The sequence below is a fragment of the Haliotis rubra genome, unplaced genomic scaffold (assembly GCF_003918875.1).
Source record: "Haliotis rubra isolate DU_JTF1 unplaced genomic scaffold, ASM391887v1 Scf827, whole genome shotgun sequence".
NCBI lineage: Eukaryota > Metazoa > Mollusca > Gastropoda > Lepetellida > Haliotidae > Haliotis > Haliotis rubra.
Window position 1 is genome coordinate 261810 of NW_025767554.1, and position 72089 is coordinate 333898.

Genomic DNA, 72089 nt, shown 5'->3' on the forward strand with positions numbered 1-72089 from the left:
GTACATCAGAGAGTGGATCATCCATGCCTTCTGGGCATTCTGGGTACCGTAAGCGTGACAAAAAATCCACATTACCCAAGTTTTTACCTGGTCGGTACTGAACTGTGAACGTGAAATCACTCAACAAAAGTGACCAGCGGCTCAATCGAGCAGAGCGGTCCTTATTGTCCTTCAAATATTGTAGAGCTCTGTGATCCGTTATTACAGTGAACGGAGCATGTGACAAATACACTTTGAAATGTTTAATACCTGACACAACTGCTAAACATTCTTTTTCAGTGATTCCATAATTTTTCTCTGCTTTAGACAGAGCACGACCACTGTAAGCAATTACTACATCTCTGTTACTATCATCTTTTTGACCAAGTAAATATCCTATAGCCTCATCACTAGCATCTGTATATAGGAGAAATGGTTTGTCAAAGTCTGGAAATGCGAGGATTGGAGGTTTGAGTAGGGCCGATTTGAGAGTTTGAAATGCCAGTTCATGTTCATCTGTCCAAACAAATTTCTTATCTTTTTGCAACAGTGAATGTAAGGGAGCTGCTATCTTTGAAAATTCTTGAATGAAGCGGCGGTAAAACCCTGCCATTCCTAGGAAGCTTTTAACTTCTTTAGACTTTGTGGGTGTCGGAACAGATGCTATCACGCTAGTTTTCTCAGGGTCGACTTGGACACCCTTGTTGGAAAAAATGTGCCCAGATAAGAAACTGACTGTTTTGCAAACTGGCACTTAGATGGTTTTGCTTTCAGGTTTGCCCTGCGTAAGCACAAAAATACTTCTTCCAAATCAGCTAAATGAGTCTCAAAGTCTGGCGAAAAACACAACACATCGTCCAAATAGCACATTGTTTTACGCCAATTGAGTGTACGGAAAACATCATTGATCAGTCTTTGAAAAGTTGCTGGGGCAGAGGCTAAGCCAAAGGCCATACGGTTGAAGTGATAAGTACCACTAGCTGTCACAAATGCACTTTTGGGCTTACTTTCTTCATTTAAAGCTATTTGCCAATATCCTGCAGCCAAATCATTAGTTGTGTAATATTTTGCGTGTGCAGTGCCTAAAACATCGAGAACATCTTCTAATCTTGGCATTGGGAAAACTACTGGACGGGAGCATGAATTCACAACTCTGAAGTCGATCGCCATTCTCCATGATGGAGGCGAACCCTTAGCAGTTTTCTTGGGCACCATTACAACTGGAGAGGCCCACGGGCTATCATGATCAGGTTCACATATGCCTAAATCCACTAACTCCTGAACTTGACGATCTATCTCTGCACGCATAGCAGGATTAGTACGGTAAAAACGTTGCCGAACCGGGGGAGCATCTCCTGTATCAATATCATGATGGACTGTATCGTTTAGTCCAATTTCTGACAGATCAACAGCGAAACAATCACGATACTCAGCTAACAGGTGTCCTAGCCTAGCTTGTTGCTCCTGTGACAGAGGGGATGCAGAAAAATCAATATTCAAGTCACGTAATCTCGCGTCTACTTCTGACGGAGAGAGGGGTGGTTCTGAATCAGACGAGGGCTGTGACTGCATTGGCGTAATTTCATTTGATTGTACAAAAGTGAAATTAGCAACTTCATGGCCTTTTGGAATGTCTACAGCATGATCGTTGGTGTTAATGATTTGGTACACACTTTTCCCTGAAGTTGCTGAGACGATGCAATGAGTTCCTAAAACTTGATGTGTTTCTGCTAATATGGGATTTGGTTCACATATACCTATCTGGTCGGATGGGGAACAACTCATGGAAACGGGGAAAATAATTTCAGATTGAGGGGGGATGGTAATATCCGCCAGCGTGCGAACCGAAATGTATGCAGGTTCCGTAGACAATACTTGATAAAGGGGCTCGCTGCTATTTGCCCAAACAGGAACTACTGTTAACCCGTTTTGAAGAGTTAAAGTGCACGATTGAAAACTCAAGATAGCACTCTTCTGTATCAAAAAATCAATTCCTAAAAACATAGGTGATGCTAAATCTGCAACTACCTGGAAACGTTGTGTCATCAGAAAATCACCAATAGTTATAGGAAGTTCAACTTGTCCTATCACTGGCACTATGGTTGAGCCTATGCCCTGAAGAGATAACACATCGGATTTTTGAATAGGGAATTCTTTCCACAGACCTGAGTCATTGAACAGTCCAAGAGTTACAACGCTAATAGCAGCACCCGAATCCACTATTGTAGAAACTATCTGATCTCCTAAAAGGACATGAATTCTGTGCCTATTGTCATCGTTAGAAGTGACATGTAAAACAGGCGGTTGAGGCTGGTTATGACCTGATAAGATAGGAATTGGTGACTCCTGCGAGTACAAATATGGGGGGGGACAAAAGTCTGATGTATACAGTGAGAACATTGCTTTTGTGATCGTGGATTTGATTGCTATCCACGTTGTGATATCTCTGCCTGACCTCGAGCATTACAAACACGTTGGAAATGTCCTACCTTCTGACAATAGTGACACTTTGAATTTCGAGCTGGACACCTATCGGAATGAGATAAATCATACTCACCTCCACAGCTATAACACTGGCGTGCACGTGTCATGCTCCTTCCTGCGGTGTAGTTTGGCCGAGGAGACTGGGGTGGGCGTCGCAGCAGCTGAAACTGAGGTTGTGGCTGCTGCCACGGACGAGCTGTTTGCCTAGAAGGGTTTCTGGGGAACTGAGAACGCTGATTCTGGTGATACTGAAAAGCATTGACCGGTGGTGCTGGTTGAGCGAGTTTCCCCGCAAGCGATGCAATTTGCTCTCTCAGGGTATCTATTGCCAGCTTCATAGTCGTACTTTCTGCAGACTGCGGAATCACTGACCTGGCCAATCGCGCAAATGAGACTGCCTCATTAAGCACAGTTGGCTGTTTCCTTAAAACATGTCGCCTAGTATTGTCATCCAATCCCCGGACAAAAGCGTCCATTAAGTCCGTGTCTGATTTTCCCAACAGGCTAGCCGTCTCAGTCAAGTCCGCCAAATAAGTATCTATAGATTCTGTAGAGGATAGCTTTCGACTGACAAAAGTTTCCAAAAGGGCCCAACGGTCAGTAGGATGGACATACTTGTCCTTGAACAATTTCTCAATCTCATCAAAACGGACTATTTCTTCCTCTGCCGATTCTATCAGATCTTTGTACCATAGATACGCCGCGTCCTTTAAAAAGAGTGGGAAAACTTCAATTTTCTCTGCATCAGTCCACCTGTTAAAGTTACCAAAATGAGCAAAACGGTCAAGCCACTCGGCAGCATGAGACGTGTCCCTACCTGTGAAATGTTCTGGCATTAAAGTGGAATCGCCCATATTGAAGTCAGGTGCAGAATAAGAACTATTGGTAGATGACAAATCTAAAGAGGAAAATGAGAATTCTAAATCCTCCTGGGAAAGGGATAGGGAGAGGTCATTGGGAGCAGACGGAGGGTGAGACGTTGACGTGGGTTGTTGTATGATGCCAAGTCGGGTTGGATTAGTAAAAATGTTAGAAGTGATGGGACGAGATTGGACCGGACTGTCATAGGACGTAGATGAATCTGAATCATTTCCACGAGGCATTACAAAAATTCCAAATATCCTGAGGGAAAACTGCAGATAACATATCCGGGCCGCGAAAAGGGAACCTACCGTCAAACGTCAACGCAAAGGAATAAAAGGGTAGGAACGACCATAAGAAAAACAGCGAAAGGGATCGTCTTAAACATTTTGTTCAAGAAGAACCCGCAGACTCCATCATGTCGTAACTGGCGTTTGGGTGTTAGTAAACCCTATCACAGTTACCTATTAAATATGCTCGTTCCACATTGTTCGGGGAGATGGTAGCTCTGGCGCTCCACTCGCTTGGTCCGTTGCAGGATGCTAAGTCAAGGCGTGAGGGTTCGGACGACCGTGACTCCTAATTAACCACATAACATTCATGTACTGGCACACATACATTCAAAGATAAACGCAACACCAAGTTTATACTCACATAGTTTTTACTCTGTCTCAGTCCATCTCTCTAACTACAACTTCAACATCAGACAGGGCAGGTTCGTACCACACGGGGCAACTGAGCGGCGTGGACTGGCTTCCGTCACTAAAAAGCGCGCACCACTCGCTCAGTGCCCAACCTGTCTTTTTATATGGTTCGAGCCTGGCCTGATCTTGATCACATGTTTCAACTAATCATTTTGATTCGGTTAGCCTGTATCCGACCTTGCACTCATGAATATTACGATTGGAAAAGTACCGGTAAGAATCGTTCGGTCACTCACCCCTTTGTTGTTTGTTTCAATTTAAGATTAATCTGTTATGTCTTTCAACAGAATGTGTTCTGTCTCTCTTTCCATAGCCTACGGCTAAACGCCATTCTGTGGAAACTTTCCGTCTCCATACCGTGCCTAACCGTTATGACTCATGAGCAAACTGCAAATCTAAATACGAATCTGATGTAATTCTCTCATGGTTTTGGGGATGCATTTTTACCTTATAACAGTAGCGACAACTACCCGGACGGCGGGACAGCGACAGATATTATTTTCATCGTGTCCTCAAACCCCGTCTCGACACTATAGTAGTCAGGCTGTACCGATATGTCCGACACCTAGTAGGCATACTTCACCTGTATGTTCAGTTTGTACAAGGTGTCCTCAAACCCCGTCTCGACACTATAGTAGTCAGGCTGTACCGATATGTCCGACACCTAGTCAAACCCCGTCTCGACACTATAGTATTCAGGCTGTACCGATATGTCCGACACCTAGCAGGCATATTTCACCTGTATGTTCAGTTGGTACAAGGTGTCCTCAAACCCCGTCTCGACACTATAGTATTCAGGCTGTACCGATATGTCCGACACCTAGTAGGCATACTTCACCTGTATTTTCAGTTGGTACAAGGTGGTCTACAGCGAGCACTGACTGACTGACTGAATTTAGTTTTACGCCGCTTTTAGCAATATTCCAGCAACATCACGGCGGGGGACACCAGAAATGGGCTTCACACATTATACCCATGTGGGGATTCGAACCCGGGTCTTCGGCGTGACGAGCCAACGCTTTAACCACTTGGCTACCCCACCGCCCCTACAGCGACGAAGTTCTCTGTGCATAGACATGATACGCTTATCGTGGTAACGATGCCCAGAGTTCATCACTCACTCACTCATGCTGGAATGAGATTTAGACACCCCGTTGTAATGTATGAGACGCGGTAAATACACCTTTTTTTAGGAGGTAGTCAAATGTATTATAAAATTATGTAATATTAAGGATTACACTTTCTTTTTGGTCTCGGAGCCCGTTTTCTTGAGCATGAAAGGGAAATTGTCTCCGATCACCACTATACCCACGGATACGCAAGCTAGGCTATAGCAAGGATACTGTGGTCAAAGCGGCTTTAAAACAAGCTTATCTACTGACCCTAGTGATGCCGAATGGCCACTGATTAACAACATGGCCCATTGTTATACAACGTGCATGTCTCACTGTGACAAGGTCAGTGTGTCAACGAGGATATGAATATGTATACAATGTACTGAAAGGCAAAAAAACGTCGCTGGAGATTGTGTTATCAAGTGGTTTCATTGTAACGTTCCCTTGTGCGACGCCAGATACTAGCTCTCCCATCAGCCACTGAAAAGCAGTACCGACTTTCATCAGAGACGGTAACCCGTCTACATTGTCTCCTACGCAAGTTTTGCCGCTGTTGTGCCCACTGGAGACGTTCCGAGCGGTGCCGTTGGGTGATTATGGGTCCCCTGGCAGAACGTCGACAAAACAGGTTCCTGGCTTGGAGACGACGCCGAATGGTTCGGTCACTGACTGGTCGCTGGTGGTTTCCTATGGTCACACGAGCTGTTTCTGTGGCCCTTGCGAATCTGCCTTGCAGGTGTTGATGGACGATATGACGGTATTGGCGACATGTTGTTAGACGGGGTCGACCACTGCGAAGACGGTCATCAGTGCTGTTGGTGGCGTTGTATCGCCGTCTAAGACGCTCTGTCGTTTGTACGCTGCAAATGAAGTCACTAGCAATGACTCGAGCACGTTGGCCAGCGTGTACACGTCCAAAGGCTTGTTGTCGTTCATCTCTCGTTAACCTAGCCATACAGCTGCTGTGTTCAGAAAACAAGTGAACGATTGCCATTCACGCCGGCAATTTATGCCTGAATGCATGCATGATGCACGTGCATCTCGATTCCAGTGTTGTGTTTGTGTGTTTGTGGACTCTTCTCTGTCCACAAACACAAACATTTCTAACCTCAATGGCAAACAATACTTTATTGGGCAAAACAGTTGGTAGGACCACGATTCATATTTTCCTCAAACTTGACTTCCGGTGTCTATTTAAAAAAAATTCAAATACTCCATTGATGCTTAAATGTCATTTCCAATATTACGACGATTCTTTTGCCTTTCAGTATATAAATGTCAGAGTCCACACATCCCGGGCACTGTTGCATTTAGGGAACAACAATTAACTATTCTGGAGGGAGCATTGTTGGGACAGTCACTTGGATCCTACAAACATGTTTTCTGCTCTGAAAAGAGAAAATTACAAATATTTTGGACCCAAAACACATTATATTCCAGAATATCATGCAGCGATGCTTTTTGTAGATACTATATAACATTTCGCTTACTCTGCAGAGTTACTCGCCTTAGACATTCGAGGATCAGATATTTTAGGGTTTTACAAACAAATAAACAAACTTCTGAGAAATGTGTCCCTTTACAACTTAGATAGGAATGTGTTTTAATGACTCGTGTAGACAGCGTGTAAATGTCAAACTAGGTCAGAAGTGTTTTGCATACAACAGTGCAAGTAGATTACGGCAATTTCTGATTAGGTATTCATTTTTTGTAATATCCATTAACAGTTATGGAGCTACACGCTGTCCACTCTACAAACAGCTCGTCTATTTGAATGATATTTTAATGGGTATGAGGTTCGGCATGTGACTACTTCTAGATCGTCTTTGTAAGTTTGACGGGTACACCAGGGTATGAACTACTGAAAACAGTTGGCCACATTGTTCACATCCGCGTTAAGTTCAGCAACAGTCGGACCAGTGTTAAAACATCTACACAGCGAAATATATCCCATACTTATTATGTGATTCCCCATGTTTTTGGAGTCTATGCTCACAGGCAACATAACCTATGGGCAATGATATTGACATGTACACCTACGTCTTTCAGTTCCAGGTGTTTGGAATGTGTGGTCATGACATAAAGTATTTCCATGTTTTCGGTTTGGTTTGGTTTGTAGTTTTACGCCGCACTCCGCAATATTCCAGCTGCATGGTGGTGGTCTGGAGTCTGGACCAGACAATCCAGTGATCTCGCGTAGTGCCGTGACCTACTTACGGGCCCTATTACACCGAAAGTTACCAATTTTTAGAAAATAAGTAACTTCATTCTTTTCTTTTCACCAAAGAACAAAATTATATAAATGATGAAAAATTATTACATTATGAAGAAAATAGCAGAGTGTCCACCACTCGGCCTGAAGTGCCTGAAATCAACAATGATTGTGTGCCGAGAAATACAGTTTTCATTTGCGGTCTTTTTATTTTGGGGTACATGAACTACTTTAAGTTCATATATTTATAAAAAGCTGAGCATTCAAGCATTGCATACATTATTCAAAGGCACGTAAATCCTACTTTTTATATAGTTATTGCAAGTAATATTTGGTTATGTCGCTATGCTACTCTCCCGTCGAATGGGTTCGACGGCAGCACTGAAAGGATTAAAGGGTCGCGAGGAAGCAACTTGAGATATCCTGTGATTGTTCCAGTGGCGCTTAGTGACCGCTCCCCTTTCTTTATGTCAAACATTGTTTCAGTACCCGCAGCCTTCGTGTCTACAGCTCTCAATGGAGAGTGTTCTTTCTTTGATCGCCACACGAGTCTGGTGTAAAGGTTGTTTGATCAGGGATACAATATTCAAAGCATCATGAATGTTTTAAGAATGGATCATGGAGAACGTGTGAAGAACATTTCCAAATTTGACGAATAATTATGTCCGATTCAGTTTCTTATTTTGACTTCGTTGTCAGATTATCCCATAGTAAGATATCGTCTCTGTGTAATTATTGACGTGTTACAATGAGTCACTGAGTCAATTATTTAGTAATGTGTAATTAGTAACCTGTCTTGAAAGAGACATTCACTCTACGTCACTGGTGTCCTGTGTGTCTACAGCATAAACAGAGAGGGGTTTGCTTTATTGCGTGACAAATGATACAAGAGTTGGTCCGAGCCAAGGATCTATTTCAGACAAGATAGTCATAACCATACTCATAATAGTCATAACAATGACGTCGTATATGACGTATACACCGGTATCATTCGTTTATTCGGGCAATTTCACAATCTCTCTTACAAGGGCACGTCCCACAGACTTTCTTTCGCACATGCGTGTAATTTGATTGGACGTTTGTTTTAGCGTCGTTTCATTTCAATCAGACACTTGTCATTTAAACTGCTAGTGAACACTTAAGAGGACACTATTATGTATTAAATCATGAGAAGTGTTACCGTATATGAACACACCCAAACATCACCTGACTGCTTCTCCTTGACGATGTTAACCTCTAACACTGGAAGAAAGCCCGTCTTTGTTTCAACTCTATGTGTTATCTGATAGCGTTTGAGTGGTGCAACTTTCTGTGAGCTTACGTTTGTATATTCTAGTGTTATAAGATAGTGTTTGCATTCTGCTGTATAGGGTTGTCTGTTTCAGGCACACTCTATACATTACAAAGGACCCGCTTCGAAGACAGGTCAGTTTGTTTGCAACAGTGTCACGTGCAGGTTGCGCCTTGTATGTAAGTAACTTACTTATTGTCGTGTGTTTTTGCTTTTATTCAAAACATCATGCCATTAAGGCAGACTTAAATAGTTTTAACATGAAACGTGATTTGACTTGAATACAATATCAGATTAATAGAGTATTTCACCCAGAACGTGATACTGAATATAATTAATAACAGCATTAATAACCCATTTCTGGGTACGATATCTGTAGTGTTTTACGTGTGGTGTGTATACGTGTGTCTGTATGTAGAGGCGTGTGAGCGTGCATATATGCATGCACGCATGCACGTACGTACGTTTGTTCCGTACGTATGCCTGTATATATGTCATTCAATCAAGCAAGCAAGCAATGTCCAAACCACTGACCTCATTCAATTACTGTGTCCAAATTTAATCGCTTTAATTCATGATCATAGGGATGGGATTACGCCGTAACCTTTGACAGGTTTGAGTTGAAATTGAAAATCACAGAGAGAGAAAACAAATGAAGAATATAAGCACACTTAACGTATGTTTATCGAATAATTGTATCGTCAATAACAGTATCATCATCTGATCAGCTCAGACATTGCCTCTAATTCGAGTAACGTTTCACCTCGGGATTTAAATAGACCGTTTAATTTGACTTTGACGGAAAATAGAGTTTTAAGAGCTGTAAGGCTTAGTTGACAAACAAACAAAGCGATATTTTGACGTCTTCTATCAAATAGGCCAGATTACCAGAACGCAAAACTCGTTTTGATGAATGCTGTTTGGGGTTACACCATTACAACGGCCAGATTGTCTAATCTCAGCAGCACGGGTTCAGTGTTTCGGAGCAAGTTGGAATTCGTCAATAAGGAGATAAATCTGTTTAAGACTGGAGGCAGTCTAATGGTACATTTCAAACCTCTTACTTAAATTTGGAACCCAGCGCTTTAGCGTGATGTTTCAAATGGCTCAATAAGGTATCTCCTCTACAGATACAGTTACTCTACTTACAATTTTAAAACTTAGAAGGTTTACCTCTGTTCTACCATGACGACATAGACGCTCACTAGGAAGGCGCACTCACTCAGAGGCAAACTGGTTATCTGTCTCAGAACGAGCGGATGAGTGCAGTTCTTACACACATAAGTGTTTTTACTCTAGTGAAGACAATGTCACATCACTCACATTCTTGACTGGTTCAAACTTCAGATTTCAAATAAAGATTTTCAAAGAGAATCAAAAGCTGTCGCATATTTGCAAGATAGGGCACAGCCGAGTCAATTCGTGGAAATATACGTGACTGCTTCCAATTTGAAAAATTCTTTTCGTGCAGACGATTCCATCTGGTCACGTACTAGTTATAACTAGTCGCATATTGCAATACTTCTCTTACCTGAGTGAAAGTTTGAAATCAATTTCTTCATGTCACTGAAAATACGATACCTGACTTTAGCCTTAGACCATTCTTGTTTCGGCTTGGTACAGGGCGACATAAGCAGCTTCCGACTTTGTACCCCATATTTACTAGAATCATGGGTAAATTTTATGGAATTGAATTTAGAGTTTGGATTGGAATATAAATGCTTTATATTCCAACTTCAAGCTGTTATTCTGATTTTCTTACATATTAGATCGAACTGGAAACATGCCCAAGATGGCGACGAACTTCCTGTCGCGCCTGCGCACATTGCCTGTCCGCGGGGTGCTGACTGTGATTGGCGGATTCCTGATTCATAGCACCATCAGCACCGGATACATCTTTGGTAAGTCGGTCGTGTGGAGGACAAGTATTCCTCTCACCGTTGGTCCAAATATTGAAAAAATAGTTTATAATAATTGAAATGTTATTATACCAAACCCAGTAATGCTGTTCCAGAACAAAACAGTCGTGTATGTTGCACGAGTCAGTGTTCATTGACTCGTGTTATCTCGTTGTTCAGTTAACAGTTATGGCGAAACTATAGTTCGACCAATGGCAACAGGAGCAAATGTCGAACACAGAATGATATTACAACATAAACATCGCTATAGCAAGACAGGGACAGGAAACAATAACACACATTCATATGCCAGGGTATATACAATATATTACATATATAGCTATCGCTGATAGAGCAGAACGTATGTAAGAGCCATTACTGACACAACAGAACGTAAATGAGTCATCACTGATAGAGCAGAACAAATACCAGAACCTTCACTGATAGAGCAAAACACGTACCAGAACCTTCACCGATAGAGGAAAACATACACCTGAACCTTCACTGATAGATCAGAACACATACCAGAACCTTCACCGATAGAGCAGAACATCTACCAGAGCATTCACTGATACAGCAGAACACATTCCAGAACCGTCACTGATAGAGCAGAACACATACCAGAACCTTCACCGATAGAGCAGAACATCTACCAGAACCTTCACTGATAGAGCAGAACATCTACCAAAACACATACCAGAACCGTCACTGATAGAACAGAACACATACCAGAACATATACCAGAACCTTCACTGATACAGCAGAACATATACGAAAACCTTCACCGATAGAGCAGAGCAGGTCCAAGAATCAACACTAATGATACTGCAGAACACCTTCCAGAACTTTCACTGACAGAGCAGAATATATACCAAAACCTTCACTTAAAGAGAAGACCATACACCAGAGCTTTCACCGATATAGCAGAGCACACCGGAATCTACCCCATAATGCAGAAATCTCATCAATGGAGCGGATTATTTATAATCCTACAGTGATGGAAGGAGTGTTTAATATCATTTTCACATTAACAAGTTAACCATATACATATGAGTAAAATGTCGACATCTTCAGTATAAAGTGTCAAATAAATGGGAGAACGTTCTTTTTGTAATGGCACGTTCACTTATTTTCTTTCCGTCAGTACATACACGATCACTTCCCTTGTTTCCAGGCAACATGACACCCTATCTGACGTCATACCTGCGTGCCAGAAGTGGGTCGACTGACGCTACGTACCCAGAAACTGTTTGGATCTCTACAGCGAACTATTTGACCTTGGCATTTTTTATGCCCATATTAGGCTGGATAGAACAGAAACTGACTCCCAGAATTTGTACGCTGATTGGTGGACTTATCTTCAGGTATTCTTCCATAACTGTTGTAAATTTTAAACATTAGTAGTATAGGGGCCTTTATGGCATCAAAATCTATTTTTAGAATAGCCCCCTGGCAAACAGGTTATATTTAGAATAGGATCATTATGGTATCAAAATCTATATTTAGACCATGAGTCATATCAACATCTGGTGTTTCTATTTTTAGACCATAAGTTATGTTTCTATTTTTAGACTCAGGTGGGTAATATAAGGTCCCCCGAACAGCCCTCCATATCATACACAGCTCAGTCTCTGAAGCAATTATACCTAGTGATTACACATTGTGGATATACATACTGGTGTAGTTCTTATTGGATTACTAAACAACCTTGGATTATACTGTGTGATTCACTGGATGTATATTTTCAATAGCTCAGCCTCTCAACTACACATCTCTGGAGTGACTACACATTGTGGATATACTACCAGTGTATTTCTCTGTTATCTCAAAGCGAGCGCCCGTTATCGCAGTATCAATTACCCACCCCCTCCTTCTCTCCCCACACATTAACCTCGCCACCTAGCCAATGTGTAATGTGACACCTCCTCAAGCTGATAATCTTAGGTCTAATGTGAAACGAAATTACACGGGTAGAGTTTACAGGTTTTATGACACACTTGTTAAAAGCGACATAGATTAGCGTTCATTTACCGTCTGACTAAATATAACTATAACTATTGAAAATGTGAAATTCAAATGTATACAACGTCCTACCTTCAGTCCTTACATTGTAACACAGAATACATCGTAACACAGATTAAGATTTTCATCATCATCAGATTGAACGAGTGTTGGGGATAAAGACTATTCTAGTGTACATGAAGTCAACTTACCTCTGTTCATCATATCCATATGAATGACATCAGGGAATAACACATCCATAGGTTCCATATTCATGATGTTTTGTTGGGTATGACAAGACACTCATTCAAGTGGAGACAACATATTGATTCACACTGTTCTCCAACTATGAATAAGACATTTGCCCACCCATGACTCCGATGTAAACACAAAATATATAACAAACATTTTCCTATAACAGTACTCAACCATGCATGCACAAGCGTAAAACTAGGTCCCCCGCCGCCATTTTGAACAAAAATGATAAATAAATAGATTTGAACAAATAACAAAGTCCTAGCCATGCCTGCCGATGAAAAAAACTGAGTAAAATGTTGAAACTCATAGCAAAATCACACACAGCATGCTTCTCACCAAAATATCCCATGTAGAACGAGTCACCATGAACCTACTTTAAAATCCAACATAATCATATGAATAAACACAGCCCGATACACACACAGAATACAACCTATAGAAAATTGATTACACATTACTCCCATTTGCCATGAATCTTTAAATCTCACACAATAAACACAGTCCAATCATAGTCAGAACCTTTTCCTAGGTTCATCGTTTTTCTAAACTATAGCTTGCATAAAACCAAATTTAGTGTATAGATGTACTCGCATAGTCAACATACAGTTGTGTACTCACGATACTTTGACAGTCGTCAACAACATTATTCACACAATACGTTCATACGCAAAATACTCACAAATTAGAATATAGAATGATCCATCACATAAATTCCACACCTACTGTGCTGTTTTAAACAGTCATGAAACCGCCAGAATACCTAAACACGCACAGCACAACATACTGGCTGCACATGGCGGTGAACAAAGAGTATTTAAGCTTGGCGCCAACAGCCCCGACCTAAAACCGGTTCTGTCAAACCGGTTCGCAAACGGTTCTATCAAACCGGTTCGAAAACGGTTCTGACTCAAAATGGCTACATGTCCAAAACGGCCTTGTAGACCAAAACGGCTTACAACACAAGTGACCATTTGTAATAGCTTATGTATTTATAAACCAAAGTATCGTGAGTACACAACTGTATGTTGACTATGCGAGTACATCTATACACTAAATTTGGTTTTATGCAAGCTATAGTTTAGAAAACTATAGAGATATATATATATACATATATTCATTACAGATCATTAAAATTGTTGTTATCTTGTATTCAATACAATGAACTGAAACACTTGTTATCTTCAATACAATGAACTGTAACAGTTGTTATCTTGTATTCAATCAACAGGAATGACGTTTAAACTGAAACTTGTATGTCTGATAATAGTATGAGGAGGTTAAAATTTCTGTGGATTCAGTGAAATAGGGTTGAAATTGGTATTATAAAAACCAAGAATTGTACAACAGTTGTCTTATGTCAGTCCTTCAGCAATACATTAAGTGAGTTTAGTACACTCTCAGGAATAGTCCAACTCTATGGCGGTGGTCTGTACATAATGTACATAATCGAGCCTGGACCAGACAATCCAGTGATCAACAGCACGATCGTCATTCTACACAATGCACCATGTGTCAACCAGCGAGCCTGACCATCCGATCCCGTTAGTCGCCTCTTACAACAAGCATGGGTTACTGAAGGGTAACCCAGACCTTCATGGGTACAATACATTAAGAAACAAGAGAGATATACAGATTTCATTGTTTATTAGCTCCGTTTCAAATGAGTAGACATTAGGATAGGAGCTCTCCCAAATGCCTACTTTACATCTGTTGTCTTATTACCCTTCCTCATCGACCTGTCCTTCACTGTCTTCATCAGATGTTATGTCTTCATCTTCAGTCACGCCTTCGACCCAAGACTTATATTGGTACAATTTTGAAATCACTTCATGATACATATTATTTGTGTCTTTTACTTGTTTCAGTATTCCTTGTGTCTTTGGGCCATACTGCATATGGTACAGATAAGTAATAAATCGGGCATACATCTCTTTAAACGTGCTCCAGATCAATTTGTTCAGTTTGGCTTGAATCATGTCTTCGTTTAAACCTCTTTTCATGTACAGCTGTCGTTTCTCATCCAAAAAGTCTTTATTCAGCTCACGCGTACGTGAATACATTTGTCTTATACCTTGCTCTTCAAGATCAGCCATCTTATTTTTCCTGTTGTGTGTGACATTGCTTAATGATTCAACATCATCATCCTCATTTTCCATTTCAGGACATGGTTTATCGTGTAAATGTCTTTGTAGGTTATGGTTAGTGCTAAACACTTGACCACAATAGTCACAGTCCAACAGAGGACGTGGTCTCTTCACAGGTGAGAAGTTGTTGTCCTCCTCCCACTGCCTTTTCACTTGGGGTATCCCAGGAGGACCCACTGAAGACTTTTCGGGACACCAGTTTCTTCTGTGTTTTTGCAAATCCTGCACGTCTTGAAACATGAGTCCACAGTCATCACAAGATGGCATGGTTGAGAGGTTTTCTTCACACGTCTGCTCACGCTGAACATCTAACTCGGACTGAATTGTCCTGGCTTGGAGGTGTCCTTTTAAACTGAATGCATTGGGACAAAGTCGCATATGGGGAGGTGTTTTGGGTTTTAGATCAACCAACAAGCTTAGTAGCCATAAGGCTTCTGGGTAGCCCTTTGAAACGGCTCCATGAAATGGTCTGTGTTACCTGGATACATTTGCCTCGCCAAAGTCATGATGGGTTGTTGATCGATAGGGTTGTTGAACAGAAGCAGATAATGACAGTTTCTTCGTTGTGTGGGATCCTTACTGAAATACAAATTCTGGTTCAAGGCAATCACTGAGAGATTACGATGATGACTTCCTTCCGTAAACAGATCTGTAATGCGTGGATCTTTGCTCGCTGTCGACATTAAGTCATCTAGGATAACCACGTTCACCACATGGGGGTCCAGAAATGCATCCTTTTCGAGATCAGAAGGAATGCCTTGATGAAATTCCACATAGGGATAAACATGGGTTTGAATGGCATTATACAAGGGCTGCCATCGTTTGTAGAGCCATATAATACGTTCAGGATAAGGTTTAATGTTCATCCTTTCTAGAATCTGTTTCACTAAGTAGGTTTTCCCACAGGAGGTTGGCCCTGAGACGATCATGGTGAATGGATGTCACAGCCTATATTCTTCCAATGACTGGGTAATACTTTCTGATGAATGTGGTTGCACTGGTTGCTGCTGCTGCTGCTGCTGTTGCTGCTGCTGTGGTGGTGGTGGTGGCGGCTGCTGCTGCTGCTGCTGCTTGATATCTTTTGGATGTTTTGTTCGAATATGACGGGACAAGTCATGAGCCCAAACATATTGTTTGGAGCATACGGGACAGGGATGCATAATGATGTGCACACGTCAACAGTCCTACTACAAATGACACATTTAGCCTTTCGTCTCTATTTAAAAATATGTTTTCATTCGCTTTGTGTTTTCCCTATTGACGACACTTTCCCTTTCTCTCTTCAACTTGGCTTTAGCTTGTTCGACCACTTGTTGAGTAGGGGTAACAAAATTAATCTTAGGTTGTTCTGAGGTTTCTTTCGGTTTATCTTTCTTCCACTCTGGGTCATACAGTTCCAAATATCGATCGACAGACATCATGGCAGATTTTTCTCCCCCACGTGTTATAGAATGATAAGGGTCTCCTTTCCCTTCAGCCCTGAGCATGTAAAATCGTGTCCATTTATCGGCATCGGGTACGAAGAGTTTGTATTGTGGATTATTCATGATGAAAACGGGAGCAGCTTGAGGTGATGCGTCACTGTCACTGGTCCGAGGCTAAATAAAGTTAGATAGCCCTTGTGGCCTGTTATACAGATATCTTCATTGACCTTGGGCTTGGTGTAGCTTTCAACATCGCTGCCAGGATGGTTTGGATGCACTACTATGACAAACTAAACCGAGTGAACCAAACATACTAAGCCAATGCTCTATCAAACAACCAGGCATTTTGAATGGCCTCATCTCTAAGTGCATTGACAAACTGTGGTTTCAAAACAAATGCTACGATTGGCATGTTACTGGCAAAAAGACTCTTCCACATACTGTCTGTCGTCCACAGGGGGTGAACTAATCTTCGTAACACCGCTAGATAGTTATTTCTATCATTTTTCCTCAGGAAACGACGCCTTTCATATCGAGTCACTGGTAATCTTCCCTTTAATAACCTATTGATAATACCATTGATGGTAAGAATCTGTTCTCTGTTCATTTCTAAGATGTCTTGTCGAATCTCCTCAATGTCTTGAAACATTAACATGAACCTTAAAAATTCGTAATGTTTCAACACGTACCTAGCCATACTATTTCTAGCAAACAAACTCTTATCGTGGTTGGGATCTCAGTGAGATTAGTATTTGAGTAAACCTCTATTTATACTATACATAGACAACCAAGGCAGACATACTCTTAACATTGATTTATTTCCAATAGTCACACATTTTACATCACACTCTTGGTTGCAAATCCACATGACTACCCCAACGGGCCACTTCTTTCTGAGGTACTCCCACCAGGGCCAAATATGGACAGTCTGGAGACCATTTTTCATGTTCGACCCAGGGATCATCATCTACTTCCCAGTTCTTGAGAACGAGACCACATTGAAAACACTTGCAAGCATCCCCTCTGATTAAGTACACAAATCCTGCCTGAGCCATGTGACTAGGACTCTGTTTCATCTGCACTGGCCAGTCTTTAAACGAATCGAGTCTTTTCTGGAATGAAGTCCATTCAGTCTTGATTGCACAGCAATCGGCAACGACAGTCTTGTCGAATGGGTAATGTCCACACACATCCATGATATCCCAGACCAATGGTAACACGTCCGCACAGTACAGCGTCTAAACCAAGAATGGCTTTACACCCAGTAACTGTAGTCACTAGGGTAGCAAAAGGAACACTGGAGGTATCCCATCTGGTTTTGATGATCGTCCTGAAGCATACAGGGTACCATGTCCTTCAGTTCTGGCACAAAGTCAAACATGACTCTTACACAATCTACCAGCTTTTCCCACTGATCTAGGGACAACAGAATACATTGGTTGGTAGGTATCACTCTACCACTTTTCTGATCATTCTCCTACTGTCGCACATCAATACCATTGTCGTCCCAGGAAGCGTACATGTTCCCTCCAACATGGACTTGTGAGTACCTTCCCTGCTGTTTCAGCTGTACGTGAACACTAGACACTTCCAGCCAGTGTTTCAAGGTAAGCACGATGCCTCGTTTGGTTGGGTAGCACTTGCCACTCGGGTATACTTCGTACTTCCTCACATGAATTTCTAGTTTTCCATTCCATGTCTTGGCTGTCACATAGACGTCGTCCCCTAGATGTAAATGGCATCTGGGATTTGGAAGTTTTACCAGGGCCTCGTTATCACAACTCAGAATATCACGGTGAACGGCTTCCATTTTCAAGGCCAATAGAACCAGTAGAGTCAAGAACATAGAATGGAGAAGGGACGTTGTCCGACTGAAGTCAGAATGATATGGAGGACTGTTCGGGGGACCTTATATTACCCATCAGAGTCTAAAAATAGAAACATAACTTATGGTCTAAAAATAGATTTTGACCTATAAAAGGCCTATTCTAAAAATAGATTTTGATGCCATAAAGGCCCCTATACTACTAACATTCGTAAACAGTTTCCACTTTGCAGAGGACTAGACTGGCTCAGTCGGTCAAGCGTCTGAATAGGCTGTGCAGAGCTACACTTTTTAGACTACCGGAAATCCATGATTGTGGATTCGAATCCTGTTTGCGCTGTTTCTTATGTTTGTGAGCATACCCATGTGTTTTATTATGGTGACATTCTGAGGCTTTCCCTCAACTACAAGCCGTAACAAACTGTAACACGCCGTAACAAACTGTAACACGCCGTAACAAACTGTAACATGCCGTAACACGCCGTAACAAACTGTAACACGCCGTAACAAACTGGAACACGCCGTAACAAACTGTAACACGCCGTAACAAACTGTAACATGCCGTAACAAGTTACCCATGCTTCAGCAATACGTAATATACTCTCTTCCAGTTCCGGTATGCTCATCACCTACTTCACCATGCAACATTCCCTCCTCTTGACGGCCTTGACCTATGGCATCATCAATGGCGCTGGGAAGAGTATGGCGTACCCTGGAGCTGTGAAATGTGCCCTCAAGGTCAGTTGCAAAATATTGACGTGGGAGGGACGAAAGAGTAAGGGAGGGAGGGACTCTCTCTTGTCAGCAATGTCGTGGACGTGAAACAACATCGTGTAAGAAAACTTTCAAAAGGGTTATTGGGCTGAGTGAAAGGGAATCTACGTTGGTGGTCAGTTTCAAAGGCATTGTATTGTGAAAGGCTAATGCATGTACGTGCTCCAGGTAATATAAGCTACTGGCATAAAGTAACTGTGCATTATGTGATGTTAGTATATTCTGAAGGATGTACGATGTAACACGAAATGCTATTGATTGTGCTTAGAAGAGGGAAATTTGGATCGTTGATTGTGCCAGATATATCTATGGTGATAATTGTACTTCCTGTTTTCAGTCAAGCTCCTTTGGCACAAACACTTTGAGCATTGCTTGTCAAAGGCAACTGAATGATATATGGATGGTCATGCTTGGTGATCGGGTTGACTGCATGCCATCATGGTGTCTTGGTTGACTGCGTGCCATCATGGTGTCTTAGTTGATTGTATGTGCTTTTGGTCGATTTTTGGTGAATTGGTCGATTACGTTACCCGTTACCCGATGAGTGAGTGACTGAGTTTAGTTTTATGCCACACTCAGCAATATTCCAGCTATATGTCGGCGGTCTGTAAATAATCGAGTCTGTACTAGACAATCCAGGGATCAACAGCATGAACATCGATCTACACAATTGGGAACCGATGACATGTGTCAACCCAGTCAGCGAGCCTGACCACCCGATCCCGTTAGTCGCCTTTTACGACAAGCATGGGTTGCTGAAGATCAATTCTAACCGAGACCTTCACGGGTACGTTACCCGATGACATGCACATTGTTCAAATCACCACTGGTTTGTCCACATCCGAGTCGACTCTTTTGTACAGACCGCCGTGATAAAGCTGCATGCTGCTGACTGAAATATGGTGGCCAGTTAGTGCGGGATGACTACAAACCATTCAGCCCGGGATAACCGGAAGTATCCATCCACACTATACAAACATCCTCTGTTTCAGTGGTTTCCCAACAGATCAGGTCTGGTGACAGGCATCATTATCAGTGGAATCGGGTTTGGAACCTTTGTGTTCAACCAGGTCGTCACGGCCTTCATCAACCCTGACAACTTCTCCCCTGATGAAACAATAAAAGATGATTTGTAAGTATTTCTTCAGTTTACCAAACCGCACCTTGAGACAGCTGGCATTCGCTTGCCAGGAAACAGTCTTTTCCCCTGACAGGGGATTGATGTTATGTGTGACGTGGAGTTCATGTATGGTTATTTGACCTACTTATAAACCTTCTGATACAGTAGACTGGACAGGTTCATCAGCCATCCTTACTTATACGTCAGGTCGTGGTCTTCCCTTGAGTTGACACTGTGGTAATTCTGTACGGTTATGTCAGCTTACACGACTATACGGACGGCTTTGCTTTTTCTGTCAACTAATTTCCATGCCATATGGTAATTCACGATGCTATTTAAGTTTCACACATGTATACATACTGCTGACAATACAAATAGGGGATCAGTGATTGTAGATGTGTTCGGTTCTGAACGACCGTGAGTTCTAATCACAATCACATCATGCCTGAATAGCATATGCTGCACACTAAAAACAAAGCATTTGCCTCTGAAGGGGAACTCACAATCACAGAGTTCAGCACGCGCAAAAATGACTCGAGAAAGTATTTTTATGAATATAAAAATGGAGATGTTAAAAAAAATGGAGAGTCGTGGGTACCAAAGAACGGTGTGGATAGGGTGCAGACTTCAATACCACAGTTGCCTGAATGTTGGGCAAAAGGAAAAGTGTAATTCTACTACTGTGGGACATGTAATGAGTGAGTGAGTTTAGTTTTACGCCGCAGTATATGTCGGCGGTCTGTAAATAATCGAGTCTGGACCAGACAATCCTGTAATCAACAGCATGAGCATCGATCTGCGCAATCGGGAACCGATGACATGTGTCAACCAAGTCAGTGAGCCTGACCACCCGATCCCGTTAGTCGCCTCTTACGACAAGCATGGGTTACTGAAGGCTCATTCTAACCCGGACCTTCACGGGTCTGTGGGACATGTAAGATCACTGGGATGAGGTGCACAATAAAACCCGACACACTTTTGAAAAGGTTCACGAGTTTCAGGACAAGAGGTCTGGAACCAGACCGTGATTTGTTTGATCCATTAAAGTTAGAAATCCATTACCATTATACCCGTGAAGAATTCACGATGAAGTTGAGATGATGCAAGGCTTTGTCAGAAGTAACAGTATATCGTCTATGATAGCACCTGTTTAGTATACCGTTTGAGATAGGTAACTTCTATAACCTTAACTCACAGATAAACTGACTATTTCCGTAATTACACATTGATACCGATTGTGTCCTGTCTAGGTACTTCACACAGAGCTCCCTTCTAGACAGGGTACCATACAGCTTCCTGCTGCTGGGCGGGGTCTACACAGCAATACAGCTCATCGCCGTCCTCTTCCTCATAGCCACGCCCACAGACACGCCCACACAGGTTAGTATCTCTTTTTATTCGCGACCAGTCACCTCTTTCCGCTTCTTACAAGAAGACTCGCATCTGCCGATCAATTTTAAAATAAGAATCTAAGTATTCGTCTATATGTATTCAACAGAATACATCCATAAGCGTTTTCCAATAGTTTGTATGTAAAACATCTGAATGATAGGTCAGAACTGTCTCAATACTCTGAAAAATAGGTCTTTGTAAATGGGAACTATGTCCTATTAAGAAAGCAGAGACCGATGTCTTAGGCCTATATTTTTAACTTTACCAGTAAGCGCGAACACGGAGCCAGAGCGCGAGATATTGTCGTGATGGGTTGGTTTTGTCCCGGACTGATCCGAGTGGTCGTGAAAACTGACCTTGGATTTTGACGTTCGTCAATCATCAGGGTGGAGGACTATCACATACCATGTTACATGTCGTTTGATTTTTCTGAAATTGAATTTGAATGGATCTTTAATATGTAACTGTTAAAGAGGGAGAAAACTCTGGTTAGACTTAGTTCCGTAGTATCAAGTGCTCTGTCCAACATCGGTATTTATGCCACAATCATGCACGTGCATTTGGACCAGATGCGTTGTTATCGGGATCATGGTACGTTTTGGGGAATGTTTTCTGTTTGGGTTGAAACATGGATTTTTGCAGTGGTTACTGATGATTATGTTTCCATGAACCAAACCAAAAAGATATTATTACGCAATGCCTAGTGGCGGACTACTTCGCTTGTATTGTATTATTACGCTAACTTTCCTATCGTTGGCTGCATTGTTGGTACAGTTAGTAGTCCGTAAAAATATTCCTGTTCATTTATCAGAGGTTTATACAGTACTGGAGTCAGTTCTTGTTATAAACGAAAATAACATGTTTGGTTATTTTTTAACATTTTTTAACATTAGTGTTTAACATTGTATTGTGACGACATGACCATACATGTACAGGAAGTCAACGTGGAGAAGAGCCCTGACCAAGAGAAGATGCCGGATGAAAAGATGAAAGAAGATCTCGACACCGTATCCCGCACAGACAGGTGACTTTGTTATCATGGACGATGGGCAGTCAAGTGTTGAATCAAGATGTAAATGTATTTTTGTTTGAAATTAATGGAAAATTCCGCAAGGCCTGCTGCCGGAGACGGCACTGGTCGAGGCCATCGACATAGCAGCGAGGTGAGTGAGTGAGTGAGTGAGTTTAGTGTTACGCCTCACTCAGCAATATTCCAGCTATATGGCGGCGGTCTGTAAATAATCGAGTCTGGACCAGACAATCCAGTGATCAACAGTATGTGCATCGATCTGCGCAATCGGGAACCGATGACATGTGTCAACCAAGTCAGCGAGCCTGACCACCTGATCCCGTTAGTCACCTCTTACGACAAGCATAGTCGCCTTTTGTGGCAAGCATGCATGGGTTGCTGAAGACCTATTCTACCCCGGATCTTCACGGCGAGGTTCTTCTGTGAGCACACTGTATTATAGAATATCAAAAACAATTTGCTTTAGCGTTACTTTAAAATATTAAGAGATGTGTCTTCATTAATTACACCCTACGTAAACATCTTGAGAACACGTTGTACAAGACAAAACAGGGACCCGCATCGACTGTCATTTTAGTCACGGAACTCAACACCGCATGTTATAGTATTCACAGAAATTATTGAGATATAATTGGCAAATATCTAATACATGTATGTATACTATAGAAGTTTTACTTAAACGAATATGTTGAGATATGATTCTCTTACAGTCTAAGTGTCTTTTCAGTACTTTGTGAGACCTCCTTGCCCTGCAATACACGACTGAATGTGCCTAGGTACACAACCGATCAAAGTCTGCAGGATATCGTGTGACAGCGTATCCCAACATCCGACCACTTCTTTCTTCATATCCTCAATATTTCTAAGTCCTTTTCGGTTATCTGTCCTTCATTAGACCCCACACATTCTCAAGAGGGTTACAATTTAGGCTGTAGCTGGGCCAGTCTAAAACATTTTCGTCCCACAACCACTGTTTTGTGTAGCCCGCAGTGTGTTTTGGGTCGTTATCATGCTAGAAAATCCCATTATCTTCATACAGTATTCGGGCCGTTGGAAGGAGGCGACCATTTAAGATGTGAACATATCGTCCCTTCATCACATTTACAGTGAAGATGTACAGCGTCACTCCACGTGATGATATCCCACCCCACATGTGAATTTTCGGGCTATTTTTTGGCGTTGCTAGATAGGTTTCACGGTATCCAAATTTTCACAGAGTTCGGAAAAAGCCAGACAGAACTTTCATCAGAACAGAAAACATAATCTCAATCTTGATTTTCGTGAGTCCTACACCAGTTTTAAACGCCTTTTTTTTTTGTACATTTTTCATCAATGGTGAGGGAATTCCGCGCCTTTTCACCCAGATAAGTCTTCGTAATTCTTGTATAAGGTTTCATTACATACCTGAGGACTTCATCTATTAATCATCACATTTCTGGTATTCTCATAGCTTTTAAATTATCCCCTATTCACAATCTGACCAAATCGCCGGCGATCCGTAGCACTGAACTCCCTTGGCCTCCCTGCCCCTGTCTTGTGCTCAATCTCAGCTCCTGACTGAATATTCTTCAACGTTCTTTATACTGTAGCATTAGGAATGTCATGTCTACCAGCTAAGTCTTTTGCATCAGTCACACCCCTTTCAAACTCATCTAGAACCAGCTTTCTTTTCTCTTCTATTGTCAAATCTGCCATATAAACACAGGAAGCCGTATGCTACACCAGGGGAGATAACTCTTGATGACGTAAGGTTCATGCTTAAGCCTACAAGAGTTGCCTCCCATATTAAGAACCTTACTACATAATGTAACACCTATTTTAAAATTCTACTATCAGTATTAGGAAACAAAGATTTTCTCACGATTTTCTGGGAAAACTGTAGTAGTTGTATTATGTAACTGCCAATAGAAATATTGACGTAATCCTGACTAACCAACCTTTGCATGGCCGTCCCCAGCGGTGGGACTGATGACGACGATGGCAACTACACTCCACGCCAGGTTCTTCGGTCAAAGCTGTTCTACTTGCTGTGGGTCATCTTCGGTTGTGTGGTCCTTGGCATTTTCTTTGTGATGAACTTCTACAAGGTAAGAGAGAGTGAGTGAGTGGATTTTTTCGCCGATTGGTACAGCATTGCAGCCAACAGGGCTTCGTAATCACAGGGCTGGGTGATTAATGCGTTCACGCTGAACACACGGGTTTGGTTCCCCACTATAGTATAGTATAATTTGTGAAGCCCATTTCTGGTGTCCAACCTCATCGATAATGCTGGAATGTTTGCTGAAAGCGTAAAACTAAACTTCACTCACTCATAATCCCAAGAACCTGAATATAGTGTTGACAATACCAGCGTCGTAATTAAGGTGAATTTTTAATTCGACCTCACGATCATCGAATCCTGATACGCCTAAAGGTCACAGGTTCGTACACCGACTAGCGGCTCCTTTGATTAAATGGCCATTGTGGAAACTGAATATAATTATTAAACCCAATTCAGGTACATAAAAAACAAAAGCACATTTAATTAAATTAGGTATTTTGTTTTTCAAACTATTTATTCTGGTGGCACTTTGGACAGCCATGCTACTTCTATTCCTTGGTAGGGTGGGATTCTCGGGGAAATACGTCACTATCCTTGCCCAGTAGCCAGTTATGGATTTGAACGCTGTATAAATGTCTAAACACTTATATGTTTGAAGGTGAATATTCGTGGGTGCGTGTGTGTGTGTGTGTGTGTGTGCGTGCGTGCGTGCGTGCGTGCTCGTGGGTGTTTATGATTAGTAGATTCTTTCAGAAAAAAATAGGGAATAAAATAACTTACAGCAAACAACAATATCAATTTCTAGGGAATATGCTTTAGCTTACTGCAGGCATGTTTCTTTTCAGACATTTTCCCAGACTTTCATCAAAGATGACCATTTTATAACTCTGGCTGGCTCTGTAGGATCGGCCTTTAATGCTCTGGGACGACCGTTCTGGGGAGCCGTGGGGGACAAGATAGGCTACAGGGTACGTCCAGGGGTGTTTAGCGGGAGGAGTCAAAGTTAAAATAGTTTACTTTTAGTTTGTAGTGAAGCCCATTTCTGGTGTCCCCCGCCGTGATGTTGCTGATATATTGCTAAAAGCGGCGTAAAACCAAACTCAGTCAGTTTAGTTCGTAGGTGTGTGCATATCCTGAAATGTGAACCGCCTAGTTTCTTTTTTTATTGAAAAATGAATAAAACAATTTGAGGTGGATAGCAACCGAACACGATCATGTTTGTATTTTCTGTAGAACGAAAATCGTCATTTGATAATGATGTGTACTTAAATTTTTACAAGATCTTATGTTGAAGTATTCTTGATTGCCAATAAGTTCACATGCAATATATCTTTTATCGGAAATGTCTCTTTGTACCCACTTAGTTTCAACGTTCAGAGATGCAAACCTCCCTTCAGTTTTTCATTTGGTACAAGCTTGTAGGATTGAGAACTATTCGTGCTAAAACAAAACTCTATTGTCTAGTATCAGCATATCAGTAGAAGGTTTGGTTCATATCCATATATCTTTAACAGAGACGTCTCTCTCTTCAATTAGTTTAGGATATCAGACAACGAGGGTCCATCAGTAGCACATAAAATCATCACACCACACAGCATACCTGGCCCAAGTCTCACGGTGAACGATCTCTTTCACACGTTCCTTTACACACAGGCAAACTGTAGCGCAAATGGGATTGCGCAACAAAGAGAAAATGACAAGTCTTCCTATATGCGCCCGAAGCGAGCAAAGGTTGGCAACGTACCCCTCTCTTCGGTTCAGAAAATATGTTTAATATCAAAATAAAATGTCGCCACCGTCAAAGGTAGACACTCATTTCCTCACAGGGTTGTGATTCAGATTTCCAACCTCATATCTACTTATAACTCAAGTAAAATATATTTTATTACAACAAACAGGTTTTGGGAATTGAAGGGCTTGAAAATGATATTTTAAATATATCATTGAACTTAATAGAAGCTAAACATTTATTCGATCAAGGCAGTGCGACGGAACATCGTTCATTCACGACTGACGTGTTTTCTAGTGACGGGTGACGGTGTAGTGTTGAAACACACTCTGGCAAAAACCTGTCAATTTTTGGGAAAGTCAACGGTTAAAAGTTGGGAAATCTAAAAGACAACCATCCCACGAATACATCTAGAAAAAGTTTTCTGTCAAGAAACTCAACAAGTTTGAAGATTAAACAACATTTTGTTCTGTGGAAGGCGTGTTACACTCTCGTCTTAGTAGAGTACATCAGTTCCAAGAAGGATAACTCTAGTCGGAATCCGAGTCTATGAAATGTGTCAATCTCTGCATCGGCTACTGGGACCAACCTCTCAGATTGATTAGGAATGCATGGATATAAAAAGTCATCTTGAAGAAGAACATTTAGCACTGATTCCGGTAAGAAAGGAGCTGTTTTCTGGTTCGATGGCATGGACGCCGTGTCCGACTTACTTGTTACACTTTCAGATAACATCTTTAGTCGGTATCTTGCTGTTTCTATTTCCCCGAATTCAGTTTCAACAACAAACAGGTTTTGGGAATTGAAGGGCTGTAAAATTCTTATCACTCTTCCTATTTGGTCACCGTCAACTTTAACTAGGTAAGTGACCTTGATCGGGGTTAGCCTAACGGCGGCCATGTTTGTTTACAAACAATGCAATCGATTGTTTGGTGTGTTTTTTTAAAGATTATATAATTTAAAAAGACTACTATTTATAACGCAGTTTTATTCCAAAATAATAACGTCTAATAAAAAGAATATTCATATTCTTTAACCTTAACGTTTTCTTTTTTAGATCTCGGAATGTGTGATTACTTTACTTAATGTCAATTTATCAATGAATCGATGAAACTTTATGAATGAACGTAGTGTGTGAAAGTAGTTCCGGCATCCAATGAAAATGTACAAATATACGATCAACCAATCAACGTCGAGAATCACTAAATTGCACACTGTGCAAATATCAAAAAGATATTACGCGGGATCGCCTCACCCGTATGGGTAATAACAAATGTTAATTAATTATTCCAGGCATAATAATTTTGTTGTATTTTAAAGCGATTTTATGATGTACTATTTCCATAGCGTAGTTATGTTATTACCGCTGGAGAAGTTAGGTTTAATACGCGCATGAATAGGAATCAGCTGTTTAAGGTCACAAGTCCTGTCTCCGGGTGGTTTATATTTCGTGGTTCTTCCTTTTAAATTACATTATGGGTAATAAATAGAATAACCAACTCGGTACGAGTGATTACGGGAAATATACCCTCGTTAAAATAATGTTCAGTGCCTCGCCAAGGCTCGGCACTGTGAACATTATTTCAACTCGGGCATATTTCCCGTAATCACTCGTACCTCGTTGGTTATTCTCTAATTAATATGATAAAAATGATATTTTAAATATATCATTGAACTTAATAGAAGCTAAACATTTATTCGATCAAGGCAGTGCGACGGAACATCGTTCATTCACGACTGACGTGTTTTCTAGTGACGGGTGATGGTGTAGTGTTGAAACACACTCTGGCAAAAACCTGTCAATTTTTGGGAAAGTCAACGGTTAAAAGTTGGGAAATCTAAAAGACAACCATCCCACGAATACATCTAGAAAAAGTTTTCTGTCAAGAAACTCAACAAGTTTGAAGATTAAACAACATTTTGTTCTGTGGAAGGCGTGTTACACTCTCGTCTTAGTAGAGTACATCAGTTCCAAGAAGGATAACTCTAGTCGGAATCCGAGTCTATGAAATGTGTCCTCCTATATGCGCGCGAAGTGAGCAAAGGTTGGCAACGTACTTCCCTCGCTTCGGTTAAAAAAATATGTTTAATATCAAAATAAAATATCGCCACCGTCAAAGGTAGACACTCATTTCCTCACAGGGTTGTGATTCAGATTTCCAACCTCATATCTACTAATAACTCACGTAAAATATATTTTATTCTATAGTTTAAGCGCCACTCCTGGCATGTCAAATCGTTCTTCGCCTCCATTACCCCTTCCGGCTTCCAGTTCAACGTAGTGAAGGAACAGGGGAGTTAAATCTAAATATACTTGTTGAATCACATATCCGCCATTTGGAATACTTGCAGAGTTACCTCCCTTGCTTTCATTCACCCGCTTCGCCAGAAGTGTTTTTTGTAGAATAATGTTACGAAATTTCTAACAATAATGACCGCAGATAAGTAATATCTCCAACAATGTAATGGTAAAATTAGGCAATATGCTTATTCTTGTTCCTTCACTTCGTTGAGTGAACCGAATTATCGAACCGAAGCGAGGGAAGCACGTTGCCAACCTTTGCTCGCTTCGCTCTCATATGGTAAGACTGGTCACTATTCTCTCTGTTGTGCAACCCTATTTGCGCTGCACTTTGCCTGTGCGTTACATTACATACAAATAAACGGATAGAATGACTTCATGCAGTGTAGTCATAAATCTGTGGCGTCTGGTAAAAGGCCTTGCGGTCAAACAGCGCTGTGTCGAAGCTGAAGGGACCCACGTTAATACTTCGAGTTATGCGACGCTCGACATTTTGATGTCGAAATAAGGAATACGCTGGGGCCAAGCTTTTACTTCGATACAAAACTTGGACACAACAATGTTTGACATAGAAACGTAGAATGGCATTTGCACCCATGAAATATTTTGCAATTACTATCACTTACCAACTTCTAAAAATGTCAAAAACTCAACACTGTTTTGTAACTGATCAGAATAAGAACGAATAACTTATTTCATCAGGGAATGACCTAATTCGTGTGTTCTTTCGCATTCCTACAAATCTGCTAATTATTGATGAATGATTTATGTTAATCACCCAAATAACTCTCACACAGGAAACACTCACCATTGTCATCGGAGTGTTTGGAACAGCAGGAGCGACCTTCACCTTGTGTGAATATGGCGGGAAAGTGATGCTGATGATCTGGCTGTGCCTGATCTACGGGACATTCTCAGGATTCTACGCCCTGATGCCTTCTCTTACCGTCTCGCTGTATGGTCAGAAGTACTACAGCGTCAACTACGGCCTGCTCTACACCAGCATGGTGAGTCTACATCAACTGCCTACTCTTCCTTGTCATTTATAGGAAGACTAGCAGCCATACACTGGTTCATCCAAATCCCATCTGCGTTTAGACGTTGTCAAACTGTCTGCCTCACACATTTTGATAGATAAACAAACATGTTTTTGCTCAAAGTTTCACTTTAGAATATTCAGTTGTGCGCAAGCAGCTCAAACGATATTCAATCTCCAAACAGAGACAAAGACCATAACTTATAATTTTCGTAAATAAAACAGTGACCACTCACATCGACTATTTCTTCAATAACATGCAAATAAGAAAAACCGGAACCTGTACAGAGAAGTGTTTTGACTGAACAAAAGGGATACTAGAACAATCTTTGTTTCGTTAAATGAATATGCACTACAGATTTATGTGATTTTTCAGTAGTGACCGTGGATGTTCAATAAAACATAGGCGGATCCAGAGGGTGGGGGGGTGTTTGCAGGAGTGCGCCCCTTTTTTGGGGTGGTGAAAGTTTGTTAATTGACCATTGAAACTTGGGTGAAAATGAAGTGTGTATCAAAAAGCTGTATCCGCCCCTGAATATAATATACACCGCGAGCACCACAAGTACATATGTAATATGAAGTGACAAAAATCTACTGTTGTAATGTTCAACAGTGACAACCTGTGTGTGTACAATCGAATTTCTGACCTCTCTGTCGCACTCAGTCCACAAACGGTTCTGCGCTTGGATTGTCGTGAGCCCAGGTTTTGACTTGCGGTAGTCGTTAAAGTCAGGGATCAATGCAGAGCAAGCTCAACCCTGGGACAATTCTTGTCAGAGCTGATATACAACAAATGACAGCTTGAAGAAAAACCAAGTTCTATAGATAGTCAACTTTTTTATAGTAATGAGTGCGACGTTTCGATGTAGGTACTAACACCGTTATCAAGCAAGTGATGTTACACGTTAACTGCACCTTCTGACAGATGTATTTGTTACTTGCATAATGTAACGGTGTAGTACTTACACCGAAACGTTGCACCCATTGCAAGAAAGAAGTTGACTATCCATAGAACTTGGCTTTCCTTCATCTTTACAACTTCTAAATGCCTCTAAAAGAACAAATGACAGCTTCACTGTGAGTGACTGCTCTGTTGAGAACTATTTCCAATATTTCACAATTGCAGGCACAACAAACTGTATCGTCTTGCCAAATGTGGTTCTGCTGAGTATGATATCGTGAGGGCTTCTGAGATTTGATCGAAAAATATTGTCCGAGAAAAAATCAGAAAAATCGACATTTGGCCACAAAATAAACATTATTCCTTTCTGTTCCAGATTGTAGTTCAGCTGGCAGGTGCGCTCCTGACGTCACAGCTGAAATCCGCTATTGGATGGCAAGGGATACTGTACATAGGAGCCGGAGGGATCGTGTTCAGTACGTACATAAATATAGTTACAGTGGATTTAGGGATTAAGGGGATAAGTTTTGTTTTTGTTTTTGTAACGTCGCATTCAGCAACATCCCAGCTATATGACCGCGGTCTGTAAATAATCGAGTCGAGATCAGATAATCCTGTGACTACGATTGACATCGATCTACGCAATTGGGATACGAGGACATGTGTCAACAAAGTCAGCGAGCCTGACCACCCGATCCCGTTAGTCGCCTCTTACGACAAGCATGGGTCGCTGAAGACCAATTTGGATCCTGATATTCACGGGTGGGGGATTTTGGTGGGAGGGCCGCCGCAATGTTACGTGGTCACGTGCTGGAATCCAATGTCCTTCACCCAATCCTTCGTCCGAATCCAAGTTGTTTTGTCAAATTGTCTACGGCCTTCGGTCATAGTCCGATAACATTTTCAAATGACCGACTACTTTTTTACTAATTAGGACACTCGGGCCGATCGATAATTTCGATGTTATTTTCACATATTGGACCAAATAAATTACGAACATTATCATTTACGAATTCATCAAAAACTAACCACGAAATCTTGATCATGTTTCTGCGGCGTGTATGTATTTACGCATCCATTTTTATCACACTAAGCTACCAAATGTACATGTAATGGATTGCGCGATTGGCTGCTATTTTAAGTATTGGACAACCAGAAACGGGCTTTCCCGACCCCACCCGCATGTAACAATGTTTCAAGGAAATCAATAAATAAATTGAATGAACTAATGAATAAAATCAACAATAGCATTCATAAAAGATGTCAAACGTACATATAAAACTACTATTTCCATCTTTTTGTGCGATCATGCAATGCGAGTCAAGTCACTGACAAGTGACATCTCGGCTTTCGTCGCCTCAATCTTCACGCTTGGACACGATGTTTAATGCGAAAATATATGCATGAAGCATTTTTGTCACAGGTCATAACCCAGCACGATACGTCCAGTAAGTTCCATTATTTACGTATACATAGCGATTTCGTGCTTAATATGTTCTGAATAGCATTATTTTACTCAAAACTTTCGTCTAAATATAAAAGTTTTCGTTTACGAGGAGTGTATCCATTGCCGTAATATGATTGGCTGCCTCATGTCACGTGTCTGATTTTGACCAATCACGACTCTTATAGCAAACTGTGGCGAAAAAGCGTCATTAGAAACCAATCTTTATCCAATAAAACCGCTTCTTACAACTGTGAAAGTACTCTCAGCAAGGGTATAGTGATATTGTTGATGTTCAGAGCTTTCGAACGATACCCGCCATCAAACGATTCGCCTCGCATGTTATTTATACGAAGCTTCGAAAACGGAGGTATTTTCCGTTGTTGTGTCATGTTACCGAGCGGAAAGCCACTGATATCGGGAAATAGGCGACCATACATATTATTTAAGAAATCTTTATAATATAATATAAAGATTTCTGAAATAATATGTATGGTCGCCTATAAAGATTTCGTAAATAATATGTATGGTCGCCTATTTCCCGATATCAGTGGCTTTTTATAATTTTCTGATTACGTAAAAATGAAAATATAAAAGAAAAAGGCACGGGGATGTTATGACATGTCACAAATGGAAAAAAATCGCTATAGTTTTTGCTTCTTTTGTGATATTTCTTGACATTATAAATGCTTGCATTTTCATTAAAAACTCAATTTATTTAAGTTGTAGATGTATTATTTGAAAAATGTTAGAAAAATAAATTTTTTATTTATCAACAGTGGGATTAGATCTTTTAACTTTGCTGTATATCTAGAATCCAAGTTGCAACATTAAATGTCATTAACAATTTAGTTATATGATGGCATTGGGATTTAAAAAATGTCAAAAAGAGCTTTAGGTCAATGGCCTATCGCCAGACACCCACTTAGGACATTTGTCCTACAGATTTTTATAGGCTTCAAAATTATTTTGCAAAAAAACCAAAAAAAAACCCTACCTACCTACCCTAGTTCTAAAATGTAGGAAATCGGAACCATAACATTTATTTTTTTGGGCCTAAATTACAAAAAAAGGATTGATGAAAACTGACAGAACCGCTACGTTTTGACAAAAGGACGACGCGTCATCAAAACTTTAACACTACTGACGTTACGTCTGTTCAATTTACCCCAGGGCCGAAGACCCGGGTTCGATTCCCCACATGGGTGCAATGTGTGAAAACACTTTCTGTTGTCCCCCGCAATGATATTGCTGGAATATTGTTAAAAGCGGCGTAAAACTATACTCACTCACTCACTCACTCACTCACTCACTCCTCCTACATGAAGCTGACACCCCGTGACTTTGTACTCCTAACACATACTGTTTAGCATAAACAAGTCACTTAACCGTAGGAATAGGAAACAATATATTGCAGAAATAATTGCCCATTTTTTCATAATGGTATAAATTGATTTCTCGCAACTATTTCAGCATTTAGATCCATTGAAATCCAATACTATTTCATTGTTGCAATCATAGGGCGTTGTACTTTACAAATAACATTTTAATTTGGTATTGTTCTTGTTCGTTTCTGCAGGTTTCTGTTTGTGTTGTGGAATGCTTGTACAGTACCGACTGGCCAAGAGGAAGGAGAAAAAGTTCGGAAACAAACACGTGGAGAACTCGGTTGATACCCGTCTGTAAAATGTGAAACGTAACAACAGTCGGAAAGAAATATAACGACCCGAGAATAGCGGTTTATCACAACACATACAGTTCATGGAACAGAGTTAAAACACATGTACATAAATAGATTTCATATTTCATACTGTCCGATTAACCAATAAAACATGTCTGTTTATGTCAGGTGTCTGTTCTTATTAAAGTGGTTGTGAAGAAAGTGACAGGTTATATGACTGACATTGATAAATATTGACGGGAAATTTCTGATACAGTGCTACTTCCGAACCCTTAATTAATGAACTTACACTCTCCCAGTGTGTTAACACAGTCTGAAATTCGACCGATTAGCACAGAACCACTCAAGCATGATTCGACGGATCGGCACTGCTGACCGCTCAAAATTTCGACGGATTAGGCCGTAATCATACTGACTGACTGACTGAGTTTGGTTTTACGCCGCTTTTAGCAATATTCCAGCAACATCACGGCGGGGGAAACCAGAAATGGGCTTCACACATTGTACCCATATGGGGATTCGAACCCGGGTCTTCGGCGTGACGGGCCAACGCTTTAACCACTAGGCTACCCCCCCGGCCCCCGTAATCCTACATATATAGGGAGGATATTGTGGGGTAGCCAAGTGGTTAAAGCGTCCGCTCGTCACGATGGTCACATATATAACGTATATACCGGTCCCATTCTGTTATTCGGGCAATTTCACAATCTCTCTTATCAGGAACTTCCCACAGACTTTCTTTCGCACATGCATGTGATTTGATTGGACGTTTGTTTTAGCGTCGTTTCATTGCAATCAGACATTTGCCATTTAAACTGCTGGTGAAAACAATTATGTATTAAATCATGAGACATGTCACCGTGTATGAACTGTCCCTAAACCTGAAGTATTCTACGAACCATATGGCTAAAAGGAATGATCGTCTATTTTATGACAAACAATACAACCATGGATGCTGCTTGCTGACCATGTTTACCTCTGTTATAGTGACTAATTCAGGACAGCCATCGTCCAAATATTTAAAAAGTCCAAAACTATGTACTCAAGACATGTGAGACTTTATTGTATATATATATATATATGACGCTAAGCTGTATTTTTAATCACTACTGTACATCCTTATCACTACCGCATTGATAACTGACTTGTCAGCCCATTAATTATTGTATAAGACATTTATAACCTTCATTGGTAATCCCGCTTGGCCGTGTCTGCCATCACATCAACTGGTCAAGGAAGTGCTATTGTTTTTCTGTCTGTCCATTGATGAGTCGTCGCCTGTCCATTGTTGTCAAAAACTGTACATATATACTTAGTATGCTCACATCTAGACAAGAAGGAGTACGAGTTCGGTATTTGGACTGTCGGTTGGGACGACCACGAGCAGGATAATGCCGCTCGTATAGGAAACGCCCTGGGGTTGAGCAGGTACTCCGCTCATCTCGCTCATGTCGTGTGTATTTGTTTGTCATGTACTAAAGACGTTTGAATTCAACTATGCCTTCGTCTTCATCAACGCACACTTCATCTTAATTATGAGCTAATTCCCCAGTCGACGCATATATACCACGCGTTGACACCTCTTTACAACAATGGATGCCACCCCAGTTGTTTGAATTCTAAGTGTTATTTGATAGCGTTCGAATGGAGGAAGTTACTGTCAGCTTACCTTTTTAATTCTAATGGTATAGGACAGTGTTTGCATTCTGCTCATGGGCTGTCCGTTTCAAGTAGTCAATAAATACAGGTAGTCTATAAATTGCAAAGGTCGAAGCCAGGTCAGTTTGTATCAGTGTCAACAGATGGAGGCGGCCTCTTGTATGTAAGTTACTTACTTGTTGCCTTGTCGTTTTGCAATGTCATTGAGGCAGATTTAAATAGTTTTAACATAAATCTTCATCACTTGAGTACAATAACTGATAACTACAGTATTTCACCCTAAAAGAGATATTTATATATTGTCTACTGGTGTACGTGTTCTGTATGTATAGGCGTACAGCAGCTGTAACTGGTATATCTGGGTACGATATCTGTGGTGTTTCACGTGTAACTGATGTATGTACGTGTAACTGTATGTATAGGCGTACTGTGATGTATGTACGTGTAACTGTATGTATAGGCGTACTGTGATGTATGTACGTGTAACTGTATGTATAGGCGTACTGTGATGTATGTACGTGTAACTGTATGTATAGGCGTACTGTGATGTATGTACGTGTTACTGTATGTATAGGCGTACTGTGATGTATGTACGTGTTACTGTATGTATAGGCGTACTGTGATGTATGTACGTGTTACTGTATGTATAGGCGTACTGTGTATAGGCGTACTGTGATGTATGTACGTGTTACTGTATGTATAGTCGTACTGGCGTATGTATGTACGTGTAACTGTATGTATAGGCGTACTGTGATGTATGTACGTGTAACTGTATGTATAGGTGTACTGGCGTATGTATGTTCTACGTTTGCCTGTAGGTATTTAGGTAGATCTGCGTGCATACATGTGCGTGGATGGGTGTTTGTGTACGCACGTGTGCCTGTATAAATGGATGGATGGTTGAATCAACTAAAGGTTTCTCCAAACTATTGTCCTTATTCAGTTACTGTTTCCAAATTTCATGGTATTACTTCATGACCATAGTGCTTGGATTACACCAGAATGTTTGACAGGTCTGAATTGAACTTGAAAATCACAGAGAGAAAAACTAATTCTGGTTTCCATTGTTTCTGAAGTGTTACAAAACTATAAGCACACTTGACAACGTAGGTTTGAAAACTTGTTTAATGGATAACCTCTTCATTTTATTCTTTAACACGACGTTTCAGAGCTAATGCTTCCTCCTTCATCAGGTTTATGAGAATGGAATACGTCAATAACACAACCACTATATGATTCCACGTTGCCTCTAATTAGTGTAACGTTTAACCTGGGGATTTATGAACCTATAATTTGGCATGCATTCCAGAAAATGGAGTTTAAGTGCCGAGAGTCCTGAGTTGATACACAAATGAAGTGGTATTTTAGCGTGTTGAATCAAAAGTGCCGGTTTAATCGAGCGTAAACTCGTTTTGATGAATGTTGTTTGGGGTTACCACAGCTAGATTGTCTAGATAATCTTAACAAGCGTCTGTACAGTGTTTTGGAGCAAGTGCTAATTCGTCAATTAGGAGATAAACCTTTTTGAGACTGGAGACCGAATATAGAACTCCCCAATTACGGTGACTCATACACCGAATATCGAACTCTCCAGTTACGGTGTCACATATACCGAATATGGAACTCTCCAGTTACAGTGTCACATGTACCGAATATAGAACTCCGCAGTTACAGTGTCACATATACCGAATACAGAACTCCCCAGTTACAGTGACACATATACCGAATATAGAACTCCCTAGTTACGGTGTCACATATACCGAATATAGAACTCCCTAGTTACAGTGTCACATGTACCGAATATAGAACACCGCAGTTACGGTGTCACATATACCGAATCCAGAACTCCCCAGTTACAGTGACATATATACCGAATCCAGAGCTCCCCAGTCACAGTGACACATATACCGAATATAGAACTCTCCAGTTACGATGTCACATATACCAAATATAGATTTCCGCAGTTACGGCGTCACATATACCGAATATAGAACTCCCCAGTTTCGGTGACACATATACCGAATATAGAACTCTCCAGTTACGGGGACACATATACCGAATATAGAACTCCCCAGTTACAGTGTCACATATACCGAATATCGAACTCCCCAGTTACGGTGACACATATACCGAATATAGAACTCTCCAGTTACAGTGTCACATATACCAAATATAGAACTCCGCAGTTACGGTGTCACATATACCGAATATAGAACTCCAGTTACAGTGTCACATATACCGAATATAGAACTCCCTAGTTACAGTGTCACATATACCAAATATAGAACTCTCCAGTTACGGTGCCACATATACCGAATATAGAACTCTCCCGTTACAGTGTCACATATACCGAATATAGAACTCTTCAGTTACGGTGTCACATATACCGAATATAGAGCTCTCCAGTTTCGGTGTCACATATACCAAATATAGATTTCCGCAGTTAAGGTGTCACATATACCGAATATAGAACTCTTCAGTTACGGTGTCACATATACCGAATATAGAACTCTCCAGTTACAGTGTCACATATTCCGAATATAGAACTCCCCAGTTACGGTGTCACATATACCGAATATAGAGCTCCCCAGTTACGGTGTCACATATACCGAATATAGAACTCCCCAGTTACAGTGACACATATACCGAATATGGATCTCCCCAGTTACAGTGTCACATATACCAAACAACTATCTCTCCAGCCCGAGAATTGACATGACAATAAAAAAGGGTTCAAAATACATACTACCCAAAGAACGTGTGATCGATACAGCTATCGTTAAAGAGGTTGGGGGTAAAAACTGAAAATTGGCAATGAGTAGTCGATATCGGGCATGACCAACCCTGTTGACCAGACGTGCCGGACTTTCCTTGAATTCTTCTGGTGAGGTGACAATGACTTCTCAACTTATGTTGTTCCACCAATACGAGAGAGTAGATCAGAGTTCCATGAAAGTGGTGTTTGGATTTGAAGTTGACGAACACGTCTGCCAATGATGTCTTAGACATGCAGACGATATCGTCTGGCTATGTACTCTTAAACTGGTCGCCTGTTCCAATAGGCCCCTTACCCGAGAGCCAGTTAGAAATCAATTTCTTTATGCCATGGAAAAGAATTCGATACCTGACTTGAACCTTTGACCATTAATAACCAATATTATGTTCATGGTGGAGATCTTGTTTCGGCAGCTTCCGACTGCATATTGTTATCCAATATCTACTGGTAACATGAGTGATTTTATGTAATTGAATTTAGAGTTTGGAATGAAATATACTCCATTTGTTTTGATGTTCTTACATATTAGACACTGAGACCTGGAAAGTATGTCCGAGATGGTGACGAACATCCTGTCGCGCCTGCGCACATTGCCTGTCCGCGGTATGCTGACTGTGATTGGCGGGTTCCTAATTCATAGCACCCTCAGCACCGGATACATCTTTGGTAAGTTAATTGTGCAGAGAACAAGTATTCCTTTCACCGTGACTCCACATATTGTGTCATGGTTATACTGAAACCATATAGCCGGTAATGCTGTTCCAGAACAAAACAGTCGTGTATATTGCATGTGTCAGTGTTCATGAATATGTATTATCCCGTTATTCAGTTAACAGTTATCAGTCCAGTTAACTATGGTTTGATAGCAGCAGGAACACGTCTCATGAACAACACAAAATGATTTTACAAAACAAGCATCGATATAGGAGGACACAGGGACAGGAAACAAACCCATAACCTTCACTTATAGAGAAGTCCATATACCAGAAGCTTCACTTATAGAGACGTCCATATACCAGAAGCTTCACTTGTAGAGAAGTCCATATACCAGAACCTTCACTTGTAGAGAAGTCCATATACCAGAACCTTCACTTGTAGAGAAGTCAATATACCAGAACTTTCACTTGTAGAGAAGTCCATATACCAGAATCTACACTTATAGAGAAGTCCATATACCAGAAGCTTCACTTGTAGAGAAGTCCATATACCAGAACCTTCACTTACCAGTAGAGAAGTCACTTGTAGAGAATCCATATACCAGAACTTTCAGTCCTTGTACTTGAGAAGTCCATATACCAGAACCTTCACTTGTAGAGAAGTCAATATACCAGAACCTTCACTTGTAGAGAAGTCCATATACCACCAGAACCTTCACTTGTGTCCATATACCAGAAGTAGAAGTCCATATACCAGAACCTTCACTTGTAGAGAAATCCATATACCAGAACCTTCACATATACCAGTACTTGAGAAATCCATATACCAGAACCTTCACTTGTAGAGAAATCCATATACCAAAACATTCACTCGTAGAGAAGTCCATATACCAGAACCTTCACTTGTAGAGAAGTCCATATACTAGAACCTTCACTTGTAGAGAAGTTCACATACCAGAACTTTCACTTGTAGAGAAGTCCATATACCAGAACAGTCACTTGTAGAGAAGTCCATATACCACTACCCAAACTTATAGAGAAGTCCACATACCAGAACATTCACTTGTAGAGAGTCCATATACCAGAACATTCTCTCGTAAAGAGGTCCATATACCAGAACCTTCCCTGACAGAGCAGAACATATACCAGAACCTTCCCTGACTGAGCAGAACATATACCAGAACCTTCACTTGTAGAGAGGTTTATATACCAGAGCCTTTACCGATAGAGCAGAATACTTTCCAGAACAAACACTGATAAAGCAGAGCACACCAGAATCTACCCCATAATGCAGAAATCTCATCAATGGAGTGGATTATTTATAATCCTACAGTGATGGAAGGAGTGTTTTATATCATGTTTTCACATCAACAAGCTAACCATATACATAAGAGTGAAATGTCGACATCTTCAGTATAAAGTGTCAAATATATTGGAGAACGTTCTTATTGTTATGACACGTTCACTTATTTTCTTTCCGTCACTACATACACGATCACTTTCCTTGTTTCCAGGCAACATGACACCCTATCTGACGTCATACCTGCGCGCCAGAAGTGGGTCAAATGATGCTACGTACTCAGAAACTGTTTGGATCTCTACAGCGAACTATTTGTCCTTGGCATTTTGTATGCCCATATTAGGCTGGATAGAACAGAAACTGTCTCCAAGGATTTGTACGCTGATTGGTGGACTGATCTTCAGGTATTCTTCCACAATCAGTGTAGATCTTAACCTTAGTTTTGTAAACACAGTTTCCACTTTTCAGAGGACTAGACTGGCTCAGTCGGTCAAGCGTCTGAATAGGCTGTGCAGAGCTACATTGTTTAGACTTCCGGAAATCCATCATTGTGGATTCGAATCCTGTTGGCCCTTTTTCTTATTTTTGTTTTCTCTCCACGTCAAAAAGACAAGCCGTAACAAACCGAAACATGCCGCAACATGCCGCAGGTCGGACCTTTCCCTCCATGTGAAACAGACAAGCGGTAACAAACCGTAACAAACCGTAACAAGGTATCTGTGCTACAGCAATACGTAATGTACTCTCTTCCAGTTCCGGTATGCTCTTCACCTACTTCACCATGCAGCATTCCCTCCTCTTGACGGCCTTGACCTATGGCATCATCAATGGCGCTGGGAAGAGTATGGCGTACCCTGGAGCTGTGAAATGTGCCCTCAAGGTCAGTTGCAAAATATTGACGTGGGAGGGACGAAAGAGTAAGGGAGGGAGGGACTCTCTCTTGTCAGCAATGTCGTGGACGTGAAACAACATCGTCTTAGGAAACTTTCAAAAGGGTTATTGGGCTGAGTGAAAGGGATTTTATGTCAGTTTCAAAATTTTTAAAAGCATTGTATCGTATTAGGCTAATGTATACTCAGCAGCAAAACGAACGTCAGTACGAATTCAAAATAAGATAGGCACTGTAATCAAATCATTACAGAAATGGACATAATAAGCGGATCAAAAACATTTCTTGACACATCAATGAATAACTCAGCACAATTCCAAGACATTACGTGAACGTTTGCAGTCCATTCAGACTCTTGAATTCAGTATCTAGTGTGACCACCACGCGCGGCGATAACTGCAGCACAGCGTCTATGCATGGAGTGCACCAATCGATTGATGAAGGCCAGTGGCACCTGGAACCAGTCTCTCAGAAAGACCTGTCGCAATAAATCGGCTGTGTTCGGCCTTGGTATGACATTATTCAGTCTCCTCTGAATTTCATCCCAAAGATGTTCAACTGGGTTTAAATCAGGACCAAGGGCTGGCCACTGCATAATGGTGACACCGTTCTGCTGTAGGAAGTCCCGTGTAGCTCTGGCAGTGTGGACCGGGCGCTATCATGCTGGAAAATGTTGTTCCGGTGACGTGCGAAATGTGGTATGACTGGGGGTCTGAGAGCTTGTTTGATGTAGCGCACCGCTGTGATGCCGCATCCTCACACTGGACCAAGGTTCTCGAACACCACAGGACCCACTCTCTGGCTCAAACCTATTCCACTCCATACCATGATGCTTGCACCTCCCCATGAGTCTCTTTTCATAACACATTGGTCTGAGTAACGCCTGATACGCAGTACTGACTCTCATCTGTGAACAGAACAGTTGTCCATTGCCTGTATCGCCAGTTTTGGTGTTGTAGGGCAAACTGTAGACGTTCACGCCGATGACGAGGGTAAGGATAGGTCCACGGTAAGGTCTACGGCAATTGAGGTTCGGCGTACTTGGTTCCCGCTGTTAAGACGTCGGCGTACTGTATCAGTACTAATTGGTCTTCCGTGTGTTCCCACTGTCTGGCGTGTTGTTTCGGATGCCTGCATAAAGGGATTCTGTACATGCTGTCGCACAACATGGCGGTCTTGTCGTCTTGTGGTCACCCTTGGTCTGCCAGTACGAGGTGATCATTTGTGGTTATGTGGCCCGGAAACGTTGCTGCAGCCAGTAGATGGTCCGAACGTTGACCTGGAAGTGATAGGCAACGGCTTTGCAGTGTGACAAGCTTCAAGTCTTCCTAGCGCCACGTTTCTCTCAGCTGTCGTGAGTCGCGGCACACTGCTGATGTTGTAATGTAAATGTTTCAACCAGGTTTGGGGGTGCATTTTATAGGGATGATCCTTGTGAACAGCACGTGTAGCATGAGGTGCATGAAAAACATGGAGAACACCGTACCATCTCCGAGATTAGGTTGCGTTTTTGAGACCATTTCCTGGGTTCCATTCTGAGTTTGGCAAGGAATGTCTTTGCTCAGGTAAAGTTGGAGATGTTGTCAACAATATACAATCAAAACATTAAATGAGTTCACAGTTATCCGTTTCTGCGAAGGAAAATTCCAAACTGACGTTTCTTTTGCTGCTTAGTATATATAAGAGTTCCTGGTACTGTATACTACTGGAATAAAGTAACTGTGCATTATTTAATGTTATGCCATATTTAATGCAAAAACATGTTAACATGAGTTGTGGCGTTTTCCATCCTTAATCACTATTGAACTGTTGACAAGATAATATCGAAATCTGTGTGATTTGACGCTAGGCATCGTGACGAGGCCCTTGAAGAGATGTGATGTCAAAAGACAGTTCACAAATTCAGTATCGTGTGTGTCCACCATTAGCGTTGATGCAGGCTTAACAACGACGAGGAATAGATGACACTAAGCGATTGTAGAAAGCTTGGGGAATGTTGTTCCATGTCTGAACCAATGCTTGTCCCAATTCAGATTCTGGACTTGACGTAAACGTCGCTCCATTTCAACTCAAGCGTGCTCGATAGCGGACATATACGGAGAAACAGCTGGCCTGGGCAGTACCGGAATGTTCTGCTGTCTCAGGGAATCTGTCACAATACGAGCGATACTTGGACGGGCATTCCCTTGCTGAAGCGTGAATCTATGTCTCAGTCTTTGAATGAACGGCTACACATGAGGCCCACTGATCTCATCCGTGTATCGCAGACCTGCCAGATTGCCATTGACAATGACAAGTTGTGTCCGGCCATGAGATGTGATGCCACACCCCCACCCCCCTCCATTCCATAACGTTTTCACCACCAAACTGTCGACGTTGAATCGCGCACGCGTCAGCATACCGTTCACATCTCCGTCTATACACCCCTGCCTTGCCTTGCCATCTGAGTTGTCAAGATGAAATCTCGAATTGTCAGTAAACACCAATCCAATCTTGTCTCCTGTACCGTAGATGCTGTCTGCACCAGGCAAGACGTGCCTGTCGGTGACGTTGGAGCGAAACTGGATGTATTGCAGCCCGTCGGGGCCTGATGTTGTGCACGTGCCGCGCGAAATACGTGACATGAAATTTCATGCAAAGAGCTTTGCTACATGTATATTTAGGGATATATTTATAACTTTTCAAATAACCTTTATTTTATGCAATTTAATGTTATGCACAGTTACCTTGCATCGTATATTCTGATGTGCGTACCCTGGATCACCAAATGCTATTGCTTGTTCTTGGAAGAGGGAAAATTAGATCATTGATTGTGTCAGATGTGTGACTAAGTCGATCATGATGACTTGGTTGCGTGACATCATGGTGACTTGGTTGGTTGCGTGCCATCATGATGACTTGGTTGGTTGCGTGCCATCATGATGACTTGGTTGGTTGCGTGCCATCATGGTGACTTGGTTGGTTGCGTGCCATCATGTTGACTTGGTTGGTTGCGTGCCATCATGATGACTTGGTTGGTTGCGTGCCATCATGGTAACTTGGTTGATTGTGTGCCATCATGGTAACTTGGTTGGTTGCGTGCCATGCAGCGTTCCCTCCTTTTGACGACCTTGACCTATGGCGTCGTCAATGGCGCTGGGAAGAGTATGGTGTACCCTGGAGCTGTGCCCTCAAGGTCAGTTTCAAAATACCGACGTGGCAGGGGCAAAAGAGTAAAGGAGAGAGAGAGATACTCACTCTTGACAGGAATGTCATGGACGTGAAACCACATCGTGTAATAACTTTTTCCAAAGAGTTATTGGGCTGAGTGAAAGGGAATTTACGTCAGTGTAACAAAAATGTCAAAGGCATTGTATCGTATAAGGCTAATGTATATAAGAGTTCCGGATAATTATTCTGATGGGTGTACCCTGAAGCAACAAATGCTATTGCTTGTTCTTGAAAGAGGGAAAATCGAATCGTTGATTGTGTCAGATGTAAACAACTTGTATCTTTCCTGATACTTGTAATTCCTGTTTTTAATCATCGAGCTTAGCCGGGACAAGCACTTTGAGCATTGCTTGTCAAAGGCAACCGAATAATGGATATGATAATATCGCGGCGACTTGGTGGATTGTCTGCCATCATGATGACCAGGTCGATTTACAGCATGCCGCTGACCGAAATATGGTGGCCAGTTAGTGCGGGATGACTACAAACCATTCAGCCCGGGATAACCGGAAGTATCCATCCACACTATACAAACATCCTCTGTTTCAGTGGTTTCCCAACAGATCAGGTCTGGTGACAGGCATCATTATCTGTGGAATCGGGTTTGGAACCTTCGTGTTCAACCAGGTCGTCACGGCCTTCATCAACCCTGACAACGTCTCCCCTGATGAAACAATAAAAGATGATTTGTAAGTGTCTCTAACTGTTCACCAAACCGCGTTGGTGTTACACGTGCAACGAAGAGTTTATTTCCTTTCTCAGGGGTCTGATATGTGTTCATCATTGGTCTCAAACTCGCTTATTTGTTTCTCTTTCGATGGAACCAGACTGTGATTTGTTTGTTAAAACAGCAAACGAGCGTCTTTACACAAACTCGTGAAGTATACACGGTGAAGTTGAGATTAAAGGTGATATACAGTAAAAATCTTAAATCAAACTATTCATAAGGCACGTAAAAAGATATATTTTCAAGAAGAATTTTTTCTTAAGTCAACATTTGTTGCCAAGAAACATTAAACAAAACTACTTGTGTTCCGGAAACTACCGTGAGTTAATGTGTTTGGCTGGAGGATGGGTGAGTGGCAGCAGTATAGTGTCCTTGATCACACCGCTGGCTGTTTAGCATACCGTTTGAGACACGTGACTTCTATAGCCTTAACTCACAGATAAACTGACTGTTTCAGTAATTACACTTTGATACCGATTGTATCCTGTCTAGGTACTTCACACAGAGCTCCCTTCTAGACAGGGTACCATACAGCTTCCTGCTGCTGGGCGGGGTCTACACAGCCATACAGATCCTCGCCGTCCTCTTCCTCATAGCCACGCCCACTGACACGCCCACACAGGTTACTATATCTTGTATCTCTTGTATTGGCTGCCAATCACCTCTTTCCGTAACCTTGAACAAGTCAATAACAAAGGAAACAAGAACGCGCGTATTACACTATTATTTTGTATAAAAGAATACATCAATAGGTGTTTTCCAATATGTGTGTTCAGGATTGTCTGTCGTAAAAATTAAGGAATCTATTAAGGCTTATTGAGACATTTATTCTCAAACAACGGATATACTTAACATGAATTGACATATGATAATGTAATTTACGGCATTCACATGAAGTAAAAGTGATTCCATGGCGTTTGGCTGTGGTTATTGACGATTCTGTTTCCATAAAACAAAACAACAAAAATGTTGTGCAACGCCTCCTGGCGGACTACTTTCGACGCTTGTGTTATATTATTTGAGCTGACGTATTTCACACTTTTCCTATCGTTGCCTACATTGTTTTCAACGATTAAGTAAGTAGTCTGTGAAGATATTCTTGTTTTAAGAACTATAGGAATCTGTTACTCATAAGATATTGCTTCAATAAAAACTACACTGGAGTCATTTCTTGTTTAAACCGAAAATAATTGTATAAAACAAAAAAAACATGTTAGGTTATTTTTTTAACATTTTTTAACATTAATGTTTAACTTTGTACTGTGACGATTTGGCTATACAGGAGGACAATGCGGAGAAGAGCCCTGACCAAGAGAAGATGCCAGATGAAAAGTTGAAAGAAGATCTCGACACAGTATCCAGCACAGACAGGTGGCTTTGTTTATTATGGACGATTGGTAGTCAAGTGTTGAACAAGTTGTAAATGTATTATTGTTTGAGTGAGTGAGTTTAGTTTTACGCCGCTTTTGGCAATATTCCATCAATATCACGGCGGAGTACAACAGAAATGGGCTTCACACATTGCATCCATGTGGGGAATCGAACCCGGGTCTTCAGCGTGACCATTTGGCTACCCCACGGACCAGTATTGTTTGAAATGGGTGGAGGATTATGACAATTTTGGCAACGCCTTCTGATAGTGGTGAGACGGCACTGGTCGAAGCCATCTACGTCACGACGATGTTCTTCTGTGAATATGATACATTATAAAATATCAATAACTTGCAAAGGCAGATTGATTAACGTTACTTAAAGTATTAACAGATATGTCTGCATTTCTCTTCCTGGGGAGAGTTACAGAAGGAAAAATGAAGCAAAACGTGATATTATACAATAAATTTGAGGGCGGTAAATTACAGATACATGGTCACTGGAAGGTTGTCACAGATCTTGCAGAAAATTGCAGATAATCGACAGATCGTGTAGTTCAACAGAGAACCGATATACACCAGGAAACACAACAAGCTTTCTTTGGTTCGATTCCAAATTATTGTCGTTAAATCTTTTGGCGTCTTCATGTAATGCCTACAGCCCATGTTGCCTCCAGTCCAGTGTGTATTGTTCTGAAACCCTCTTCTCTTGACCGTAATGAACCAAACAACTATAGGGGAACCTTCCTTGCTGTGATACATGCAACAAAAAACATTTCCTTTTTCATAAGACGCTTCTATGAACAGAGTCAATATTGGAAAAATTGTCTAAAAAGTCATTTTTCGATTCAGACAAAGTGGGAACACATGGCAAAGGTCAAAATAGGGAACTGCATCAGATATGACGGAACACAACAATATTAATAACTGTATTATGTAACTGCCCACTGATATATGGAGGCAATGCTGACTAACCAACCTTTGCATGGCCGTCCCCAGTGGTGACACTGATGACGACGATGGCAACTACACTCCACGTCAGGTTCTTCGGTCGAAGTTGTTCTACTTGCTGTGGGTCATCTACGGCTGTGTGGCCCTTGGCATTTTCTTTGTGACGAACTTCTACAAGGTAAGAGTGAGAAAGTGAGTGAGGGGATTTTACAACGATTTGTACAGCATTGCAGCCAACTGGGCTTTGTAATCCCAACAGCGGGAATATTGTGTTGACAATACAAGCGTCATCATTAAGGCAATTTTGCATTTGAGCATTCAACTTACATTTTATTAAATCAGGATGCATGCATGATGTTTTTTAAAGTACATTTGTTCTGGTTTCACTGTGGACAGCCATGGCACTTCTCTTCTTTGGTTTATTGGGATGTGTGTCTGTGTGTGTGTGTCTGTGTCTGTCTGTGTGTGTGTGTGTTTGCGTGTGTTTATGTGTAATAAGAATACTTTTTTCAGAAACTAAAGAATAAAAAAACTAACAACAATATCGATTTGAAAGGAATATACTTTACCTCATTGCAGTCATGTTTATTTGCAGACATTTTCCCAGACTTTCATCAAAGATGACTATTTTCTGGCTCTGGCTGGCTCTGTCGGATCGGCCTTTAATGCTCTGGGGCGACCGTTCTGGGGAGCCGTGGGGGACAAGATTGGCTACAGGGTACGTCCAGGGGTGTTTAGCGGGAGGAGTCAAAGTTAAAATAGTTTACTTTTAGTTCGTAGCTGTATTCATATTCTGGAATTCGAATCTCCAAATTCCGCTTTTGAAATAATTGAAAAATGAATGATTCAGTTATAGGTGGATAGTCCGCAAACGAACATGATCCTTTTTTTAGTTTCTGTAGAACGAAAATCGTCATTTCTTAAGGATGTACTTAAATGTTTACAAGATCTCTTGTTGAAGTATTATTGATTCTCAACAAGTTCATGTAAAATATATCCTTCAACGGACATGCCTCTTTGTACCTATTTAGTTTCAGCGTTAAGAGATGCAAAATTCCTTTAAGTTTTTTTTTATATGGTACATTCATCTTTTCTGTTCGGTCTTTCTTCACTCATGTCTGACAACGGTACAAGAAGCTACGATCACAAAGCATTGCGTCGAAGCTGTAGGGACCCACGTTAATACTTATCCGAGGTGCGACACAACCGCAACATGATGACTAAATAAGGAATATGCTGTGATCAAACTTATACTTCGAGACAACCCTTCGACACATCAAAGTCCCATACAACAGTGTCGTAAAATAATTTGCCATCACTGTCACTTACCAGCTTCTGAGTGAGTGAGTGAGTTAAGTTTTACTCCGCACTCAGCAATATCCCAGCTATACAGCGGCGGTCTGTAAATAATCGACTCTGGACCAGACAATCCAGGGATCAACAGCATGAGCATCGATTTGCGCAATTGGGAACCGATGACATGTGTCCACCAAGTCAGCGAGCCTGACCACCCGATCCCGTTAGTCGCCTCTTACGACAAGCATAGTCGCCTTTTGTAGCAAGCATGGGTTGCTGAAGGCCTATTCTACCCCGGATCTTCACGGGTCCCAGCTTCTCTGAAAGTGTCAAACAGTTACATTAACTGCTAACAATATGAAAGACTGACCTACTTTATCAAAGAATAACCTTCATGCGTTCTTTCACATTCCTACAAATATGTTATATATGTATGAATGATTTATGTTAATCACCCGAATAACTCTCACACAGGAATCACTCACCATTGTCATCGGGGTGTTTGGAACAGCAGGAGCGACCTTCACCCTGTGTGAATATGGCGGGAAAGTGATGCTGATGATCTGGCTGTGTCTGATCTACGGGACAATCTCGGGATTCTACGCCCTAATGATCTCATTGACAGTCTCGCTGTATGGTCAGAAGTACTACAGCGTCAACTACGGCCTACTCTACACCTGCATGGTGAGTTTACGACATCAACTGCCTGTTCTTCCTGTCATTTACAGGGAGACTCTCAGCCACACGCTGGTGCATCCAAATCTAAGTATAGACGTTGTCAAATTTTCTGCCATCACAAACTGTTGCACAAAAAAACATATTTCGGCTCATAATTTCAATTTAGAATATCTTGTTTTGCACCAGCAGCTCAAACACTATCCAGTCTCTATATACAAAATCTTAGAATACAGGTCTTATATTTCGAAAATGAAACATTGTCGTCTATTTTAAATTAGTGGTTATTTGTTTATTACTTCATTAAAATAGGTAGTGTTAACAAATACTTAAAAAAATATGTTTTTCCCCAACTAGGCCTTTTAATTTTGGTCCTCTAATCACCATCCAAAATGCCATTTTACAGGTAAAAACAACAAAAAATTGCAGATTTTGAACAAATTTAGAAACATGTATGAACTTACGTCACAATCAACAATGGGTGGTAGCAACAACCTGCAGCACTGTTTACACTGGAAGATGCATTTGCACGTGCGTTGCCATAGCGATTGTGCAATTGACAATCAAAGCTGTGAATGAGCTCGTAATTATAGTACAATCATCCCTAAATCAATTACTTTGTATATCAATTAGGGTAAAAGAAATAAAGAATGAATGGTATATGACGTTTTTCATGAAATATATCATGTACGCGAACCTATGGAGATTATTTGCATACTATAGCTTGCATCAGAAATATCCGTTTTGACTTCGATGAAATTTCAAGGGGTAAAATGACACGATTTGCTCTCCTGTAAACTCATCTATTTCGGATGATTTCACAAAAACTGCTGGAAAAAAAACAGTTGGGAAAAACGATAGTTATATAGAATAGTTTACAATCAAACTTTAGTTGTGTTCAAAGTTACACAAAACAGCTAATATGTTTATCTCTATTTCCGTGAGTACATAAGGAGACACGAGTGTACCTTTGTTCGCTGGAGTTCGGTTTAATGTTCAACAGTGTTCACATTCGTGTGCATGTGATCGAATCAATGACCTTCTGCCTTCACATTGACCCACAAACGGTTCTGCGCTTGGATTTTTCGTAACCCCACACTTTCACTTGCGATAGTCGTTAAGCTCAGGTATCAGTTCAGAACACGCTCAATCGTGAGACAAGGCGTGTTGGAGCTTGCATACACATGACAGCTTCACTGTGAGTGACTGTTCTGTTGAAAACAGTTTCCGACATTTTTCAGTTGCAGGCACAACAAACTGTAACGACTATCGTCTTGCCAATTTTAGTTCTGCAGAGTATGACGCCCACCAAATGATATCATGGGAGTTTCCAAAAAAAGGAGATTTTATCCAAAAAGAAATTACCCCAGAAAAGAACAGAAAAGTCGACATTTGGCCACAAAATATACATTATTCCTCTCTGTTCCAGATTGTAGTTCAGCTGGCAGGTGCGCTCCTGACGTCACAGCTGAAATCCGCTATTGGATGGCAAGGGATACTGTACATAGGAGCCGGAGGGATCATGTTCAGTACGTACATATATATACTCATAGTAGGTGTTGGGACCATTTTTTTATCGTTGCATTCGAGTCTGGAACAGATAATCCAGTGGCTGGCATTGTTCGCATCGATTTCCGCTATTGGGGTACGATGACATGGATGAACCGAGTCAACAGCCTGACCACCCGACCCCATTAATCACCTCTTACAACAAGCATGGGTTGATGAAGACCAGTTGTAAACCGGATCTTCACGGGTGGGTGGGTGCGACGCCTTAAGTTTAAGTGGACACATGTTGGAATATATTGTTCGAATCCAAGACACACCTTCATTATTATTCCAACTTTGTCAGCTTCCCTTTACGAGGTCAAGGATTTCGCCGACGTGGTAAACGTCTGAGACATGCACCACGTCGGGCTTACCTCCCACTGACACGTCGTGACTTTCTACTCCAAACACAAGTCACTTAATCGTAGGAATAGGAAACAATATATTGCCGAAATAATTACCCACAGGTTCATAATGGTATAACTTGATTTCTCGCGGCGATTTCAACATTTAAATCCATTGAAATTCATTATTATTTCATGGTTGCCACCGGGGGCGTCATGCTTTACAAATGACACATTTGTTTCAATTGGGTATTGTTCTTGTTCGTTTCTGCAGGTTTCTGTTTGTGCTGTGGAATGCTTGTACAGTACCGACTGGCCAAGAGGAAGGATAAAAAGTTTGGAAACAAACACGTCGAGAAATCCATTGATACCCGTCTGTAAAATGTGAAACTGAACAACAGTCGGAAGAAAATATAAGCACCCGACAATAGCGCTATATCAAAACGCCCACAGTTGTTGAAAAGAGGTAAAACGCATGTACATAGGAAGATATCATATTCCACACTGTACGATGCCAAAATAAAACTTGCCTATGTAAGGTGTCTGTTTCTGTTGAGGTGGCTGGGAAACAACTGCCAGTGAAATGATTGAAGGTAATATGACTGACATTGATAAACATTGACGGAAAATACAATAGAGATGAACCATAGCGATCTATGTTTCCTACCTGTCTGTTACTCGGCGTCATTAATGAAGAGTCAAGCTATTGGTAACACTGTTTCTTAAAACTCCTCGTTTTTGTTTGAAATATATACAACTGAATGTTTTACAAACTTACTTAACAGTTTGGAAAAAACACATCAGGCCGTTGAAATGTCATTATTACGTTTCTAACGTCCGATACATTTTGTTACAAATGGCACATTTTTATTCAAATTGTCAATATGGAAATACACCTGCCACTTAGCCTCTTTATCCATCGAAAGTGGAGGACAATACACTTTTTAAGTGTCGTTTGCTGTTCATGTACCTGTTTGAAATAGCAGCTTAAAATGAGACGTTAGGGATCAGGCTATATGCCTTTTGGAATGTGGTCAAACTCAGCGGCAGGTTGATGTCTGCTTTAATGTGAATCAGAGTGCTATTGGTGGACTGTGGCAGAGATTTCAAGCCAATGGGTCCGTGGAATATGCACGACGACCAGGTCGCTCCAGAGTCACAACAGTCCGAGATGACAGGCACATTGTTAACGCTGTTACGTAACAGATTCCTAACGCAGCAGCTCTTCAGACAGAAAACTTCAATGTTAACATTGTAAGGATATCCAGGAGCACCGTTCGGCGACTTTTAAGGGCAGCCCCACTCCGCAGTAGGCGACCTGCAGTTCGTCCACTACGAAAACCACGTCACAGGCAGGCGCGTTTGAGATGGAGTAGACATCAGGGCCGCTGGAATCAACGTCAATGGTCTCGTGTGCTCTTCACAGATGAAAGCACATTCAATTTGTCCTTCGATGATGGTCGGCAGAGGATTTATCGTCGCAATGGAAAGCAAATCACAGATGCATTTGTGGCAGGGGAACCGGTCATGGTTTGGGCAGGGATAACTCCTTCTGGACGTACTCCATTGCACGTGGCCAACAGTAATCTTACCCGACAGCGTTATCGGGACAAGATTCTGGCTCCTATAGCAGTGCCCTTTCTGCAAGCTATGCATGGCTTTTATGGTCGACCGACTTAACTGCAAGACGATAACGCCAGGCCTCATAGGGCCAGGGTTGTCACGGAATTCCTTAGGCAGCAGGGTGTAGAGCGGATGCACGCCAGACCTCAACCCAATGGAGCATGCCTGGGTTGAACGCGACGTGTGTACACACATCACCCAGCACCAGTAGATCTCCCAGGACTCCGCAGAGCTCTAGTAGAGGAATGGAATGCGATTCTACAAGCCTTCTTTATGAACTTGATAAGGAGCATGAGAACAAGGTGCACCTGTGTCTTGGGCGCGCTAAGAGGGTACACAAGATATTGAACGACCGAGTGCTTCATGTTTGTCATCTTGATTTGAGGGGTGGTGTGTGTGTGTGTGTGTGTGTGTGTGTGTGTGTGTGTGTGTGTGTGTGTGTGTGTCTGTGTGTGTGTGTGTGTCTGTGTCTGTCTGTCTGTCCATACAACTGATGTTTGCTGGCGCTGTTTGAACTTTTTGTCTCTATGTCACGATGTGTCACATTTGTCAACACATAAAACATTATGATGCCACTCTTAATCTTAGTTCTATTATTTCTGAGAAACTTTTCTTTACATGTGCTATTTATCATTTGACCCTTTATTAATGACGCCTAGTATATATCCGAACTAAATATCACGAATAGTACGATATAATTTATAGGATCAACAAATAGTTACATTTTCACATCGTCACGTAAACATGCATTGTCATGTAAACACAGACGTCGCTGTCCTACGGATCTGAAGGTCATACCAAAAGACGTTAAAATATGGTACTTGTTGGTCCCTGCCTGGCGCCCGGCATTAATGGGTACAACAAGGATTGGTCGGCTCGGAGTCAGTATAATGTGTCTGAGTGGGGTATTCATGCTTCACTGCGGCATGGTATCTCAGTGGGGTAGCACTATAAAACCAGCTTCAGTCTGGGCTAGTACAAGCAACCGCACATACACATACATACGCATGCACGTCGTCATATGAGCGAAATATTCTCAAGCACGACGTTAAACCCAATTTCACCTCACCTCACCTCATGTTACCGTTGTTTGTGCTTTAATACAGCTTTAGTCAGTGTTGCCTTGCTGCGTGCAAAAGACATGACCTGTAAAACTAGGTTAGTGTGTTTGTGGACTCGCCTATCAAACCGTTTCACAAAGCTATACAGCACACCATCCTTATAAAATTGTAACCAGTAATTTTACAGTAATTAAGACGAGTGATCGCGACATTGCTTATAATAATAGTTGTAGAAACATTTCCTATATTATGTTTTATTCACTGGCACTTGGTAGTGTCACTTCGATGACAAACCCTAAAATCAAAAATTAATTATGAATCAACAATTAATTCTACATAAAAATCGTGTAAACGAACACAATTTGATGTTTAGACTCCGAAAATATCCTATGATAAGAAATGGGACTTGAAGACGGATCTGATCCGTACGATATGGTGCTCCGATGAGCGTTGAAATGTTGGGCAAATGCAGATTGCGACTCCTTCAGCCGGTGTGCGGACAAAAAACCCTGTGGACAAAAGCCCCCTAGGACAAAACACCCAGGACAAAAAAACCTTGGGACTTTCCAGTGCTCTTCTTGGTATACATATAACCTCTGTAGCTTACTTGACACCGCCCTTGTTATTCTTCAATATCTCCATGCTGGAATGCTACTGCCTGCTTAGTTTATGGAGCATATATTTCTACCAGTTACAATATGACAGTGAGTTGAAATACTTAATAATGTATACACACCCAAATTCTAACTTTTAATACTCTTGAAGTCAGCGTCACCCTAAATAATGTTTACAAACGAAATGCTAAGTTTATTAATGAAGCCTGTTAATCCCTATCACTGATAATCTCTATTACTGATTCAAACAAAAAATGTCACTTAAGTCAAACACTCAGCAGTTAAAACATGTTTGGGGGTTTTGTCCAGAGGTCCTCAATTGGGGGTTTTGTCCAGAGGTCCTCATTTAGGGCTTTTGTCCAGAGGTCCTCATTTAGGGGTTTTGTCCAGAGGTCCTCATTTAGGGGTTTTGTCCAGAGGTCCACATTTGGGGGTTTAGTCCAGAGGACCTCATTTTGGGGTTTTGTCCAGAGGTCCTCATTTTGGAGTTTTGTCCAGAGGTCCTCATTTTGGGGGTTGTCCAGAGGTCCTCATTTGGGGGTTTTGTCCAGAGGTCCTCATTGTTTTGTTTGTTTGTCCTTATGGCTTTTTTACCTAAGAGGCTTTTGTCCAAGGTTGTTTTTTTGTCCTAGGGGGCTTTTGTCCACAGGGGTTTTGGCTTACAATCAAGGCGGCCTATGGCGATGTTTCGATTGGCGGCACTCAGTCGTGGCATGAAGATTTCCTCTTTTCCAGGCAAAAACGAATGACAAAATTAAACACAACATTTGCAAAACATAATGGTTACAATTGTATAGCTTTGTGAGACGGTTTAAAGGGACACTGATCAATTACCCAAGACTGGTTGTTGCTTTTGTTATTGTTTTTCCCTGACTACCCGGGTGATATCCCAGAATTCTTGACTGGGTTGAGATCTCTGCTGCGCCGCCCTCAAGCGCAGTTGATAGTATAAAGGCCTATCCTTACAAAAGGATATTCTTCAACAAAGATGAAATACAGTTTCAGTGGAAAGTCATCTAGTCATCATTGTAGTCATCATTTTACCATTATTATTTCATTGTCACGATAACAAATGAAAATATTTTTAAGTTTAACTTCATTTCCCAGTTGTAAATAATGTTAGGATTGAAAGAAAAGTCAATGTACTTCTTATATTTTTGCCATGATAATTCCTCTTGTTGCACATCCATACTGCGCAGTCGTGTTACCGCTCATTATACCCGTTATAAATTCATTAACTGGCCATCAAGTGAATGATGACAAATAAACAGGCGCAGGTTTAAAACCACCAAACATGGGTTAAAACAAGGGAACAGTAATCACTGTATTACATGCAATTTTTATTCCCTAAAAGACTGTGGGGTCGACGCTGTATTGAGGATACAAAAATCAAATGTGTATTTTTAATATCCTAGGTAAATAGATAACAAGGTGTTACATGATATCATTACCTATCGAGCTAAATACCACAAAAACAAACTGGATCAGTGTTATACCATCCACGCATCAGAAAATCCGAAAAGGCTTACATTGCTCGGATACTATATTACAGTAAGACTAGAACTACAGGGGATACTTTATTACAGTAAGACTAGAACTACCTGGGATATTTTATTACCGTAAGACTAGAACTACCGGGGATATTTTCAAACAACGGCATCTGATGGCCACCCGCCGTCTTATTGTCTCATTGTTTAGGTCTCATTTGTCTCATTTGTTCTAGACAGTTGCCCAGTCCCCGTGTCCGTCACGGTCGAGGGACCACCTGGTGGCTCGACGTCGTGATTAGATTGTTTGAAACGGGAATCTGTCTGGATCAGTGCCCCTTTAAAGATAAAGATATTTTTGATATATTAAAAGGTGAGTCCACAAACACACTGGCCTATTTAACAGGTCATGTCTTTTGTACATAGGTGAGGTGAGGTGAGGTGAGGTGAGTAATTGGGTTTTACGTCGTGCTTGAGAATATTTCGCTCATATGACGACGAGCATGCGTGTGTATGTGTATGTGCGGCTGCTTGTACTAGCCCAGACTGAAGCTGGTTTTATAGTGCTAGCCCACTGAGATACCATGCTGCAGTGAAGCATGAATACCCCACTCAGACACATTATACTGACTCCGAGCCGACCAATCCTCGTTGTACCCATTAATGCCGGGCGCCAGGCAGGGACTAACAAGTACCATATTTTAACGTCTTTAGGTATGATGCGGTCGGGGATCGAACCCGCGACCTTCCGCTCTCCGGGCGGACGCTCTAACCACTACACCACGGAGGCTGTTTTGTACATAGGAAGGCAGCAAGGTGTGTAATTACAGACTGTATTATGCACAAACCACGGTGACAGCAAATATATCATTGGATACAAGTAGGCAGATATTACACGATGCTTTTGAAGAGCTAAGTATAAACCTGGGAGTTCTGTTCAATTGGGAAGATTTTCTATACATAACAAAATTTGAAGATAGGCCAGTTTGTTTGCATCAGTGTCAAGTGCAGGCGGTGCCTTTTATGTAAGTAACTTGCTTATTGTTTCTGCTTGTATTCAAAATATAATATCACTGAGGCTGACTTTAGATGAAACCTAATTTCCCTAGAGTGCAATGCCTGATAAATAGTATTTCACACCAAAGAGATATCAAATATAATGTCATCAACAACAGAATGAAGAACTCGTTTTGATGAATGTTATTTGGGGTTAACCCTTGACAACGGACAGATTTTTGCATCTTAACAACAGAAGTGGGGGTGCAATGTTCTGGAGCAAGTTGGAATTCAATCAATTAGGAGATAAACTTGTTTAAGACTGGAGGCAGTCTAATGGTACATTATAAACCTCTTACTTAAATCTGGAACCCAGCGCTTTAACGTGATGTTTCGAATGGCTTATTAAGGTATCTCCTCTACAGTAACAGTTACTCCCATGTTAAATGTCGGTTAATGTAATTAACTAGGTTTATAATAACGGGAAGACCAACAACTATCCAACTTCTTGTTACGTACAGTATCCCTTGATATGCATTTGTTACCATTCACATGGGTTGATTAATGTGTGTTAGTTTACACACGGCACCTCACATATATATCTAGTATAGTATATTAATTATCAGTATTACGCGGCATTCGTGGTAAGTTATCCTGTTTTTCCCTGAGGGGAGTCTAGACACGTTTCAATGTACACCATATGCTGGGGTGAACAAATGTTATGACATACCAATATTGTTTGTCACCATTGTCGCTACGCCAATATATTCCTGGTTTACATAGCAGGCGGGTCAGTCCCACTTCATCTCCATTTAAGGAGCCAGTCTTACTTTAATGCACAGGTTATTTCCGCTCATGCGCAGTTTCTGAATTTCTACTTCCAGTCATGCGCAGTTACTAGCGATAGTTCGCCATGTTAGTATGGTTTATGCTGTGAGTGGAAAGTCTGTGAGTGAAAAGTTTTGGTTATCGCGGTGAAACACCTTTTAACATATCCATTGATCCATCATGCCTCGAGCAAGCCGAAGGAAACGTACGAGGCGTTTCGCCACGATCACAGGTCCTGTTCCACCAGAAAACAATCGTGACACAACCGAAGACGTAGGAGAGCAAGATCACAATGGAACCGAAACCGAAGAGCCAGAGGCGAGTAGTTCGAGACGTCGTTACGCCGATATCACCATAGACAATCGACCGTACTCAGCTCTCCCAAGGAATTGGTCCATAAACCGGAACCACGTGGAAACGACAGTCAGGCGAATATGGCGACATTACTGACTACAGTTCAGCAATTGCAACAACAGGTAGCCAGTCTAACGGACAAAGTGGATAATAGACATTCCAACCAGTTGCAAGCTATATATACAACCACAGCAAGAGATTGATCACAGTTATCAAGACAATGTTACAGGAATACCCCGGGCCCAGTCAGGAACTACATTATTCTCTGCCAGATTTGCTCCTGACGACCCCATGTCTACAAGAGGAAACTTGCCAACACAGATCAACAACTACAACCTGCTTGGCATACCGGAGGTCGAAATAGTGTCGCCAGCACTGAGGAAACAGATCTGGGAGGGTAAGGATATAAATCTAGCTCTCCTTATGATCCCAGATGAGATGTCCACTACAGCCCACTCATTCGCTTTTAACGACACACAAATGCTTCTTAAACCCTAGGTTGATGCCAGGATGACAATGCCTCTTATCATCAGCATGTTCGTCACTGCATTTGGTAGATATAAAAACATCATGTGTATCAGGTGGCCACAGAGGGACAAGGAGTTGGACAGGTATGAACGTAATATCCTGGAGATGCATCCCCAGTATGAAAATCAACTCTTTCATCAGTATCACCGCAAGTTTTCCGCAAAAGCTGCTGCTCTGCTCGAACAGCAAAACGCGAAAGTGGACTGGAGTAAGGTAGATCATGACCTGTACAGAGTGATTTTCACAGGTCAGCGAGGCAAGGTGTGTCAGGTAGTGGTAGATAAAGTGGGGGTACGAGATCTCTTTTCAAGAAAGGTCGCTGTAAAGCTTTATTGTATATACTACTTTTGAATCCCCAGTTAACTTCCCAGCCACACGTGACACTATTGTGCCACTATGACCGTGATCCTGATCACGTGGTGCTATCGTGATATCTCTATGTCGTGTTGACCTCGATGAAACAGTTTTAAGTGAATCGCCTATGATCTCTTTGGTGTTCATAATGAATGCGTGCTGGGCTTTTCGTACCCCCTGTTCTATGTACTTTTTTTCTCGTCTTCGCTGATAGCAGCCTTACGAGACTTGGATCGGATTTCTTGTTTCATCTTACGGTACTTGTCGAGTTCAGAGAGGATTGAACGAAATTCCTCCTCTGAGATCTTACTGTCAGTGAGTGCCGTGGAAATACGCTCACTTACCGTGTTCAGCTTTGCTTCGGCTAGAACCCTGATCTCGTCATGTTTCAATGCCTTGCGATGCAGTCTGCTTGATGCAAACTTAAACACCAACCCTGCCACCCCTACCACCCCAGCTGTTATTTCAATACTTAGCACTATAGGTGAGGCCACGGTGGTGGCTAACAACCCAGCACCTGCCGCACCTAGTCCCATGCTGGTTGCCATAAGGGCAGTATCAGTCCCATCCACGATAATGAAAGCTCTATGGTACTTCTTATATAGTGCTTTCCGCGTGTCACGGTCTTGATCTAGTTGTCGTTTTACATCACATAACTGTCTCAAGCGGAACCCATCTTCCTCCACGACAGGGTACAACCCCATCCTGTGTGCATATAATATATCTTATGAGATACTTTCTAATTGTGTGCTATTTAATTCTTGCTCAGTGTATTTGAAGCTTACAACGTCCAGGCCATCAGGCTGGGTAATAGGTGAGAGGCTAATAGGTACCTCTGCTCTAACATAAACCCCACAGAGGCTTACTAAGGGGTCCATAGGATCTCTTAAGGAGTCCGGTTGTATGATGATACGGCAATGTTGGTATATGTGTTTCAGCGCCAGTATATTGTCACCCCGGGTAAAAGTGGTACGGGTGACTTCTATGATGAATGTGGAGCGTGGGTATATATCCATAAGCCTCACTTGGGTATCGAGGCCGACAAACCTTAATTCATTATTAATGTAGTTTACCAGTGCCTATCTTGACATATGCAATAGACTCTGGAATGAAAACCCCGAGCAAGAGACCGTTGTTCCTAATTTCGGAGACAAACAGGTTCTATAAAGTCTGCCAGAGGCTGCCGTATGTACACGCAGTCTCTTAAGAGCAGGATGTATGAGCCACCTTCCTCACCGGGCTGATCGAATCCCTCCGTGTCTCTTAGATCGTTAAGTGTGGCATTGGGCCAATGACGATTGGACATTGCTATAATACTATTACGAGATAGTTTCCAATTGTTTTTCAGATAATTTCTCAGGGGTGCACTTCACCCCCATGAAGTGTATGTTGTCGGGTAGGAAGATCTTGGTGAGTGATATCGTGTCTTCCACGGTCTCGGTGAACCCCTGCAGACAGTTGTTGGGGTCGACACCCACCCGCACGTAAACAGTGCAAGCGTGATACTGGTGCCGTTTCACCCACCGGAGTTTGATTCCCTTCACGATTTTGACTTCATCCCGCTATGGTTCCCCTAGGTAGACTTGGATGACCAGCGTGGAGTTCGCCAGCAGGCTCTCCAGGATGTTGACCACGCCTTCGAATTCAGACACCAACTGTTATGTCATGTTTTGTATCCCGGGCTTGCTAGATAGCATGTGGGCTGCCATACTGGAGAGTGGACTGATGATTACACTACGTCTCTGCGTCGGGACGTAAGCCAAGAGCAGCGTTCTGTTGTTCACGACTTTGTTCAGGTAGTTGTGTTTGTTCTCCGTGAACACGAAGGGGGAGCCGAGCCTAATATTGAGAAACCAGTCGACTTTAGTGGGTAACAACACCCACTTGTCATCGTCGGTGAAGACGAGCGTATATGGCTTGTTTCGGGCTACGGTCGTGCTCTCAACATCTTCTATGTCGAACAGTTTGCCTCTGAACGATGGGTATACCATCCATCTATCATCACCGGTGCAGACTAGGTCGAACCGAGTGTTGACGGCCGCCTCTGAGGTATCTACTATGTCACCTAGGGTTCTACCGATGGAGGGGACTTCAACACGTTTGATCTCAAAGAGATCAGCGCTCCGCTCCCACAGGACAAAGCATGGGACGCAGTAAACAACCTGTACAAAAGACGGGCCTATGAACGTATTTGCAACGAATTCATGCTAGACCCGAAGACGGATTGGCGTTTGCCGGGACCGAACCATGGGTTGGGTATCCCCATCGTTCACAACGTGCCCCTCGTGGATGCCAGCAAGAAGATGAATGAATGGGGGTACAAGTCGTATCATCACCTCACAACAAACAAGTGGGATGACCGCTACATGGCTTTTGACGCCAGCAAGGATTACCGTGTTTGGAGGTTCGAGCAGGGGCCAGCGGATGACTGGAAAAGTTCATGTTGGACACGTCGAGAGGGTTCACTCGTGCCGGCATCGAACGCCTGAACGACTCGATTCAAACTTACGTGTGGGCCATGCTGGGCGCTCAGAATCAAACGCGTTCCAACATCCTCGGCAAGGGGACTGCTTAGGACGCTCAGAAACAGTTCGTTGCTAACGTCAAGGATGCCATAGCCTCACCGGTCGATCTACCGGGTGCCATCCGAAGATACCAAGATGTGTTGGAATATGCCGGGTCGAAAGTCGACTACGTGTTCGACGTGGGGCTGTACATGGCTCCAAGCGAAAATCAACATAGTGGTGGGCTACAACAATGAAATAACCATAGCCATGGCCGACCAGAAGCCGGGTATCAACCCCGATGTCAACGTCCCCCACGAACCACCCCCCCACGGGTGAAACGGGTATAGTCGTACCACCCCCGAAGCCCAGGGTTCAACCCACACCCCCACAGCCCAAATCCCCACACGTGCAGGCGTCCAATCAGCAGCATATCGACCGTAAATCAGCGCTGGTGGTTGGCGGGATCGCGGTTGGTTTGGGTCTCATTTGGTTGAAAATTCCTTAGCCGCTACGTACACCAGACCCGCCACGGCAACGATGGGTGCCAACAGGTTTGGGCCGAGCCACGTGACAGTTTTAGCCAGCGTGCTGACCAGCCACGAGACGATGCTACCCAGGATGCCGGGCAGGGCTTCGGCGGCCTTACCAGCGAAGTTTAGCCAGGGCCTCCCCGAGGGATTTTAGGTGTTTTTTTATCCAGTCTCTGACGCCAGCAGGTGTAAGCGACACGACCAGGGTTGATATGAAGCCCAATGCCTTCAGAATGCCATATGGTGACCCCTTGCTCTCGGAAGAGGATTCGGATCCTGTCGGCTAACGTGGTGTCTTCATTCAGGACTCGATCAATGGTTTCCCGCATGCGACTGATCTGGGATCGAAGCTGTTCCCGGTTCGAGGAAGCGGATTCCAACCGAGTCCGTCTCTCATCTTGTAAGTCACGCGACCGTTTTTCGATGATGGGTTTCAGAGACTCGTCATCTTGCACCTGACTGAGTTTAATTTTCATCAATTTCGTTCAGTTTCCCCATGTTGTTCACGAGTTCTCCACGTACATGTTTTAAGGCTTTGTCTAGGCCTCGCAGGTCTCGAACAGTAAATTCTAAACCAGGCAAGGGTTTGTTATGGTACGTGGCCAATATTTTTTCGATACTGTCTGATGTTTCTTTAACACGTTGAGGTATATCACCTTCACCGCTGAGTTCGACCCTGACTGCTTGCAGATCTTGGACGACCTCCGGGGGAAGCTTAGAATAATCTATGAAGCCTGGTTCATCACGGAGCAGTTGCCCACCATAACGACTGACTATCGTAGAAAAGGCAAGCGGATTTCTCGTGCGCTTTTTCACGAGATCGATCTCCGGGCGAGCTTTCAATCGCAGCGTGCCCTTCTTGTCGATGGTAAACTTGGAATAGTCTGGCAACGGCTTGATGTAGTTTCTACCTGACTTCAACGCGTCGTAGAAGTCATTGACGGTTGATTTTAAAAGTTCGATGCTAATGGTGTCGCCCATGAATGAGGTGTCATCGTAATCCCCATCATACGCACCATCGCCAAAATCATCCATCGGGATGTCCTCATGGCCGCCTTCAGCCATTATTTATATTAAACTTTTATATTTTATCTATATAACAATGTATGGTAGGAAACTTGATCCTTTCCGAAGATCAAGAGAGCCTCTAGGCGTCAGAGCCGTGTGCCAGTCGGTGACCATCACCAACAATCCCAGCAAAATAGACCAGAACCAAACGCTGCTGGTTAGATTCCCAAACCTGGGTGAGAATGACCTCATCGTACCAGGCACCGTTCGACTGACATTCAACCTCACGTTGACCTCCGACAACGACAAACGCGAGCTAGTGCGGAACGTAGGTCGGGCCATCATCAAGAAAACCACTATCAAGATCAGCGGCAGCGAGGTGCTGAGCATTGACCAGAGCGACGTGTATTACTGCTACGGGGACCTCTGGAAAAGCGAGGGAGAACGCGTCAATGACGTGTACCAAGGTATCAGCAAATCGACCCGGTTGCGAGTGGGGTACGGCTTCACGGCAGACCAGCTAGACAAGATCTTCGGACGGTGAAAAGGCCATCGCCCAAGCGTACGGGAACAGGTTCTGCATGCCGCTCGACTTTCAAGTTGCTCACGGGACACGCGCCGTTTTACCAGGCCGCGCTGGGGGATAGGCTTGAATACGAGCTCACGTTTAACGACTACAGCAAAGTCGTGCGTACGCCGAACGGTGATGAGGCTAGTTACACCATCGACAACATCTCTCTGGAGTTCGACATGGTCACTAGCCCGGAGCTGGCGAGGCAGGTTCGAAACCAGTATTCGGGTAAGGTGGCCATCCTGTACGACCGCGTACTGAGGCATAGAGCAATCGTTCGGGATAAGAGTGACACGCTGTGGAACATCAACCTAAACGTGCCCGGCGTGATTGATGAAAGGTAACCTGATCGTCCCCGTGGAGGATTACGAGCCGCTCCGAAGGGACACCAAGATGTTTTTCAACCCCGCAAGTGAAAAGGCCATCGCCCAAAGGTACGGGAACAGGTTCTGCATGCGGCTCGACTTCGAGTTGCTCACGGGACACGCGCCGTTTTACCAGGCCGCGCTGGGGGATAGGCTTGAATACGAGCTCACGTTTAACGACTACAGCAAAGTTGTGCATATGCTGAACGGTGATGAGGCTAGTTACACCATCGACAACATCTCTCTGGAGTTCGACATGGTCACTAGCCCGGAGCTGGCGAGGCAGGTTCGAAACCAGTATTCGGGTAAGGTGGCCATCTTGTACGACCGCGTACTGAGGCATAGAGCAATCGTTCGGGATAAGAGTGACACGCTGTGGAACATCAACCTAAACGTGCCAGCGTGATTGATGAAAGGTATCCTGATCGTCCCCGTGGAGGATTACGAGCCGCTCCGAAGGGACACCAAGAAGTTTTTCAACCCTGCAATTGAAAAGGTGGAAGTGACCATCGAGGGAGTGACCAACCAGCTGTTCAGCGCCGGTGAGGGCACACCAGCAGTGGGATGAGATAATGAAACTACCGACCCGACACCAACAAGGACCTGGACATATCCGCCGTGCAGATCGGTGAATACCTGACCACCAAGTACGCGCTATGGTTGGACATGCGATCCACGGACGATGATAAATTGCATGGCAGCGGTCGCCACATCGACAACGACAGCGAGGGGATTACCAAGAAGGCTCAACCTGCGGGCAAGTTGAAGTTATATCTGTACGTGATTATGGACGCGCAACTTAATACAGAGAATTGGAGATTCGTGCAAGCCATCTATTGATCTGCCCCGCGACCCGCACTGCGCCATAGTGTGCGGGCAGACTGGTTATGGGAAGACCGTTTTTGTGCTGGATATGTTGGAGGGGTACTACCGGGATGTGTTTGACAACATCGTTATCATGTGCCCTACTTTGCACATGAATAGAACGTACACGGAAAGACCTTGGGTGATGACGGACCCGGACGTACACAGAGTCGACCCGGGAACACGTCTACAGGACTGGTTGAAAGCTTATCACAACAAATCCAAGGGGGAGTCGACGCTATTTATCCTGGACGACTGCAGCGCTAATCGTGAGATAACAAAAAAGAGAGACATGCTATCGTACCTGGCCTTCTCCGGCCGGCACGCAAAGCACAGCGTCTGGGTGCTGATGCAAAAGTTCAACTCGGTGTTGAAAGACCTCAGGGAGCAGACGCGATGGGTGGCCTTATTCCACTGCAAGGACAGGAATTCGTTTGAGAAGTGTTTGAGAGAGAACGATGTGATGAGCAAACTAGAACGAGAACGGGTGAAGAAACAGCTCGCTGAAACTAAGCATGCTAAGCTCGTGCTCAAGACCAACCAACCCGTGGCCTATAGGGTGTTTTAGCAATGCTTAGCAATGCTTAGCAAATGCTTAGCAATGCTTAGCAAATGCTTAGCAAACCTTAGCAAAGCTTAGCAAACCTTAGCGTTTAGCACTTAGCAGTTATAGTTATAGTTATGGTTGTTTTTGAAGTGCTGGTCCTGTGCAACTTAACCTTCATTTCGCTATGTTTCACCTCCATCGGGTATTATATTATTAAAACTAAAACTTACTTATTACATTATAAGATGGAGTGTGATGAACTACTAGAACAACTGTTGGTGGAGGGTGATAAGCGAGTGGACGATGACAAGCAAGAGAGAAACTGGCAGCGATGGCTGTTGGTGGTAAAACCAAACAATACTTTGGGGACTACACTCCCGATAAAATTCACAAAATGTCAGCCAAAGAAATCGATAAGCTGTACGCGAGATAAGAGGCTAGACTCTGGGCAGAGATAACAAAGACTATAGGATCGGCTATGACCCAGATATACACTGGTATTTCGTCATACTTCCTTCCCATTCCCCAGGAACGTCGACTTTACCTGTGGGAGGACCTCGAGAAAGACCCGTTTATTGAACACGCCTTGAGCTCTATCAGCTGCGTGCTGTTCCACAAATACGGTATGTTTTTAGCCCCGGTGACGGCGGCGATTATCACGGCAATGCATTGCCAATTTAAGGAGGGAAAAAATAATAATAATAATATACAAGATGGATGCTGCCAAAGAAATGAGTCCAATGTTGCGGGAACCCCCAATGGAGGAGAACCCTCCAGAGGAAACCCCTCCACTGGAGGGTTTGGAGGAGAATCCTACAGTTACCAGGAAGAAGAAACCTTAGAGAGTCGTCGCCGGTAGAAAAAGGTGGTCTTACCAACATAAGAGTAACTACACGTGGAGCCAGGCTCCACTCCTGTGGATTGCAGGTGCAACTGCTGCCGCGGCTATCTCATTATTGTTATATAATAAACAACCACCCTGGGGAGAAACCCTCCCCCACAATTAGATGTCGACCCACATATCATGTTATAAATATATATTTTTATATTATATACATAATGTCTGAGGGTAAAACGTTCGTCAATGATGGCCACCAAGGACATCCTCATAAAACAAGGGATCACACCAGAAAATATTTTGAAGTAAATGTAACTATATATAGGGAGTAATTTCCACTTCTCGAAACTACGGGAGTCGAACGCGACCAAGATAGAGGCAGAAAGAAAGCGCAACGACCTGGCCGTGGAGCAACTACAAGCAGCGCAGAGGATCGATTACATTTACGAACAACTCCATCGTGAGAACCATGCCGTTAAAACATTCCATGATGTCGAAGCCGGAGCGAGAGAATTATACCTGCTAACCAGTAAACAGCTAGAACCGCTCAATAAGCCCACACTAGCTCAGTACTACACACCATCCCCAGGGCAAAAGGACCGGGAACTGGTCTGTATCGCGCTGAGTCTAGCAGCAACTGCGTTGGTTGTAAAACAATTAGACTAAGTACTCATATTAGTATACCAAAGATGAGACCTGCCCCGTACCGATGTCAGTACTTACTTATGGGGAAGACCGAGACCTGCGATAGGAAATGTAGGTTGGAGGGGTACTGCTGTTTCCATAGGAGATGTTTCGTGAACTACATGTGTTCCGTGTGCGGTATTGGAGTGAGATGTCACTACAGTTTATGTAAAGCCCACGGGGCAAACGTAGTCAGGCACCAGCTTATCTACGAGAAGAAAAAGGCCTACATAACCGAATGTATGCGCCTCCTAGAACTGTACCCCATCGTAATGGCATCATCTTTGTGGGGTCACCTGTGGACTTCAAGGAGCATTTGTTTTGTGTGTGACAATTTGGCCACTCTTACAATTTTGAATAAGGGCAGATCAAAAGTCCCAGTGATTATGCTGTTTGTAAGGAAGTTAGTGTTGAATGCAGCTACTTATAACTTTGTCTTCAATGCAGTACATCTACCAGGTCGTGACAATCTTCTAGCTGATGCACTATCTCGATTACAGATAGAAAAATTCCAGCAGCTAGCCCCCAAAGCGCAATCATGCCCGACACTACTGTTTATGTAAAGCCCACGGGGCAAACGTAGTCAGGCACCAGCTTATCTACAAGAAGGAAAAGGCCTACATAAACGAATGTATGCGCCTCCCTAGTATGGAGGTGTAGTGACCCAATTAGATTAGTGTACACCTAGGTATAATGATGTTCGTCGAAGTTGAGCCCAGGGAAAGTCGTTGCCTGAGAAGCTGGCAGATGGATATAGGTAGAAGTATAGATATCAGTGTCCTCAGACCAATGATTATTGGTGAACTCTATAAGGCACTGGGGGAGGAGGGCTTCGCAGTTTCAATCATGGTGAAAGCAGGGACATGGAATTACTTTGATGGTGGGAAAGGAGATGTGTATCAATTCGGGGATATAAAGGAGTTTGTTGACACCTCGTTGGAAATAATACAAAACACCCTCGCATGTTCCGGGGAGGGTAAAATCGATGAGGTCTATCTAGATATTTACTAAAGGATTTTATGGGCGCCTTATTATTTTTTGAGGGTTGGAGGAGTTACCTCCCTTGCCGGTGGCCCAATAAGAGATTGTATACGCTTTGGTATAACAAGTAATAGTTTAGTAATTTTTAGTAACGTTTTAGTAATTTTTAGTAAATTTTAGTAATGTTTTAGTAATTTTAGTAAGTTTTAGTATAAATGTTGGTTTTTGAAAATATAGTCGTGTGTAACCTAACCTTTATCTCTCTTTATTTAGTGTGGGTTGGTTATTTTTTCTAAAAATTTAAACTAGATTACTATATTATTAAAATGGATTGTGATGAATTACTAGAACAGATATTAGTTTCAGGTGAACAAAAGGACGATAAGCAGCGAGACAGACTGGTAACACTAGTTGTGGGTGGTAAGGCAAAACAATATTTAGGAGATAATATAACTGCTGATAAAATTCAGAAAATGTCAGATGAGGAAATAAATAAATTATACGCCAGGTATGAGTCAAAACTCGGGGCTGAGATGACAAGAGTTATAGGTTCTACTATTACCCAGATTTACACAGGTATAGCGTCATTATTTTTAACCATCCCACCGGAACGTCGACTCTATTTGTGGGAGGACCTAGAGAAAGACCCGTTTATTGAACACGCCTTGAGCTCTATCAGTTGCGTGCTGTACCACAAATACGGGATGTTTTTAGCCCCGGTGACTGTGGCGATTATCACAGCAAAGCATTGTCAATTTAAAGAGGAAAAAAAAAATTAATAATATACAAGATGGATACTACCCAGGAAGAAATGACCAAGATTCCAGAGGAGGAAACACCGAAGACGGAGCCAGTGACGCATGTTACAAAGAAGAAGAACAAAAAAAGAGTTGAAGCTGGTAGAAAAAACGCCTTAGCCAGGCACCATAAAAATAATTACACATTGTGGTTTACCGTAGGTGGTGTAGTAGCCACTGCTGTTGTTTCATTATTTATGTTATTTAAACCAAAACAAACACAACCACAGCCATCACCAACACCCCCAGAGGAGATCAACCCTCATATTATGTTATAATTAAAATTATATTTCTATTAATATATATTATGTCTGAGGGAAAACCACGCCTTAGTGGTTTCCGGATTAGCAGTAGGATACGCTCGGTTGACTAAAATGATTAAAAAACAACCTACTATAAAACTCGACTTCGACCTGCAGGATATTGGTACACTTACTATGAATATTGGTATGGCGATGGCCACCAAGGACGTTCTAATAAAACAAGATATTATACCTGAAAATATTTTAAAGTAATATATATAATATGGCCACGATAGCAATGATGGTTGGTGGAGCTCTTGTGAATGCCCTAGCATTTGCCGGGAGTAATTATCTATTTTCTAAATTACGAGAGTCAAACGCGGCTGAGGTAGAAGCGGAGAGAAAACGACACGATATAGCTGTAGAAAAACTGCAGACCGCACAGGCTGAATACGCTAAGAGACGCATGAAGAGATTAGATTTTATCAATAATAAACTACAACACGAAAATCATTCTGTTAGAACTTTCAAGGACGTCGATGAAGCTATGAAAGAATACTACGTGCTAACAGGTAAACAACTAGAACCATTAGGCAATGCACCAACGATTTCACAGTATTACACTCCTTCAGATGGGCAAAAAGATCATGAGTTGGTATTCGTGGCACTGGGTTTAGCATCGACAGTGTTAATTGTGAAACAATTAGACTAATTACACAAATTATTATATCAAAATGAGATACGCACCATATCTTTGTCAATGGGTTCTTATGGGGAAAACTGAAATTTGTGGTAATGAAAGCCGCATTGAGGGTTATTGTTGTTTTCACCATAAAGGTTTTACTAACTATACGTGTTCGGTGTGTGGTATAGGAGTTAAGGGTCATTACCGATTATGTAAAGCCCATGGCGTGGATAAATTACGATTTAAACTTATTAATGATAAGCAAGAAAGACTATATCTGCGAAGTTAAACGTTTGTTAAAGATAATGGTATAAGTATATATATTTTTTTATCACTGTGGTATGATTTGCAATTCCTCACGTACGAATCCTCTACGTGGTCCGTCTTTCAAGAAGTATAAGTTAGGTTCCCCGTCTTTGACATCCACTCGACTGATATTGTACGTTTTCATAGACCATATAGGATCTGTAGCACGTTTACGGGTGTCTCCCTCGTATTCACCTGGTTGATATAAATATCTAACAAGCGTGCGATCTTGAATTTTTTTTCCTTTTTAGGACTGGGTGCTGCTGCGTCTGATACAACGGATTTCATACGGATTGCTTTGACTGGTCTCTTATCAAGTACTAGTAGTCTTGTTATTTCGTGGAAGTCGTTCTACCCATTCAGCGTTTCTGTTATTAGGATCCGCTAAATCACGTGAATATTGATGTAAAAACAAACGCTATGGAGCGATTGAATATCTCTACTATAGCTTGACTTTGATGGGCTCCCACCTCACCGCGTCTAACTTCTACGTTATGCTTGGTTAGAAGTTTCGACACGGATCCTATGAATGTAAGGCCATGTAAGCCGACTACGCTTGTATATTCGATTAAACGCTTGTGCTACTTGATCCGAGTCTTTCGTGGTTAATGGTCCAGCTTCCTTGTAGGGGCTGGCTACGTCTACAACTGTCAGGGTGTACTTATAGGTTTTACCTCTCACCCTGTCGTGTGGAAGAAACAACAGGTCGGCCTGGTGAATTTGATTAGGTGTATGTATACCGAATTTTCTCCTCGGTATATATTTTGGTGCTGGTAAGTATATTTGCCATATAGCTTGTTTTTGTAACCAGGCTTTGGCTTTTTCTTCCGAAACACGTGCGCCTTTAGATAATTTTGTAATAGCGTCTACCCCTTTTCAATATCCTCGCGGGCTGTAATAAATTTTCTCCATTATATATATAAATTTTAAAAAATTTATGACCGTAAGCAAAGGTTTTGACACCATCTGAAGCTATCCATCGTTTCGTATCAATTGGTGATAGAGACGTCTTATTTATAGTCATCCCGTATATCTTGTGCCCGTCACTAGGAAGTATGTTCATCTGGTGTTTGAACGTTTTCTTCTCGAACAGGGTCTGTTTGTAGAGGGTATGTTTAATATGTTGTTTCACCACGTTCCTTTTCACACCTTTAACCTTTCTTATTTCAGCGTCGTCTGCTTTTTTGATAGAATACATCTTAGGTCTCAATCCGACAGATTCGGCGATTGGTGTGCCAGCATCTTACCTAACACCTTTTTGTTGACTTTGCTATGCATGGGGTGGTCTTTGGGGTAATTGCTGGTATCGTATAGGTGTATATTGTATTTAATATCCTCGTACACGTCCTCGGTTTGAATTTCCATGAGTAATGAATCCGTATCAGAGTACAACACCTCACACCCTTCACCGTATTGTTTCTTGAGCTCGTTATAGTAGAAGTCATACATGAGATGTTTGGATAGGTCTAGAATGCTCATACTAACATAAACCGGTCAGTTAAGTATAATGTGGCTCTTTTTCATATGTATCGCTGCCAAGTCATCATCGAATATAATACTTCTATTGTACGCCGGGCTGGATATCAATTTCCTGAGTTTGTTTTCCTCACTCGACCGGACTAGCTTCACGTTAACGTGTTTTCGTAAATTCTCCATCGTTTTACCAAATACAGAGTTGTTCATGAGTTTGTACAGGTTTTTCTCGAAGTCGCTGGTGGCTATCTTACGTAAATCCGTGTTCATTCTGATGTATGGTTCCATCCACTGGTTTTGATTGAATTTTAGTACCCCATGTATTTTAGTCAGCTTCATACCCAGCGACAGATATAGTTGTAAATTGTGATAGTGAATGATGTACTTGGTTTTATTCATCAAGTTAGGTACGAGTTTTTCAACGTTTACCACCCGTCCTGTAGGACCCAGCAAATTTCGTTGGTAGTCAGACATCCATTACCTTCACATATTCACTTTCAAACGCTCTGAAGCCAGGGGATAACTGTTGTGTGAGGTGTGTAAATCCTCCGGATATTCTAAATCCCCTTTATAACCCTATAGTATATAACCCTTGTTCGAATCCTGTGCGATGCTCATAACATCATCGATTTCAGACGTCCACTCGAAACCACAGGTAGGTAGATACTGGCTCATGGCCCAACCTCACAGGTTGTTTGCATCTAGATAGAGTAGATAGTTTGTAGGTTTTTTAGGGTTGTAGCCTTTCACATACTCGTTGTTAGCTTTGGCATAACGTTTTGATACCATGGAAATACCA

The 72089-nt window shown here is 42.2% G+C and overlaps 2 protein-coding genes across 2 annotated transcripts; both read left to right on the forward strand.

The window, feature by feature from the left end:
* The first annotated feature begins 8688 nt into the window (after nt 1-8688).
* LOC124262203 (oxalate:formate antiporter-like) lies at nt 8689-33808 on the forward strand. The gene is made up of 12 exons (XM_046696663.1): nt 8689-8825; nt 10416-10547; nt 11719-11908; nt 18808-18934; nt 19963-20102; nt 21341-21470; nt 22418-22506; nt 24470-24599; nt 25399-25521; nt 29382-29591; nt 30898-30997; nt 33545-33808. Exons 2-12 carry the CDS (start codon nt 10430-10432, stop codon nt 33649-33651), a joined length of 1464 nt encoding a protein of 487 aa, XP_046552619.1. The 5' UTR covers nt 8689-8825; nt 10416-10429; the 3' UTR covers nt 33652-33808.
* A 4805-nt stretch (nt 33809-38613) lies between these two features.
* LOC124262204 (oxalate:formate antiporter-like) lies at nt 38614-51585 on the forward strand. The gene is made up of 11 exons (XM_046696664.1): nt 38614-38747; nt 40252-40441; nt 40791-40917; nt 44686-44825; nt 45356-45485; nt 46146-46234; nt 47233-47362; nt 47780-47902; nt 48955-49164; nt 50585-50684; nt 51322-51585. The coding sequence occupies exons 1-11, from the start codon at nt 38630-38632 to the stop codon at nt 51426-51428; spliced, it is 1464 nt and encodes a 487-aa protein (XP_046552620.1). The 5' UTR covers nt 38614-38629; the 3' UTR covers nt 51429-51585.
* Nucleotides 51586-72089: the final 20504 nt, after the last annotated feature.

Coding starts and splice junctions, on each gene's coding strand:
- LOC124262203 (XM_046696663.1), top strand. CDS start 10,430: ATGCCCAAGATGGCGACGAACTTCCTGTCGCGCCTGCGCACATTGCCT. Junction 21,471..22,417: donor CCACAGACACGCCCACACAG/GTTAGTATCTCT, acceptor ATACATGTACAG/GAAGTCAACGTGGAGAAGAG. Junction 30,998..33,544: donor AGCCGGAGGGATCGTGTTCA/GTACGTACATAA, acceptor TCGTTTCTGCAG/GTTTCTGTTTGTGTTGTGGA.
- LOC124262204 (XM_046696664.1), top strand. CDS start 38,630: ATGTCCGAGATGGTGACGAACATCCTGTCGCGCCTGCGCACATTGCCT. Junction 40,918..44,685: donor CTGTGAAATGTGCCCTCAAG/GTCAGTTGCAAA, acceptor CCTCTGTTTCAG/TGGTTTCCCAACAGATCAGG. Junction 46,235..47,232: donor ACAGTATCCAGCACAGACAG/GTGGCTTTGTTT, acceptor GGCCGTCCCCAG/TGGTGACACTGATGACGACG.